General features: G+C 46.6%; 1 protein-coding gene and 1 pseudogene across 1 annotated transcript; both read right to left on the reverse strand.

Annotated features, from left to right (window-relative positions):
- Positions 1 to 862: 862 nt before the first annotated feature.
- LOC121833140 lies at positions 863 to 43,092 on the reverse strand (annotated as a pseudogene).
- Positions 43,093 to 62,817: 19,725 nt separating this feature from the next.
- LOC121833141 lies at positions 62,818 to 63,625 on the reverse strand. The gene has a single exon (XM_042286244.1). The coding sequence runs from the start codon at positions 63,623 to 63,625 to the stop codon at positions 62,837 to 62,839; it is 789 nt and encodes a 262-aa protein (XP_042142178.1). The 3' UTR covers positions 62,818 to 62,836.
- Between the last annotated feature and the right edge of the window lie 8,464 nt (positions 63,626 to 72,089).

Below are 72,089 nucleotides of genomic sequence, written 5' to 3' on the forward strand. Positions count from 1 at the left end.
AACAAATTGCAAAATGTACTGTAAAGCATCAACACCAATATGTCACCTGCATCAGCGGTGTAGTGTACGAAATACCGTTTTCGTGTGTAAAGGTATATGTGGGACAATCCCAACGTTGTCTAAGTGTCAGGCTAAGGGAACATGCCTTAGCGTTGAGGTCATCTCCCGCGGGACATCTTGCGGTGCATGTAAGGAACTGTCTGTGTACCCACCCTTCGAGCACACGAAAGTCCTCAAACGGTTTTCTGGTCAGAGGAGTAGAGAACTTTTCGAAGCACACGTCATAATATTCAAGGGCGACGCCTGCGTCAGTGTTCCTTCAGTAGGCTTATCGGAAAAAAAGAACAGTTTTACCTCAGCTTTCAGATTATGTTGACACTGAATTCTTTTTCTTATTCTTTTCTTTTCTTGTCTTTTCCCTTCTTTTTTTTCCTTTTCTTTTCTATTTCTTGTTTATAATAACCTTAATTTTTTATTTTCTTATTTTTTTACTTTTTGATTTTTGCTTTATTCAATCAATCAATCAATCAATCGAGTTTATTGTCATGAGTTGCATCGTACAATTTATTGAGAACCATCTGCGCCCATAGCCTTTTGGCTAGTTTGGGCCCATTTTAATAATAACATATTAGGAAGGCAGCACTCTTAAGAAATATTACTGGAAATACAATAAAATAAAAATAAAAGAAAAAGAAAGACAATAGAAAATAAACGTAGAAAGTGACTTGTTCAACTATATCCGGTAATTTATATATTATATAATAAAAACACGAGGAGCACGAGTGTATTCAAAGTGAAATGAAGTTTTATGAATTCAATAATAGAATATGCGATTGAGTTTCAGGATGGTGGGAGACATGTTCTATTTAAAAAAAATATAGTATTTCAAAGCGCTGTTAAAGTTGCCTGACTGGGGGACTGAAGATGGTAAAGTGTTCCAGATTTTAGTTCCGCATGATTGCATCAGTCGCTCGCCGTATACGTTATGAGACCGTGGTATGTTAAAGTGACCAGATGTGTTCGCCCTTGTTAATCGGGTACCCTTAATTAAGATGTTCGCTGGCAGTGGATTGTTTGATTTTAAAATATTATTTATTAAGCAAGCAATCTTATATTGTTTAATTTCCAGAAATGTGAAAATGTGAAGTTGATGAAATATGATATGAGACGGTTGGGAATAGTGGGAGTATGTCAAGATTCTGAGGGCTCTCTTCTGTAATTTAATCAATGGCAAAAGGTAAGTGTCATAAGTTACGCCCCAGACCTCAATACAATATGTTAAATGACTATGAATTATAGCAAAATATATAAGTTTCATCGTGGGAGTGTCAAAGCATTGTCTCGCCTTCAGTAAGACATAACAAGCGTACGTTAACTTTTTACATGTATTTATAATGTGCTGTTACCAATGAAGATGATAATCTAATGTTACTCCCAGATATTGAAATGAACTAACTTGCTCCCAGATATTGAAATGAACTAACTTGTATTTTGTATATAATTACAAAAGCATCCTTCTGTTTTCTATCCAATATTTTTTATCTTCCTTCTTCTTTTTCCATCTCCTTTTTTTGTGTTTTAATTGCCTTACTACTTTTCGTCTTCTTTTCTCTTTTAAGCAATAATTTGTTTTAAATTTGACACATTTTATTTCCTGCCCTATTGTCGCCTATCACACAACTTTTCCCACAGCTTGATGTAATGAATCTAAGCTCGCACACCACACGTCCTCGTTAAGAAGGTACTAGAAACTTTATTTCTAATACGCTAGAATGTCAAGTGCCTGAGTGCTAGGGCGACGGTCACGCCAGCAAGCAGCCCTGTTGAGATTTCTTACGGCAAGCAATAACACTTCATCTTACCAAGGGTTTAATACCACTCCAAAGAAGCTGTGTCTCGAAAGCACCGAAGTCATAAAAATGCCTTGAGATAAGAAAAATATATAGAAATAACTTCGAAAATATGGGGGAGCAGTAAGGATGCTATTTATGCTCGAGCAAGCCAAGATTTCTTCAACAACGCTTTTTTTTTGCTATTCTGCTGCCGGTCGACAACCAGGTATCATATGTCATATCCGACTCCACGCCGATCTTTAAAATGAAATCTCTCATGGCATTTCCCTGTTTGTGTATGCCATCAAATTTTGAGGCGTCATATGAAAGAGGGCGCCCTTGTTTACTAAGTCACAATGATATTAGCAAGCGAAAATAAGTAACACAGGCCTTATTTCTTTTGCCTCATACGAACCTTCAGTTGTTGTCTATTTTTTTATTAATACATGCGCAGCTACGGTCGTGTAGCAGAAATGCATTTATGTTCCGCATTGTGTTGTCTATCAATACTACACAGAATGCTAAGGCGTCTGTGGCTATCGTGTTATCAGAAGACGTTGCTTCAAAAGCCGGACGACGTCATCTGACTTTTATTTAAGCAGGGACAGCTGACTCAGTGTTCGAATTCACCGAACCATGTAAATAGGTGCACCGACAAATCAGAAATCGAATATTTATGTAATTTGACTCATGGAGCTTTCTATTGAGATAAAATAAAGGTACAAATTGCCTGCAGGCCAAATGCTATTTTATTTTTTTCCAGTTGCTGAATGTTGAGTGCATGAAACATATGCTTTGTTTGCGTAAAGCTGGATCTGCAAGCGCAACTGATTTTGGCTTTCATTAGCAAGGAAACAGATTTATTCTTATCATATCAAGTAATCGGCTCCATGGTACGGTTTGTACCATGGACGCTACGATTTAAAGATATGTTAAACCTTGCAAATTCAGCTCAAAGCTTAGTTTTGTTATAAGCACTGTAGATGTATTCAGCTTAATAAAAATTCATACAAATATTGCGTTCGCGACCCTTGTTATGGCCCTTCATTGATGAATTTTGGTGACTTTCGATATATTGCTATGTTTTAAACAAAATAAATAGTGAATTCGTTGTTTATTCCGTTTCGTTTTTCTTCCTTTTTGAGGCGATCTTAGTAAAGCACAGAACATATTTAAAGATACGGAAGATGTTACATTCGAGGTGAGTTATGTATTCGTCATATACGCCGATGTTGATTTTCACGCTGTGCTGGACTTATTGGGCTTCTATATCCATATCAGATGAATGTTTGCTGCTCTTAGCTTTGTGCTGGCGGAGTTCTGGAAGAAAGAAGGGAATCCTAAAATCAAGTTGAATCTGTTTATGCGATTTAATACGCTAAAATACCTACTTTTTTATTTAAATAAAATTTGGAGACCGTGTTACGTACGTGCCTATAATTTAATTTAAATATTGGGCTCGTTTTTACGTCCCTTTTTGTGCACTGCTTTTTTGTTACGGGTTGTGTAGGTTTATTATAGTTTTATTTCCGTTCAGCTGGCCATTTTTGTAATAAAAATAATAAGAAGAAAAAGCAATTTTTATTGCAGAATAAAAAGAAAATAGAAGTGGCCGAGGTAAGCAACAGTCCACGCGTGGGTGTGGACATGCAGACAACTTAAATGCACATGTCTATTAGTAAATAATAAAAAAATCGCTAACCTGCGCTAAAGGCTGGTGCGCACTGATACTATTGTCACGAATGACCAGGAGACTAAACAAAGAATAAATTAGGAAACAGACGTTTAATCGCGTGAGCTTTTACTTAAAACAAAATGTTAACATATGATAGCAACTCAGTGTCGCGGACGTCGAGGTCGGCGTAACAGCAGATCGAACGCTGCGGCGAGGTTGATTTTAGCTCGCCACGCGAAACCCCTTATGTGCACGCGTTGGCTTTTGAAATAATCGACATAGAAGGTTCGGCATGTAGAACATTTGGACCTCGAGAAAACAACCTTCTCGAGTTCACCAGAACGAGACTTTTAGAGAAATAACAAAAAGACGCGTCGGTTCCCATGCATCAAACCTCGAGTTCTTTGCGTAGGAGCCAAGGACGCTAACCATTCGGCCACGGCGCGCTTGCTTGTAGATACGCGCAACACTATGATCACAATTAAAACTTCTTGTATAAGGATGAGCTATTGCACAAAAGTGTTGATGTCTGGGCCAGTCCGTACGTAATCGTAATAATGAAAAAAGCGTACAAAACACAGACCCAAAAACTAAATGCAAAACAGACTTGCGATCATGAGATGAATTCTTCTAAGCACAATGTGCTCAATAGCGTTCGTACTTCTAGTGACCACTATATACAACTTTGGATGTGCGCTCTCTTGCCTGCTAAGATTATACGTTACAAATGGAAGATTAGAAGTCTAAGGTTATGATGCAAAAATTTTTAAGCGATTTTATTGATTCTCCAGATATTCGACTTATTCTAGGATACGCTATAAAACATAAAGCAGTTACATAGTGAATTGACACTACGGAAATATAGGAGACCAACTGTGCCTTTGAGTCCGAAAGATCAAATCACTAAAAATACTTTATCCTTGCATTTCTTTCCCAGTACGTGAACGGGGAATGAGCTACGTCGCGACAATAATTAAGTTGTACCTCTATTAGAGTTTTTATTAAAAGAACAAGCGTAAAAACACTGCGAAAATCAGTAATATGATTTTTTTTTCACGTTGGAAAGTGTGTTGTTGTGTTAAATATCAGAGGTGCATTTGTATGATCTTGCAACTAAGTTTATTTAAATTCATCGTATAAGTTTATTACACTATATGTAAAAATCTCAATAATTGTGATTAATTAAGTTAAAAAGCCGTATTGAATAATTGAAAAAAAATATCTGCCTTTAGCCAAAACATTTCATTGTTATAACATGTTTTTTTTGTTATTACCTAATTACCAATACCTGGATATCCTTTTGCCACAGGATGTCGCGACGTCAGATTATAATGATGTGAGTCATATTTTTATATAGTCCTCTAAAAAATATATGTGAAAGCCATGTTCCTGACAACTATTCTCAAGAACATGACTTTTACACATCCGGAAATATGTGAACGCTATAGCAAATGGTCTTCCTCAGATATAAAATTTTGAAGCTGAAGTAGTGGAAATTGCTATGTTATATAGCACAGCCTTCAATTTCACTCCAAAGAATGCAAATTGTATTTTTATTAAAGGCTTAGAAAATGCACACAATATATTAGAGCTGCATTAACAAATTTCTGTGCAAAAAAAAACAAAAACTACAAAGCACGTGAAGTAAACACGTTTTAAAGAAACATATTCAAATTGTTTTACCAACAAGCCACTTTGTACACAAAGGTGCAGAATATATCAATATGAGCACGTTCAAATGATTTCTTAATATATATCATAAATACGCTTATCCTTTACATTATATTATGTTATTGTTTCAGAAACGCAGTAGATTTCTTTAAATGGCGGAAAATGGCACGTGAATATTTAAAGAAACTCAATCGTTGTGTTTAATTTTAACCCTCCTTAGAAGTTTACTGCGTCTTGAATTCACTTGAAATTAAAACACAGATTGAGTAGAATAAAGCCTCATTATAACTAAACTCTTTTCAATAGTTTTGAATTTGTTCTTACAACTGTTTTCAGCTAAATCAGCGTCCCTGATTTACAAGGTACAATTTTTCGTTTCGATATTGTGTGTAGCTTTAAAAATATATCTTCAAAGTTTTGTCTCGCGCGTCTAAGGTAAAATCGAACATAGCTGCTAAACGGACGACAACAGCGATAATCAGCCGTACGGTCGCGACGTGATGTCAACGTACTGCGGTACGTGGTGCAACCAATAAACCGCAGCTCCACCGCGACGTGACGTCACGAGGGTGCTCTTCCTGTGCTCCTTACTAAAAGGTAACCCGCAAGTCGCCCGCTTAAGGGCAGCTGGTTGCATAATTAAACTAGGTTTCAGTTGAATGCGCTGCTTTACTTTGATATAACATCTCAGCTGTGATAATATTTCTTGCCAATAAAGCCATACCAGATGTATATTTTGGTGTCGTTTTCCACCGGAGGTGTCCTTTAAGAAAAAAAGATTAAACCGTTACTCACATTGAGCATACTTTTTTTTCTTATAGGGCTTTGCAGCACGTTGCCAGCTCGAAAGACAGACCTAAAACCGACAAATGCTTTACTACGGTGCACATCTACCGTAGGTAGTAGAAGGTCGTGCTGGCGGTGTCTTAGATTTATATTTAATTTTTCCTTGCGCTGGTCTCCTGACATCCGCTTTCCTTTTTCCCCGGTCCCTTTATTCACGCAGAACTGGCGATGGGCGCCACTGCTGCCGGCAGTGGCTAACTGTATGCACAACACATGAACGCGAAACTCAAAGCCTTTACAAGAGGAAGGTCTGTCACCGCAAAAGCAAGTCGAGGAAAGTAGTATATGGAGAGTCGGTTTCTTGGTGTTCAATATTGTTTGACGGCATATCCACAAACAAGCTAACCATTTAAATGTAGCCATAGTACAGTACAATGAAATACAGACAAAGCTGATAACCAGAAGTGGTGTGTTGTTCTGTGTTCCTATCTGACTATATGCATTGATGGGCCGGGTCATATTTTGTATATTTCTGCAAATTGTGTACTACATTAAACCCATGTTTTTGGGGAAGCACTCCGTTATGTATACGCCTTTCCGAAAAACGCTCCTAGGCCGCCGCCATGTTGCTGATGCTGATGAGGCTGGTGCGACTCTCGCGCCCTCTATCAGCTAGAAGTTTGCTGCCACTCTCTGGGACTGTGAAGACCCACTCAGCGCGGTTCTCTACCTTCATTTTTGCGGTTTTGCATTCGACGTTTTCTCGCCCCTCTTGAATGTGCCCGCTCATTTTTTTGTGCGTGCTGCGTACCCTTTCTGTGCTGTCTTCCGTTCTGAGAAATAGAGCTGGTAAGTGCCTGGCCATCCAAGCTTTTCTTGTCGACATTCACGGGAAACGAAGGAGGTGGAGGACGTCGAACGGCCCTCAACGCGATTTTGCAAAGATAGTTCTCCCCCCTCCCAGAGATAATCTGCGTAGAATCCTCAGTCACCTCCAAAAATAGTTGTCCGGTTTGGGGTGTTAAACGGGTCAGTCGCGTTCGTTCCTTTGCCTTGCTGCTGTTGTGAAAGGAGGAAGCTCTCCCCAAAACGTGCCCCAAAACAAAGTCATCTCGGATTTTGTCCGATCGCCAAGATGCGACTGTCGTTGACTGTGATTGTGTTAGTTGGGACATTTCTCAAATAAAGTATTTTGAGATAACGCTGCATCGTTTGGTACGTACGATATATTGTTCGAATGTCAACAATTGCTAAATTGTATGACCGTGTCCTGTCCATCGGTAATCACATTATTTGTGAGCGTGAGAAATGCATGCCTTTCGGCTATCTTCTGTTGTAAATTATTTTCGAGAGCTAAGCGCTTTGTCGCGCGGCGCCGTCAAAATTTATCATAAAAAAACAACCAGAATTATACATTTCAGTCGCATTCGTTCTGTCGCGCGCGTACCATACAAAAATAGAATATATATTTTTATTGCTTTTTCTTTCTTTTTCAAATATGGTAGAATACTTTTTCAATGACATCGGGAAAATACATGCGAAATGAAACGCACAATACAGCGGGAAAAGTCAAGAATTCAGCCGCCATTAGTGCTTCAAACTGTGCCTATACAGGATCGCCTACCGAAATCACAGTTCACTCGATTAGGGTTAGCAGAGACGCCGGTGAGGGTCTAGCCTCAATCCCAGTGACTGGGCTCAAAATTGGTTGCTGCACCTGGGGTCGAGTGTTTCTTGGAAAGGTGTATACAATGCGTTTCCTATAAAAAAAAAGAACGCGAGCACAATCCTTGCTGTTAAAAGGTAGGTTTCGCACTGTGAAAGACTTGATGTTATAACGGTTCACGTCAAAGGCAAATTTAGAAAAAATATGGCTTTGCTAAATTTAAGTTAATGATTATATTTACCGTTTTACCTTGTCATTTTTAAATGCAAATGTACAGTTTCAATTATAAGCTTCTTACACAAAAATTTACAATTCTTCAATGTACACGATGAAAAGCAGAAATACGCCACTAATATTATAGTAATTTGCATTATTAATATATAAAACAAGCGCAGAACTGTACGTCGCTCCGAAACAAAATCACTCAATTTCTGCGCGTTCTGGAGTGGGAATGGGACCGTGGGGAGGGGGGGGGGGGGGGTTCCTAAAGCAACGGAAGGAAACAAATAATACAATAAGCAGGGCACCGCATGACTTTCTACACCATACGATAGAGCTGCACCGCTCTGCAGCGTTCTTCCGTTTCAGAAAATGTTATTTTGGAGACGACTTCGCGGGGCAACGATCCTACAAACCTCTGTATTTTAAAAATTTGTTAAATTTTTTTTTCTGTTAGGTTCACATATCAATGTTTTGCCTTCACTAGTTAGTGAAAATTCTTAATAAGTTTTAAAATGAAATTATATATGTCGTTTTTCTGTATGAATAACATTAGTACAAAATACGAAAATGATATGGTTATATAATCGTAAAGGTTATTTTTTGGAGGTAATTTTAATATAGGTTGCGCTATTTTATGAAAAAAATTTGTTGCTAAGTAATTTGTGAAATCTTCTCCAAGACGTGTTCAGTTGACTTTTTTAAAATATTGTGTTTTGTATATAAATATCTTTTTGGTAATTATAAACTTTGTGCGCACGTGTTTTAAGCGCTTTATCAATAGCAAAAAAAAAGTATATAATTACTTCCATCATTTTGTGTGAACTCGACGGCCCTGCTAAGTGAGACAGTTAAACCTTGGCATAGTTAAACGTTGGTGTTACGAGAAATGTGGAATCTCGGGCGTGAAGCTAAGCCCGAAATTTTCTATTACACATCTCAAGAATAAAATGAGCTACGGCGTTCACATGTAGGTGAATGCCCTTCCAAGTATTTGGCATTCGCCGTGTATTTTTTTAAATAAATATAAAATCATAGTCGGACCATTATTGTTTGAACTTACTTGGGAACACCAGACAGTAATATTCACTATAAGCATTTTATTGGAGACAAAAATACGCGCTTAAAAATACAAACCACGTAAAAAAAACTTGTATTGGGATCACTGAGACAAAAAAAAACTACATTATTATACCATATTTGTGGTATGCTGGTTATTTTGGGATACTGGAAGGATATATTTATTTAACTGTTTGGGTTACATTCACTTGGTGTTACGAGAACTGTCTTTTCTGGTCTGCGACCGCGCCATGTTCGTGGCTTTAAGGCGTCCCTTTCTTCTCCATGGCCCACCGCTCGGCTCTCCCCTGCCGGTCGGTGTCTCCGGTTCCAGGATCGTTCTGAACGTCGAATCAAACGGCTTTTCTTGAATCGGGGCTGTAAAGTCGTCACTGGAAATCGGAGACGGTGAATCGTTTTGCTTTTTCGATGTTTCTGCGCGCCTGAGGCTCTCGTATTGATTCGTAGATATGTACACTTCCTCCTTTGGTACATGTCTCACCTGTTTAATAAATCGTTTCTATGTATGTCTATCATTCGTGTGTCTCATAAATTCGGTTTCCTAGAACTCGAGCGACGACGCGTTGGACAATTTCTTGCCGTTCTTGTAGTCTCTTGCCCAGACTTGGTTGTTCTGATGTAGCTGTTCTTTAGAGTTGCGGGAGGCATGCTGCTTCGCCTGTTTTCATCGCCCGACATCCGTTATTAAATGTCTAAGAAGGACAAATTTTGATAGAAATTCTTCTTTAGTCGTCATTTTGGCAGGTGTTGAGCCAGCTGTCATGTGCTCATTCGGTATGGCATCAACAAAGTTATGGCATGCCTCTTCCGTGGTCATCCCCGACTTCAGGCTTCCGTTGAAACACTTTTGGAATGTTCCGTGGAACTTTTTTACCGCACCGTTCGTTAGGGGATGGTTCGAGGGTGAGAATGCCTACTGCTCTCCGTTTCTTGTCATAAGGTCCCGGAATTCGCTTGATCGAAATTGGGAGCCAGTGTCTGCTACAATCCTTTCTGGCAGTTTATATCTCGCAAAGAGAGTTAGAAACACTCGTATGGGGACTGGCGAATTCGTCGAGGTCATGGGCGCTACCTCGTGACATTTCGAGTGTGCTTTAATGATCAGCAAGATCTTCCATCCTTGAAAGGGTCATTCGATGTCTGCGTGCAGGCGTTGCAATTTCTTTCTTTGTTATTCCCACGTGTGTATGGGAACTTTTGTGTGCCTTGTTGCTTACTTCCTGGCACGGACGACAATTTTGGGCCATCGTTTTCATGTCACGATTCAAAAGAGGCAACCACAGTCATGTCGTGCCAATGCCTTCACCTTTGGCATTATCGCATGACATCAATGCAAGCCGTTGAAAATGTGTTTTCGGTACTTCAAGGGTACGATGACGCATGTTCCCCACATTAAGCAGTCGAGCTCCACAGTTACTTCCGTTCTGCGACAGATCTAAGGCTTGAGGTCATCGGAATACACTTGTTCCGGCGATCATTCCGGGGTGAGTCTTAAAATTTCGACAACAGTCTCTCTGCTGATCTGCTTATGCGTCAGTGGGAGTACTTGAACTTTTTTCTAGAGGGAGAGATCTAATGGCGTGCGTTCTTGTACTTTCTTAATATGTAGTACCCTTGTCAGTCATCGGGAGACTTGACAGCAGGTCTGCGACACCGTTCTTATCGGTTCACACACATTTTATGTCGAAGGCATACCCTGACAAGATGATCCCATATCGCTGCATTCTTGTTGCAACCGCGCCTGGGATTCACTTACTGGGATTGAAAATCGATACCAGGTGCTTGTGGTTCGTCCATAGCGTGAACTGACGTCCACACAAATACTGGTGAAATTTCTTTACGCATTCAGCTAGACCCAGCGCTTCTCTGTGAATCTGAGAGTAGGTTTGCTGACCTTTGGATAGCGTTCTCCAAATGAAGGGGATCGGCCTCCACACCTTTTTTGAGTAGTGCGTCTTCAAGTACTGCGCCAATGCCATGACTCGATGTGTCATTTTGATGTACCGGTTAATTTGGGATAATGCAGGGATATATAATTATTTACCTGTGAAGGTTACAGTCGGTTGGTAATACGTGAAGCGTCATTTCTGGTCTGCGACCGCGCACAGTACGTGGCTCGCTTCCCCTGCCGGCGAATCCACACTCCACACAAGTAAATTAACGCACTTTTCGCAACTATGGGGGAGGAGGAGTGACCATGACGTCCCAAGTGGTTAGTTTTAAAACTACACGGATGGGGACAACAAGTACAGGGTGTCACAAAAGAAAATTTACACCATCTTTTTTACCGCAAAAATAAACTAGGCATCGCCGAACACTCATTCTTCACCCAAAGGTAGAGCTAGAGGTCACAACCAGATGCCAAAGTTTCAGCCCGATCCGATAACTTAATCAAAAGTTATAAATGATTTTCTGAAAATTTCAATGGGAAAATGGCGGCCGACGGAGTTTTCAAACACATGGGGTTCTATGGCATGAGAAACCGAAAACGGGCAAAAATGGGCTCCATTTTCCCATTGAACTTTTCAGAAAATCACTTATAACTTTTGATTAAGTTATCGGATCGGGCTGAAACTTTGGCATCTGGTTGTGACCTCTAGCTCTACCTTCGGGCGGAGAATGAGCGTTCGGCGATGCCTAGTTTATTTTTGCGGTAAAAAAGACCGTGTAAATTTTCTTTTGTGACACCCTGTACAATGACTCAGCGCTCGGCCGTTATAACCGAACGCGGCGTCAGCGTTCGGCTGGAGTTCATGTTTTCCGGTGAGGGGGAGGAGGGACTTTTTTGTTACCAATCCGGCCTGAATGAACAATGCAGCATGTGCGGTGCGCAGCTCAGCACAAAACCTTAAGTGGGTAAAGCTGGTATCCTCTGATGACTGCTTTTGGGATAGATACGGCATTTATCGTCACTTAGTTGATTGTTGGTATTTTTTTATATCACACTGTGCCCCGCGCTCTATTGTAGGAGATAACATGGACATGCCCATAAGGCCTGTGGACATGTGTACAGGCCTTGTGTTGAGTAAACACCGAGGTGTGGGGAAAAAAACGGGTCAGACCGCTCCCTATAGCTCGATCTCCTGTCCAATAGCAATTCTGCGTTCAACTCACAAGTTGTTTGTGCCGAAACAAAAAAAAAATATAGATATATATGGTGATATTTTTTATTCTTACACATGTGTTTAAAAAAAAAAAAACGCGAAAGCTACAGTAATGCGGTTTGTGCAGGTGGGCTATACATAGGGTTCGGATTTTTCGGTTTAAACCGATAAACACCGTTAAAAGTATCCCGATTTCATTTTCGGAAATTTGGCTTTAAACGAAAACGATCAGTTTTACCTTTCAGTCGTTCCGCCGAGTCGTGGCAAAAAAGTGGAGCGACGGTGTCTATCGACAAGTGTCCGAATGTATGGGATACACGAGTGCCATCACGACGTTTTGGTTTCATGTGCGCATCATCGATCGGAAAGTGAAATCCGAAATGCCCCATGACCTCGCCATGTACGAGCGTGTTTTCAAACTCGTTGTATGGACGACTGACTTGATGCAAGCTCTGCATGTTGTGTTGTACATCAAAACGTCGCACCGTGTTTCTATTGATGGTCACAATTGGTTGATAGACCGATTTTGGCTCAGGCAGCGCTTCATCTCCTCAGCCTGCCAGTGTCCAGTGTTAGCGTTAAGAGGGCATTCTCGAAACTCAATGTCATATTAACAGGAAAGAAAGACTGCGGAACAACGAGGAGAACCTAAGAAAGAAAGAAAGTCTGTGCAGTATAATAACATCACAGTAATCCTGGTATACAGAAGATGAAGTTCCATGACTTTGGGCATAGGCTTCATATCTGACTTGTTTGTACTTCTATGTGTTTTTTTTTTGTTTCTTTTCCAGTTGCATACATTTGCCAAATAAAGTGTCCATTGCTTTTTCAATGTATCTGTGCCGTTATAATACGAGTGATCACAAATATCAGAGTAACAAGGATAACCTGATCCAATGTCCATTGGTGTGTGTTTTATATTCACCGAAAAAAAGCCAATAAACTTTTTGTAAGCATACATATACCCCGAAAAAAAAAAAGAAAACCACCGAAACAAGTACGCTGAATTTTGAAAAAATAGAATCCGAAAACACGGAACCCTACGTATAACCCACCTGCACAAACCGCATTATCGCGTAGCTTTCGCGTTTTTTTTAACAAATCTGTAAGAATAAAAAAAACACCCTGTATATACATATATAGCTTTTTAATGAACCTTATTTCCCGGCTTTCATTCATCCACCTAAAACTAAACACAACTAACGAGCTCGACGTTTTACAGCCGACATTCCTAACTCTTCTCATGTCCCTAAATGACCGCGTGTTCTTAAATCAGAAACCAGTATTTCAAAAGTTAAAAACGAGACGTCGCGAATATGGAACGCACTTTCATGCAAAGCTGGCCTGAAGTGACTCAAATTAAAAAAAAAAAAGACATGCAAACTTACCATAATATTATTTCTTCCGCTGGAGGCTCAGCTGGCCCAGCAGCCGGTTCATTCATTTTCGCGTGCAACAAGGTGACTCAGAGAGAAAGTAAGAACGGAGTATTACCGTCTTTATTTCACTTCCACGGACAACAATGCACAGACGTAGCGTTGGCATAGACATTTGCAGGCTTGTCTTGCGCTGATGAGGCGTCGAAAACCGAAGCTCGCGAATCGTGGCTCCGGCCGCTACTACGGCTACGCAACATCGTTGTCACACCGCTTCTGCAAGAAGTGCTGTAATATTTCCAGTAAACACGCAAAAAGGACACTGATAGATTATCATCTTATTTACTGATATCTATGTCAATATGCATAAACGTTGCATTTAACTGTAAGGAAAAAAAAACTAAAATAGTTTTTGCCAGAAAAAACAAAATATCACTTTTAAGTCTGGCAACAATGCGTTTTGGCCGAATCTTTACCGAATCTTTAAATAGTCCGGCAAAAGTTCGGCTTTGCCGAATCCCGAGATTCGGCATCGAATTTTTCATTCGGCAAAAGTTCGGCCCATCACTAATTTTAACTCTGTGAGTGTCCCATAAACGTTTTAAATAGCTGCCGTGATTGTTTCTTTAGTACAGACAGGGTCACTTTGAACATTAAAAACGACTACCATACTATGAACCATCCACGTGATAGAAAGGAAGAAGCTATTGATAACCTGTGATTACAAGGAGGCGCTACCAGAGCTAAAGCTCTTGTGCCACCGCCTTCAAGGGTGGCAGCCTTTCCCTTCCGTTTTGCTTCGCTGGAGGGTGCTATAGTGTCCACATATTTATCTTGACTCAGATTGTTAGACACATTTAACCAATACCGAGACAAGGAGCTACTACTATTTGCCTGTTAGCAATATTAAACGAGGGCGACCAAGGATTTCATCTTGAAAAAAAAACAAACAGACTTCGCCGGTGTTCTAAAAAGAACTAAGTGCGTTTTTCTGGCTAATAAGGTGGGTCCAAAAATAGACAGTTTAACCCTGGAATCTTTGCCAATGAAGAAGACGAATAAATTGAAGCAGCTTTGTGGAAATCTAGCGGACTGCTAAAAAATAAATTCGAAGCAACGCATTTTGTATTGAGCTCAGAAAGTGCGTAACCAAATACTTCCGCCATTAATTCATCCCACATGCTCAGCGGCTTGCTATAAGCTGAAAAATGTGGAAGCTCAAGACTCATACCACCATCTTTCATTTTGATTTTGAGGAAAACCGGAACGTCGTTCTTCTGCGAGCGGTACAATGCTTTCATTTGAAGAGCAAAATTCTGTCAATTTTCAGCTGCGTCGCCACAACGAAGTGCAAAATCTACAGCGTTGAAGTTGTCAGCGACGACATCGTGCACAATACAGCCCATGCACTGTTCGCTCTGCGCGCAGTTAAAGATGGCTTAGAAAAAAAGATTTCGATATTTCAAAAACCTGTTCACAACTTCGACGGGGAGGCTAGTCATTTCAAAAATAGGTTTCAACTGTACGAGATTATGAAGAGACATGATGTGACCAAATTGATTTTTCAAGATACGGGACACGAGAGAAGCGTGTATAATGGTGCGGTGATTTCCCCAAGCACAAAGCCTTCTGCACAACCTCATTTCGTTGGAACTGAAAACCATTGGAAGTGCTGATGATTTTTCCCGTGTAGTGGCCCGGAGAGTCTCTGGACATGTATTCCTCAAAAGTGAAGCAGCATGCTTCGCCTATTACCGCGACAAAAAAAAAAAAAAAAAAAAAAAATTGTTTCTGTTGTGAAAAATACTCAGTCCTGCGACTTGTATATGCAGGCTCAAAATACAGACGTGTCTTTGAGGAATCCGACAAAAAATAATAAAAAGCGAATCCTAGAAGAGTAATGTTAGCCTTAATTAAAATAACTTTTTTTCTTGTGTGACAGTAAGCCTTATGGTGAGCTTATATTACTAAAATTAATATCTATTGTTATACATTTCTTCCGTTTATACGCCTAATTTTGTATTGCCTAGATTAAAAACGAAGTTAAGATGATGTAAAGGATCCTCACAGTATACGTGAATATGCGACCCCGCGAAGGAAGCAAAATTTCAGACTCGGTCGGCTAGGTTTCTGAAAATACTCTATCTCGCCCATTTATTGCCTGACATAGAGGTTCATGAAACTTAATTTTTATGCCTGTTAAATGAAAAGAAAAGTCGTTCCAGTAGGTTTATTCAAAAAACGTTTAATGTAAAAATTTTATAAGTAAACTGGTTATGTGCAAGAATTTCTTTTTAATTATAACAGAGCGGTCATGCTTCATTTTTACTAAATGGCACATGATGTATATCATAAATACTGTAGATAGATTGATAGATAATTTTATTAAGTGCTTGCCAACAGCCGAGTGGTCTGGGTAGCAGCGCACTGTGCAATGAGTGAATACAGAATATAAATGCATGTTTTTGAAGTAATAAAATTATACAAAAATGCCATCGTTTAAAAACAAGGTATTATACGTTTGCTGCAATTGTGTCATCGGACAGATTGATCGTATGTTAGAATGAAAAGTGTATCGGCAGCTGAATGACCACCCAGAGGGCACACAGAATCTCAAGGCCATCAACAACTCTGAACAGTCAAATATAACACCATGCACAACCTGATGTAAAAAGGGCATATCTCTAGCAATTCTTCTATCATGCAGAGAGAAATGCTTTAGGTCCACCAAAAGAGAGTTGTACCCGTAAAAGGGGTGACAGCCAATGTGTCTATCACATAAAATTCGTATAAATCTACACTGAACATTTTCTATTAAATTGCTGTGTGACATCGTAATCGAGTTACACGGCCACGTTACAACCAGATATGCAGGGTGTTTATTTCCAAGTGTAACAAATTTGTTAAATAAAAACAAAACAAAAAAAAACGTGAAAGCGACACTACAGCAGTTTGTGAAGATGAGTTATAGGGCAAATGGACATAGTATAGTGAATAATTGCAACGAGCAGTAGGCAAAGTAAGTATAATTTGTCAATTTACTTTTAAATATAGATAATAAACACATGGTTCAAATTAGAAACTTACTAAGCATAATTGAAAACCACTAAATCAACTCCTTTTGGAAGATATAGGACAGGGGCAGCCTTTGGCGGTGTTCTGAAAAAAACGCTCAGTTTGAGCACGTTTCTAGGTTTCGGTTTCTTATTGTAGTGCATCGTTGCGCCAGAGCTCCTGCTTTCTCCCCCCCCCCCCCCCCCCCTCCGGCGTTGGTTGAGGCGCGAAGCCACCACCCGGCTCCCTCGTAGAATGTTGCGAAGTGTGGTGCACGTGTGTTGCACGTCTCAGCCACTGGGAACAGGACCGCGTTCACAGAGATGCGCTCCGATAAGAACCCCAAACGTAAAAACGAGTACAAATAAAGCGTTTCTACAGAACGCGGTAAAATGTTTACCTTAAGTTTTATCTTTGAAAAAAAAAGTTACTTTAATAGTTTTCGATGACGCTCAACAAGTTTCTAATTGGAATCATTCGTCTCTTTTCAATAATTAAAAACGTTAATTAACACATTTTACTCAACTAGGTGACCGATCTTTATGATTGGCTCCCTAGAGTATGTCCCCCTGGCCGTATAACTCACTTGCGCAAATTGCATTGTAAAACTAAAATTTGTTTTGTGTGTCTTTAAAAAAAATTTCTAACGCTTAAGAAGTAACACCCTGAATATTAAAACTACGTAAAATATGTGGCAGCGGCCCATATCTTTTCACCTTTGAATGTAGGTAAAAATATGTTTTCTTTTCCAACGAACTGCTTAATATGACGAAACCCTATGGGTCATTGGATTTTTTCTGGTGTATATACGAACACATAGAAAGATTTCATATAAGAAAGTGAAAGAAAAAAAACGTATTTCCCTTATATAGCGTCGTGTTTTTTTATTTTCAGTATTTATTCTCAAATTTAGAATGTTTTTGTTTCATATAAAGGATACCGGAATTAACAATATTATAATTTTAAAATGAATTAGAAAAAAGCGTTAATTTGATATGTTTCCAATGCCTTAAATAATTGTACATCGAAAGCTAGATCAATTTAAAATTGGCCTCTTAATGTCAAATGTGCAAGATAAAAAAAAAATTACAATATGATACAATAAAATGAACAAACACATTTCTAAAAAACTCACTCTAGCCATATAGAAAGTCTCAAAGAAGGGAAAAAAGTTGTGATTGTTGTGAAACGAAGTCTAAAAGGTGCCAGACTTCAAAAGGTGTCACTCGTGAAACCTGCCGAAATCACAAGGTCTCTTCGGCCTTTTCGAAATTTACAACTCAAGAACAAAAAAAAATGTTCAGCAATTCTAATTTGCAGTTTTATTCTAGTCACACATTTTCCACCAATGTATATAATTTCTAAATTTTTTTTAAGGCTCATCTTTTTTTTTTTTGCACGATTTCAGGTGAACTCATTCATATGCTCCACAGCATTACAAATTGGGCATCCAATTTTGGTAGTGTTGAGAAGATCACATCTCACCAGAAAACGGAAATGTTTAACATGGTTTGCACGTGACGTGAAAGCGCTATTTGTCGGTGGTCATTGGGACACGTTCTTGCTGAGAAAATCAATTTCGGTCATGCAATAGGCACGTTGCAATATTTCTCGCTGAGTTCAAGTTACGTATTGGAGAAGCAGAAATTATTCTTGCTTGGTGCCGCGTCATGAAGAACGGTGCGAGTGTCTGGAGCCGCGAGAGGGCGCCTTGTGGCAGCAGTGTTTCTGCAATCAAAGTAGTCTCTGAGACCGCGCTTTCTTCTCTGTGGCGAAAATGCCAAGCAGGGGAACCTTCGCAACACAGTATGTTTTTACACCCGCCCCCCTTTCTTTTCCAAGCTCCCCCAGAGAATACGTATTATTATTATTATTACCTCTTTGCTTGGGCGTGCTAATTTGACTATTATATTTGTGCTATTTGTTAACATAATCCTCCATTTTTTTATTTTTTTTATTTTGTGTTTAATTATTTTAGAAGTTTAAACAAAATACGGAGGTGTTCAAAGTCAAAGGAAGAACTTAAGAACGGCACTCGTGTGAGAGTTAAAACGGCCGCCAACACTCAGCAGTTCCTGTGGGGCTACTCGGATCTTTATACTATTTTTCAGAGGATTATACTCCGTTTCACCTTCAGTCCGAGCGCAGCGGACGCTAGGAGCTATCCCAGCCGATCCAGCGTGGAGAGAGTGTCATGTGACCTTGAGCTCCCTGCGTCGCTCTGCCCAACCGGCAGGTCACGCGATTTTCTCCCGGCGCTGGATTGGCAGGAATAGCTCGTGGCGACCACTGCGCTTAGACTGAAGGTGGAACGGAATATAGCAAGTCACATTATTCCTTTCAGTATTTCTATTCTCGGGGACAACTTGCTGAAACAATTCAGCAAAAACGAAAACACGTTTAGGTGCCTCAATGATGAGTACATGTACAACGGTCCTTGCAACAATTGTTATACTTTCAGTAAATACCGCCAATAGCTAATTCCTGATGTTGATAACTTGCAAAAACATCCATTAGTTTTCCTTTCTGCTCAATGGCAGAAGCATAGAAACAAATGAAAGAACCAGCTTTTTCATTCTGAACTTCATATTAAAACAAGCGGACACGTGAGTTGATGCTAATTCTAAAACTTCTGTGTTCATCATACTCATGCGCTGGGGTTGGCAAAAATATATAGCATGAGTTGAAATTTCCACATTGTTAGAGATGGTCTACTCTCATCTTTAATTGAACACAAACCATTAGCCGAATGTTTGGCGATGCTGATTGTCACGAACCCGATCACTCGACTCGGGACCATGACAATCGAGTACGTCACGTTGTCGCGTGTTTCGCGGTGAGAAGTCTTTATGCCAAGGGAATTCATAGTTTTGGCATATCTAATAAATCTAGTGTTGTTTTCAATTTAAGTCCACTAGACGCAGTGAGTCACGTTGCTACGCCACGGGGCCACGGGACAGGACGTTACTTGAGAGCATGTCCGGGTGCCATGACTTCACGTGACCAAATGGCGCATGGTTAATCATAAAGCCAACATAAGAGCGCCAAAAAAAAATCCCCGATTTCTCGTACATTGCAAATCGTTATACGTCAATTATATCACTACGAATAAATATAGCTGCCGATTTTTACCATTTTTACCATGCTGGAACTTAACCCGAGACTGGGGTAGAAACAGAAACTTAAAAGTAGAAGGGACAGAGACGAGTGAAGAAGAGAACGTCTCAAAAACCGTTTTATCACAGCTGCCAATTTTTATTTCTCAGCATTCGTTTTGTCATAAAAAAGCGTGCACCGATTTGAACCGGTTACTGTTATATTTTTCTTTAGATTCAATTCTGCTTCAGTTTCAAGATGGGGGCGAAGATTTCGGTTCGGTTCAGCTTCGGTTTGTCTAAATATGACGGTTCTGTTCCGGTTTTCGGTTCGGTTCGCTTCCGGTTCGCAATACTAATTTTACATGCATATATATATATGTATATATATATATAAAGAGTGGCGAATGTTGACAAATGCTTCCGTTGATATATGGGCAAAAGTAATGTGTGCAGACACAGCAGCCGTAGGATCATAAAAATAAAAATATAATTTAATGGCGAAAAAAGTCACGCAAAAAAAAAAGGGTGAAGTGCCGAAACAAAGTTGTATTAGTTTACGGGAATAATGAAGACTAGGCACAAGAACGCTAATTACGCGGGAAAAAACTTTTAAAAAGGGCGGAGTAAAAGTGAAAAGACGGTGAGAGTGCAGGCGAGCTGGTGGTAGCTAATCATGTCATAGTACACCTGAGACTGCGGTGGAAGAAATCGGAAGAACTTTCAGTAGAAGGAACAGACACAGAGAACGACTCAAACTCAGCTAGCTGGTTTATTTCTCAAACAGCCTTTAAGTACCCACGGAACTTTTTCCCAACCACACTCTACAGATAAACTCCTTTTGTGCAGACATTCCGAACCGGATGGAACACGCGCAAAAGATACAAAACAACCCACACATGAGACGAGGACCTAACAATGGGACACTGCGGAACATCGCAGTGACCTTGACAGAGATATGTCCCGAATTATCCTAACAGTCGCGTCAAAGCGCACACACAAACAAAAAAAAAAACAAAAAAAAACACAGGTGGCCTTTAAACCGTGGCGACGCACTCAGACATAAAGAGACCACAAAGAGAGCACCTTTCCTTCCCCTTTTTCTTTTCCTTGGGAAACACACCCAAGTGATCTAAAAACCGCAATCACAAGCACACAAAAAAAAAATTATAGATGTATATACACATATCCATTGTCTCTCCCCCCCTTTTCTCGTAAACCTAATGCGTTCGTTTCGAAGTCTGAGAAACTTTTTGGAGTTGCGTCCAAGTTGCATCGATGCTTGGCTTATGCAGTTTCCAATCGAACTTATTCTTAGTGTTTCTTTAACGACCCTCTTAATGTCATTTCGCTCTTTATGCAGAACTTCTGTCTCTGACCAATGCGCATTACAATTATTGCATTCCTCTATGTGCTTTGCTATTTCGGAGTTCGGCGCATGCGTGCGTACATTTCTCTTGTGTTCTAGTAACCTGTCATTGAGGCATCTTGAAGTTTGTCCCACGTACCTAAATCCACATGTCAACGGAATCTCATATACTACACTCTCTTTGCAAGGAACTGAAGGTTCCCGATGGGCCTTCTGACAGCCCTTGTGGTCCGACAGAAAGGGCGCCAACCCGCTCATTTTTAAATCTGAAGAAAACACTACGTCCACGCCGAACTTTTTTGCGAGAGCCTTTAGTAAAAGTCAAAGTTAACACACAAGAAGTTACAAAAGTAAATTGTTAAAAAAAAATAAAATAAAGAATTAAAAATAAAAAAATGAATAAAAAATAAGAAAAGGGCCTGACGTCCGTCGACGTTTCGGCAGTGGCACTGCCTTCTTCAGGACGGGAGCCCATATGGCGTGGTAGGCAGTGTTGCCATCTTTTTTTTACGCGCGCCGCTAAATTGAGACCAGGAAGTCACTAAACAGTCGTTAGATTCACCGGGAAGTCGCTTAACTATTCGCTGAATTTCAAAAGCTTATTAAACCTTTTTAAAGTAAGTGAACCTCAAATAATCATATCTCAGGTATCTTGAGAGGCTAAATTTACTCTGAAATTCAACTAGGACTTTTTTATTTGTAATGTTTTTTTGTGAAACGACTAGGCGGTAAGTACGAAAGTACGAATAAGAAACGGGTACTTGTTAATTTTTACACGGAAATAATGACTTCAAGGACAGTTCAACGGAACAGTCCAGAAGAAGAAGAGTTCTTCCTCGATGGTGACTGCACTCAAGTCACCTGAATCTGCCGGTGTCGACGGTTCGTTGTCAGATTTTTAGGCTTCAGCTGTGCCAATTCGCCGAACAACTTCTGGAAGTTCGTAATCGAAACACGTTTTTGCGTGCCTTTTGAGGCCAGCTCTTATAGTCAGGATGACGTTTGGTGGAGAGCACGTGGGTACGTGGGCGCGGGAGAGATGGTCTGCAGTGTTAACAGTGGTGACATCTTTTTTAAAGTGCGCCACTAAATTGAGCACATACCCAAAGGAAACTCGGCTATAGAAGCAAAAGGGTTTAGCCTGCGAGCCTCTCTAAAATTGTTCAAAATAACAAGATTACGGTTGAACACCAAAGTCGCTAAAAAAAGTCGCTAACCGCTAAATTAAAAAAGTCCGTCGCTAAATGTATAAAAAATCGCTAAATCTAGCGACAAAATCGCTAAAATGGCAACACTGGTAGCAGGTTAGTTTTATAAAATATCTAGGGAGAGGGTTTGTTAACGCGAAAGTTCGAAGGGGTTTGTGGGGAAAGGGAAGCACGGGGGGGACGAGTCCAATTTTGTCGCGATGAGGGAGGCGGTTCTGGGTTTTGTTCACAGGTGCACTGGTGGTATGATGGGGCTTGTAGGGAAGGGGAACACAGAGGGGATAAGTCCAATCTTGGCGCGTTGAGGCATGACGATTGTAGGTTCTGTTCGCCGGTGCATATGTAGCAGAAGGGGCTTCCAGGAAGAGGGAAGCGCTAGGGGGGATGAGTCCACTTTTGTCGCGGTGAGGGATTAAGGTTGTGGATTTTGTTCGGGAGCTGCATTGCTGGGTAATTACGGTGCAGTGAATGAGTCGTGGCGCCCTTGTATGACCGGGTCGTGTGGGGCCCTCTTCCTCCTTGTTCCCGAGGGCTGGTACGTCCAGACCCAAGAAGGAAGAAAAAGAAGAGAAAAAAAAAAGAATTAAGCAGGGCGGGGGGCGTCGTGGCAGATGGTTGCTTAAGCTGTGTATTGTTGAGAGAGTACCCAAATGTTTATTAATTTTGCACTGGAATTTATGAATTAGGAACGACTCGCGAATTTCTCTATTTTTTTTAGTCTTGATGCCACTCTGTATGATAACTAATTTTGCCTCCGTTATTACATGTCCATCCTGGCTGAAATGTTTGGATACTGGAAGGTCGGGTTTGCACCTAACGCTGGACTTATGGCCGTTCTACCTTTTACGAAACGTGGATTTAGTTTGTCCAATGTACTGCTCTTTATATTTGAGACATTCCATACGGTATATTACATTGCCTGAGTCACAGTCGACATCACTGCCAATCGTTTGACGGAAGTGCGAATTTGTGCTAGATACAACGTTAGTGGAAAGCATTCGACGGCGTATCCTGCAAGAAAATTTTCCATATAGCTTACATCCCGTTGGTTTTGAATGACTTTGTTTATTTAGTTTCGCGTGCACGAGATTGTCACGAATGTTTCGAGGTCATCTAAAGACAGCTCTGGGCGCGTCGGGGAATATTTCTTTAATTTTAGTCGATTGCTCTATCAAGTACTGAAGTTTCCTTAAGATCGAGCGAATGGCTGGGAGGTTTTTACTGTAGGTATGTGTGAGGTTCACAGGATTTTTGGGGGCATTTCGCGTAATGCCCGCATCGAGTATTAAATTACGATCTTTTGCACGTGCCTTGTCTATCGCGTTATCAACTAAGGCCGTTGGGTATTCACGTCCCTGGAACGCCTCCCTGAGTTGTTCTAAATTTCTGTCTAGATCGCCATCGTTTGAACAGATTCGGCGGCATTGGAGGGCTTGGCTATAAGGGATGGCTGTTTTGGAATGTCGGGGGTGCGACCTTTTGAACGAGAGATATTGCTGTGAATCGGTTGGTTTTCGGAAGAGCGTGGTGCTTAATACACTATCTACGAATTTCACAGAAACGTCCAAGAAAATGATACTTGTGAGGGAGTAAGAGGCTGTGAATTTTATAATAGGATGAAACTGGTAAAAATTTCAATGAAACAAAGTAGATCGCTAGGGCCGTGTTGCCAAAATATAAATATGTCGTCAATATATCGTTTGTACAAGAGATGGGTTAGCGCGCATTGTCCCAAGAAACTGTCCTCCGAAACTCCCATGAATACGTTCGCGTAGTTTGGTTCCATTTTTGTACCCATATCTGTGCCATTAGTTTGAAGATAAGGGTCGTCGTCAAATTAGATTTACACTGGACAAACTAAATTTACGTTTCGTCAAAGATACAATGTCCATAAGTCCGACGTTAGGTGCAAACCCGACCTTCCAGTATCCAAACATTTCAGCCAGGATGGACATGTAATAACGGAGGCAAAATTAGTCATCATACAGAGTGGCTTCAAGACTCAAACAAATAAAGAAATTCGCGAGTCGTTCCTAATTCATAAATTCCAGTGCAAAATTAACCAAGATGTGGGTACTCTGTCAACAATTCACAGCTTAAACAACCATCTGCCGCGACACCCCCGCCCTGCTTAGTTCTTTTTTTTTTCTCTTCTTTTTCTTCCTTCTTGGGTCTGGACGTACCAGCCCTCGGGGACAAGGAGGAAGAGGGCCCCACACGACCCGGTCATACAAGGGCGCCACGACTCACTCACTGCACCGTAATTACCGAGGAATGCAGCTCCCGAACAAAATCCACAACCTTAATCCCTCACCGTGACAAAAGGGGACTCATCCCCCCCAGCGCTTCCCTCTCCCTGCTAGCCCCTTCTGCTATTAATGCACCGGCGAACAGAACCTACAATCGCAAATCGGCATGCCTCATAGCGCCAAGATTGGACTTATTCCCCCTGTGTTCATCTTCCCTACAAGCTCTTCATACCACCAGAGCACCTGTGAACAGAACCTCGAACCCCCTCCCTCATCGCGACGAAATTGGACTCGTCCCCCCCCCCCCCCCCCCCCGTGCTTCCCTTTCCCAAGAAACCCCTTTGAACTTTCGCGTTAACAAACCCTCTAGCCAGATATTTTATAAAACTACCCTACCACGCCATATGGGCTCCCGTCCTGAAGAAGGCAGTGCCACTGCCGAAACGTCGACGGACGTCAGGCCCCTTTATTATTTTTAATTCTTTATTTTATTTTTCATTTAACAATTTATTTTTGTAAGTTCTTGTGTGTTAACTTTGACTTTTACTCCGTGCTTTTTAAAAGTTTCTTTCTCGCGTCATTAGCGCTCTTGTGCCTAGTCTTCATTATTCCCGTAAACTAATACAACTTTTTTTCGGCACTTCACCCTTTTTTCTTGCGTGACGTTTTCGCCATTAAATTAGAATTCTATTTTTATCATCCTACGGCTGCTGTGTATGCGCACATTACTTTTACCCATATATATATATATATATAACGAAGAGAAAAACTCACGGTGAAAAACAACAAACAGCGGAAGTTTAATCGGCAGTTTCGCCGAGAGACTCGGCTTCGTCAGGAGATGACATTCAAGTGAGGGCATATCGCTGCCTCAAAAAGTTCAAAACTATGGAAAAAAAAAAGAGATAAAGGGGGGGGGGGGGGGGGGGGCGGGGTGTACGCGTTTCCATATGGCAAACAACTTGTCCTGAGCCCGCTCCACCTGCAGGGTGGTGAAATACAAAGTGCGCTTGAGCGCTCAGGACGATGGCTACGATAGGCCGTGAACGGGCGACGTCTTGGCTGATGGCCCCTAACGAGCCAATGCATCCCCAAGACGGTCACCTCTGGGGCGCCGCGCGTTTCAAGGAAACCAAAAGCATGCTTGCCCCGTTCGCCCTTTTGGTTTCCTTGAAACGCGCGGCGCCCCAGGGGTGACCGTCGCGGGGATGCATTGGCTCGTTAGGGGCCATCAGCCAAGACGTCGCCCGTTCACGGCCTATCGTAACCACCGTCTTGAGCGCTCAAGCGCACTTTGTATTTCACCGCCCCGCAGGTGGAGCGGGCTCGGGACAAGTTGTTTGCCATGCGGACACGTTTATTTCTTTTTGTTTATTTATTATTTTTTTGGTCACCACACCGTGAGATTTCGGTGGAGGTGCGGGGTACCGTATGCTCGTGCAGTGTTCCCCTCCCAGGGCCCGCAGTGCAAGCCCGATTCGAAGCCCGGTGAGAAGACCACTCAACGCGGAACCTGAAACTCGGACCAGTCGCCGCACCCAAGGTCTACACCCGGAATACGGACTTCTGCCACCCAGGACCAAGCAGCCAACGAAGCCGACGATGGACGACCAGCAATCGCAGTCCCCGACCGCCGCCGCCGTCATCTACCTGCCTGTTGCCCAGCGAACCCCGACGACTTTCCATGGCGAGACCCTCGAAAATGTAGAGGACTGGCTTCTGCACTACGAACGTGTAGCACGCCATAATGGATGGACCACTGAGCAGCGCCTCCAAAACCTCTACTTCTCCTTGGAGGGTACCGCGAGGTAGTGGTTCGAGAACCACGAGGCGTCGCTTACGTCGTGGGACACCTGTATCGCTGGCCTGAAGGAGACATTCACAAACCAGACACGACGACAGCGAGCGGAAGACCTCCTTCAAGTACGAACTCAAGGGCCCAACGAAACGGTCACGAGCTTCGTTGAAGACGTCCTCCGCCTGAGGAGCTGCGCCGACCCTCAGTCCACCGAGGAGAAGAAGCTGCGCGTCCTGATGAGAGGAGTGACGAGTGACATCTTCGGTGGCCTTGTTCGCAACCGACCAACTACTGTCGATGAATTCGTCGCCGAGGCAACTATCATCGAGCGGGCCCTGTCAATCCGAGCCACCCACTACAACCGACTCGCCGGCACGCCTGCTGCTTCGACGCTGACGTCTTCCCGATTCGACGAGGGCGGCATCAGCGCTGACAATCTTCGTGCAATTGTCCGCGACATCGTCCGGGATGAGCTCAGGATGCTGCTGCCTACTGCCGACAAGCCGGCTTCGCTATCGATAGCCGAAGTGGTACGCGAAGAAGTTCAGCGCGCAATTCAACCGGAGACTCCTGCCAGCGTGGCCGCAGCCGATGAGCCGACAGTAACATACGCCGCAGTGGCCCGACGACCGCCGTCAAGTGCTCAACATTACCCGGTGGCGCCACGACGCAACGAAGAAGTACGTCAGTACGACCGCCGAGAACAGCCGGCGCCAAGGAAAACCGACGTGTGGAGGACAGCGGATCGACGACCCATCTGCTACCACTGCGGGGAGGCCGACCATATCTACCGCCGTAGTCCTTACCGACAAATGGGCCTGCGTGGGTTCCACCCGAACGACCCACGCCCGAGGTACGGCGAACGCCCTCGCGACATCGAGGAGTACCTCCGACGCTCGCCCTTCCCAGTGTCGTCTCTCCGCCGTGAAGCCCTCTCCCCACCGCCACGACGTTCAGCGTCCCCAGCGTAACGACCCCGCCGAGAAAGCGTGTCTCCCCTGCGTCACCGGGAATACTAAGTGCGGCAACGCCTGGAGGTGGCGTTGCCGAAGACGACCGTAGTAAAGAGCCTCCAAGAACGACGGAGCGCTCCTACTCTCTCGACGCTACTTATCACAACGACGTCCCTGCATCGGTGTCCAACAACCTGAACGTTATAATCGACGGCCACGACGCATCGGCACCTGTGGACACCGGAGCAGACTACTCAGTCTTGAGTGGGAGGCTCTCTCGCCGCCTGCGAAAAGTCATGACGCCGTGGGATGGACCCCAAATACGAACCGCCGGAAGACATCTCATCACGCCACTCAGGAGATGCACTGCTCGCGTCGAGATCCACGGTGAAACGTGCTTTGTGAAGTTCGTCGTTCTGCAAGACTGTTCGAGGGACGTTATCCTCGGAATGAACTTTCTCTGCGAGTATGGCGCCGTCATTGACCTCGGGGCAAACCAGTTGACGCTGCGAAAACCTGTATTACCGCCGGTGTAGACCAACCCGACGTCAACCGCGATCCGAGTTATCGCCGACCATGTGAACCTACCGCCGCGGTCGAGTGTTTTCGTCACTATTATAACCTACGCAGCCATGCACGGTGAAGCTCTTCTGGAAGGCAGCGTCAAACTGCTCCTCGAAAAAAGAATTGGTGTCCCAAGAGGCGTAACGGATCTCCAAGAAAGACGTACAACTGTTCTTATGACGAGCTTTCGAGAGGAGCCGCAGCACCTAACGAAGGTTACCACCGTGGGCCACGTCGAGGAGCTTCAGGCGCCAGCCGTGGTCACCGCTATCTCCGAGGAAACCTTGTCGCCACAGCAGAAGAGCACGACGCCGCCGCCGCTCGACATCGACCCCGAGCTCCCAGCTGCGAAGCGCCGGCAGCTGGTTGATCTCCTTGCCGAATACAGTGACTGTTTTGCCACGACATAGAAGATTAGCCAAACACCAATGGCGAAACATCGCATTGTTACTGACGACGACGCACTTCCTGTCCACCAGTCGCCGTATCGAGTCCCCTTAAAGGAAAGGAAAGTGATTCAAGATCAAATCCAGTAGTTGCTCGATGACGACATCATTCAACCCTCAAGAAGCCCATGGGCGTCCCCAGTCGTCCTTGTAAAGAAGGACGGAACCCTGCGGTTCTTCGTGGACTATCGTCGACTGAATGCTGTGACGAAGAAGGACGTCTATCCGCTCTCCCGCATCGACGATACCTTAGACCGACTGCGCCACTCCCGATATTTTTCGTCGATGGACCTGAAGAGTGGTTACTGGCAGATTGAAGTCGACGAACGTGACTGGGAGAAAACTGCCTACGTCGCTCCCGACGGACTGTACGAATTCAAAGTGATGCCGTTCGGACTTTGTACAGCACCAGCCATCTACCAGCGCGTCATGGACACCGTGCTGGCAGGTCTGAAATGGCAGAGCTGCTTCGTCTACCTGGACTATGTCGTGGTATTCTAACGAGATTTCGACGAACACCTCAGACGACTTTGAGCCGTGCTTCAAGCCATCAAGACCGCCGGCTTGTCACTCAAGCCAACAAAGTGTCGGTTCGCCTATGGGGAACTAAAGTTCCTTGGCCACGTCGCGAACAAGGGTGTTCTACCTGACCCCGAGAAGACCCGCGCCGTAGCTGCATTTACGCCGCCGTCTGACAAGAAGGCCGTGAGAAGATTTCTCGGACTCTGTGCCTACTACAGGCGCTTTGTTCGAGACTTCGCCAAGCTATCCGCACCGCTGACACACCTCACGAGGGACGCCGTAAAGTTCGAGTGGACAGAAGAACACCAGAGGTCATTCGACGAGCTGAAACGAAGACTCCAGACGCCCCCGATTCTTGGCCATTTCGCCCAGTTTGCTGAAACCTAGATCCACACCCAAGCCAGTAACACCGGACTGGGTGTGGTACTAGTCCAAGTGCAGGACGGAGCAGAGCGGGTTATCGCATACACACGTCGGACGCTGTCTAACGCGGAGAGGAACTATTCAACGACTGAAAAGGAGTGCCTCACTGTCGTATGGGCAATAACATAGTTTCGCCCATATTTGTATGGAAGTTCTTTTCGTGTGGTCACAGACCACCACTCGCTCTGCTGGCTGGCGAATCTGAAGAACTCCTCCGGGCGCCTCGCTCGGTGGAGCCTACGACTGCAGGAGTTCGACATGACCGTGGTTTACAAGTCCGGCCGAAAGCACAATGACGCCGACTGCCTGTCGAGGGCCCCAGTCGAGGCCGGTCCTGCCTGCACCAAAGGGGACGACGATGAGTGTTTCCTCGACGCTCGGGATGTCAGCGACATGGCAGTACTCCAACGAGACGAGCATGAGCTCCGAGCACTCATCCAGCACCCAGAGGGACAAGGAAGCACCGTTCCCCGCGTTTTTGTACGAACACTGCCAACGTTCTCCATCCGACAAGGCGTGCTGTACAAGGAGAACTTCAGCGACAACAACATGGCGTGGCTGTTGGTGATCCCTTCCAGTCATCGAGAAGAAATTTTTCAAGCCTTTGACGATCACCCGACGGCAGGACACTTTGGTTACAGCTGGACTCTTGCAAGGATACGCGAAAAGTACTACTGGCCCAAGCTTGCGAAGACAGTACACCACTACACCCGATCTTGCCACGAGTGTCAACGACGGAAGAAGCCACCGACCAGACTGGCAAGACTTCTTCAACCTATTGCGCCGCCATCTGCCCCATTCCAGCAAATCGGTATGGATTTACTCGGGCCTTTCCCACCGTCGACGCAAGAAAACCGATGGATATTCATCGCAACCGATTATCTCACGCGGTACGCCAAGGCATAAGCCCTTCCATCAGGAACGGCTTTTGAAGTCGCCAAGTTTTTCATCGAGTCCATCGTCCTCCGGCACGGCGCTCCCGAAGTCCTGATCTCAGACCGTGGATCATCATTCATGCCCCGCTGACGCAAGAAGTCCTTCGTCTCAGCCACACCACCCTACTGAAAAAAACCATTTGGCGCCTATATGAAAATAAACGGGTCCATACCGGTAACAGTTTAACCATACCGGTCACCAGTTTGTCAAAGGAGTCGCCCGTATGGCTCAAAGGGGTCTCCCGTATGAGCCATAAGGGTCACCTATTTGGACAAACAGGTCACTCCTTAGTCAAACGGGTCGCTCGTTGGGCAAATGGGTCGCTCGTCTGGGCAAATGGGCGACTCGTTTGGGCAAAGTTGTCGCACGTTTGCTCAAACCGGTGACCATGTTGCAAACTGTACCGGTTTAATCAAACGGCTCTCAGGAGCCCGTTTGATACTGAACGTACAGATCGGCGGCGTGGGCACGCCTAGCGTTTCATCCGTGGCAGCCAATGTTTCCGGAAGGCTGGGAGCGCCGGTTCATCGATTTCAGATCGTCAGCGTAATGCAAGTAATTAAATTTATATTTCAATTGCGCTGATGTTCGCTTATATTGCAACTAAAAATAACACCTTTTTTTGTTGTTGTTTTACGTAAACGCGGGGCGTCGGTGAGCCGATATTTTTGACAGAACTTTAAAACTTTGTCCATCTTTGTTGCCTCAATTTACTTATTCAGCTCAAATCTCTCTCGCAGAAGACGCGACCGCGTGAAAGAATGTACGTCTAGACTCCGTTTCACTTTAATTCAAGACGCAGCGAAGGTAGCACGCGTGCACGCGGTTGCAAGAACATAGAGCATTGCGAGAGTACGCCCGCCGTTGCAGCAGTCAAACTAGTACTTTCTTCGCTCGGGCGCAAGCCGGGCTTCTGGCCGCCCCGCCGCCATTTCCAAGGTTCGAGCGTGCTAAAATGCGCGCGCGCGTGTTTTTTTTTTTTCTTTCGAGGTTACAAAAACACATCTCATTGGAATGCCTGGGGAGAGGGAGAGGGGCCGTCCCTGTGGTCCTCGCCCCCTCCCTCCTCTCTTGTCACCCATCACGTGACCTGCAGCCGCGCGCGAGCTACACGCTGATAAGCACCGAGATCCGAAAGGGTGCGCCGAGCAGCCGCTTTTTTTTTTTTTTCTTGTTGTCAGTTCCAGCTCGACCTTCGCGCGTCCACCTGCTGCGACCTGTCGCCTAACCCCGCGGTCTTATTAGGATGTCTCTCGACAACGTATTGGATGTGCACGAAAGCTATCAGTGTTCGAAAAGTCCTACGCCTATATCGGCAACAAGCGATTCTTCAAAGAAGTCAGGAAATCTTGCGGTTTGGTTGGGTTCGGCAACTGACAGCTTGTGCGCCACATCGTGTTGAAACTTCCAAGAAGCCGTTCCCTCTCATTTGTGTTTGTGCGGTGGTCCTGCTTTGACCGTGTCGACAAATATCGCGGATTACATCTTTCAAGTCCGCTATTTTTATGGTAAGTGCACTGCAACCTTACTTCTTGGCAACGATTGACCGTTCTTCTGCTCGTACTCTTCCAGATTATCTATATAATTATGCAGCCACTATTCTCGCGGCAGCCGGGCGAATAATTTCCCGAAAGTCTACCTTTATAGTCTAGAATTACCTCGGTTCTTGTTTGGTTTGCTATCTTCTCAGTTGTATAAAATCTTAGAGTGCCTTTCATTTTTCACGGATCGCTTGCACGTTTGTACTTGTCTACTGAAGACGTAATAAACTTTGAGGAGGATTGAAAACAATCTTTTGTGTCTGTTTTCCTGTCCATTTGCAAGCGCCTACGCGAGCACATTTGTTCTACGTGTTTCCTTCATGTTATAAATAGGTTTATGAGTTTCGGAACGTCTTAAATAAGTTTAAGATAACCAACCTACCAGACGATCCCCGTTTAGGGCTAGCGCATAATTTCCCGATTCAAAAGGCACGTTCAAACGTGTGGTCACGTGCAAGGTCGAACGGGCACCTGTATCAAACGGGCACCCGTTTCAAACGGGCACCTGTATCAAATGGGTACCGTTTCGAGCGGGTACCGTTTCAAACGGCTACCCGTATCCCATAATCACGTTTGATCCAAACGGGTCGACAAGTTTGCACCCGTTTGATTTACCAGTTTGCCACCCGTTTGAATTTCAAATGGTTTTTTTCAGTAGGGCAGCCATCGTCGCATCACGGCGTAGCACCCGCAGACCAACGGGCTGACGGAGAGACTCAACAAAACCATCGCCGACATGATCTCCATGTAAGTCGACGTGGAGCACAAGACATGGGACGAGGTGTTGCCGTACGTCACATTTGCCTACAACACGGCCGTACAAGAGACCACCGGACTGACACCCTATCAACTGGTGCATGGGCGCAAGGTAACGACAATGCTGGACGCTATGTTGCCCCACGAACCGGCTGTCGACGTGAGCAACGACGCCCAGGTGGTTGCCCAAAGGGCAAAAGAAGTCCGTCAGCTCGCCAGACTCCGGATTAAAGCCCAACAACGCGTCGACACTGGCCGCTAACACCTTCGTCGTCGGGACGTCCACTTCCAGCCCGGAGACAGGGTTTGGGTCTCGACTCCCATTCTTCGCCGTGGTCTCAGAGACAAGCTTCTCAAACGCTACTTCAGACCCTACAAAATCATTCGACGCCTCAGTGATCTGAACTACGAAGTTCTACCCGACGGAACGCGCCCATCTGCAAGACGCCAGCCACGACCCGAAGTGGTGCACGTCGTCCGGCTCAAGCCATATTACGAACGATACAACTCTGGACTTTCGTCAAAGAGTGAAAAGTCAAGTGTGACTCGCGAGTCTGCTATCCTTTTGCTGTGGATCTGTGTTTTCGTTTTGTGCTGCATCGGAACGATTCACTTTTTTTAAAGGGGGGATAATGCCGCGTGCGCAGCTGGCCAAGAAGGCAGCGCGCTCGTGGTCTAACGGTTATCGCGCGTGTTTCCACGCTGAAAGCCAGGGTTCTATTCCTGGCCGCGGAGGCGCATTTTTGTTGACTCTGTAATGTTCCGGTAAATTCTAGAACCATGTCGGTCATGTTCGAGGTCAGAATGTTCTACACGCCGAACCTCGATCCTGCGGTTTCGATCGATCCTGCGGTTTCGCCGACTTCGACGCCCGCGACGCTCTGTTATTATCCTTTGTACCCCTTTTATTTTTGGCACAAGTTCGTTTATTTGTTTCTGTTTATTTATTTTTTTTTTTGGTCACCACCCCGTGACAATATAGGAAAGTAAACGTACCTCGAACTTTTCGTGGAGTTTTATTACATATAGGTCGACGTTTCGGAATGAGCAAGGCCTTATGTATATATATATATATATATATATATATATATTAATTGTTCAAATTTTTAAGAAACTATTCCGTTCATGAGGTTATTTACTTGCTTTCAAGCAGCATTTCAAGTTGTCGGTGGCTCTTGTTCTTCAATTTACCCAACGAAAAGTGCCGGGTGCGCTGTTTTCTTGCTAAATAACAAGCAAATATTAAATATACCTGTAAACGTTGCTTAAAATTCCATGTCATTTGCTCGTTCTATATCACGTTGGCGTTACACAAAATGGAATGCAGAGAAATGCTAAAAATAAAGATAGAAAGAAAGAGCGAGCAAGTGAAGAAGAAAAAAGGCAGTTCGATAACGAACGATTTCGAGAATGGAGGAATAGAAGGATGCTATTCAGTAGTCTCGTCAATACATTCTTTTCATGCTTGGAATGACGAGTTCCAAAACTATAATCAGCTACACACCGCATAAAGACAAGAACGTGTAAAAAGCAAGAAGATTAAAAAGAAAGGAAGTTGCGAGAGGAGAAAGGGGCGTTTTCAGTGACCTCGTCGGGGATCGGATCTCGCGGTTGTTTTGTTGTACGGCACCTATAGCTACGAGCTCACGAAATTACAACACAGAAAAATAAAATAAAGAAAAGTAAAAGAAAGTTACCGCTCACAAGGAACAAAATAGAAAGTCATGAAGGGGGTCATCTTGAGAAAGGTGTTGGAGTCATCTAAATTCAGCTCTGTTGTCGGATTTGTCGTGGCAAAGGGACGGGGGCTTTTGTTGAAGACCTCAAGGATTGCCTCGTTGTCACATAAATAGCAGTGTCCCGCGGTTCTACTTTTCTTTTCCTATTGAGGCGCTCTCTTTACACCTAATTGTCGGCTATTTTTTTATGTTGCGCTTTCGTGTCTTTTTCGAGAAATCGTCATTTTGGTACTACGCAAGGTAGGAAAAGTTGAAAAGCGCACACGGAAACGTGGAAATGGGGAACACTGATATGTGACGTTCGTTTATTTTGACCTTGGGGAATTTTTCATTGTTAATACAACTTTACCGGTTCTACCTAAGTTTAAAATGCGCAGGCCGTTGCCGATTGCGGTTTCTTGAATGCCGCCTTTTGAATTATGTTTTCTCAAATGACAGGAGTAGAAGCGGTGAAAATCGCATTTGACACAGGAAGTTTAATATGGCAAGCTTGCGCCAAACGGAATAACTCACACGCCTCGTGATAGCAGAAAAAGCGGGCGGCGATTTGGGCGGCGTAATAGCAAGTAAAGCTTGGTTCAGACAGTTGCGTTTGACTGCGTTTGACTACGTTGCGGCAGCGAGAAACCAAGGCATCCCTGCTGCTTCTATCGCGTGCCCAGATGATTCCTTGAATTGGAATCCACGCTTCATACGAAGCACAGATGTGCCGGTGACCCGCTTTCGGTTCTCGCCGCAACGCAGTCAAACGCACTCAAACGCATGTGTCTGAACCGGCCTTAAGAACGAGACTTACTCTACAACTCCACGCGCAGCTCCCTGTCTATTTTGAGTCTGCATCTGAAAAGTTCTAACTAGAGCGTTCGAGCGTCCAAGGTTCAAGGTGAGAATGAACAGACACTATTGAGAAAGAGAAATTAGGACGAAATGTTAAAAGTTGCTTTTCTATTAAGAATGAGCACGAATCTTTTAGAACTGAGTGACCGACCGTTGCTTGCTCGACCGCGTGATTGGCCATATCATACTATTTTAATATAAACCTCACTCTTGCGCTCTTCTTAAAAAAAAGAAAGTTTATTGCTGAAGGACATCTAAGTAACATATAAACTTCAGAGGACACAATTGTATGTCCGAGAATAATTTTGCCCTTTTCATTATTACGTTATTTACAGATACCGTAGATATTTACCATTAAAGATCCACTGACACATAGTGAACAACGCCGACGGAAGACAATCTGCAGAGATATTTTAAAACGAGTGACAAAGCAATTGACAGCGACTTTAACCTCTACAACCCTGGTTCATGCAATGTAGTGTTCAAGATGCAATCGTCAGAAACGATTGAGGGCTCATTAAGCCGTTGTTTTATGGAGTAAAGAAACTTCATTCTTATCTATTTTTCCGCTACATTGAAGGGGAAACTGAGTGCATAATACACGTCGCGCCAAATACTCCGTCTGATTTAGCGGAGAAATTAAATATGTGTAAAAGTCACGTGTAGGTAATATCTATGCTAGATTTAGTGGGAAGTATCATTGATTTACGTCTCACGTGCAGTCACAATAGGTGACGTCGATTTCCTCACTAAATTTAGCGGGAAACTGGAGGTGGTTAGGTCACGGGACAGCATTTTCCCCTCCAAGTTTAGCGGAAAAGCTGAATATGTGCACAGGTCACTGGACGTCAGGTCACGTGACGTCGTTTACCTGGCCGTAATTAGCGATTAAACTGAATTGTTCCATAGGTACATGATATCAGGTCATATAACGTTAATGTTACGGCCAATTTTGTGGGGAAACTACCTTGGTCTATCGGTACCGTGAGCTAAAATCACGCGACACTGATTTACTGCAAAATTTAACATAGAAAGTGAATTAATGTGTAGGTTTCGTGATGTCAAATCACGTGACATCAAAGACTCCTTTAAATTTAGCGCGGAAAGTGAATTGCTGTAATGGTCACGTGACGTGAGCTCATGTTACTTGCACTTTCCCGCTAAATGTAGCGGAGCGAAATTGGTGCGTAGGTCTCGTGACATGATTTACCCCCTCCAATTTTGTAGCGGAAACATAATTGGTGTATATATCAGGTGACGTCAGACCGCGTGACATAAATTGAAGCCACATGACCCAAATACCAATTAAGTATCCCCACTAAATTCAAAGGGAAATGCACGGCGTACGGGGGGCACACTTTTGTGAAAGGGGGTTTCCGTTCAAGAGTATTTCATGCTCCAAAACGTATATAACATCATTTCCGCAAACTTCCAATCAAAATACAATCACAAAGTGACTCATATCTTGGTCTGCTAATGCATCACAGAACGTAACGTCATATTGCGAAACTAGAAAAAAAAAAAAAGCTAAGTTTGTTCTAAAAAGAAGTGTTATCTGTTATTGAACAAAAAAAAAGTTTGAGTGAAGCTGCACTTTAGCAGCAATTAAAATGTAGAGTCAGTTTCACTAATTTGGTGTCTTCAGTGATTAGCAGGTTGCCACAATAAGTCTGTGTTGCCTACAAAACGCACTGTCGCGAATAATCAATGTTTAGTGTAATGTTTTGCTTAATTATATAATTATTATTTGCATAAACAAACAACCTAAATGAAATAAAATTTTTATAAAGAAATATACAAGGTGTTTTTAGGTTAGACACTTTTTTTTCAGGAAAACCTTGAAGGCCACATTAATGCGATATGTTCAGGTGTGTTATACGACGGTGTGTGTTCCCGGTCAGTGCCGTTTGTGTAAATTTGTTATGTATATTTTTACGGGTGTCCGCTTGTTCGGCTAGTTTGTCGTGATTTTTATGCTGTATTCCGTCCAGGAGAAAGACGCGTCCTAAAAGGACACTGGGCAGTGTCTTTCCTCTGCGACAAATCCTGCGCACTGGGCTAAGGCAGCTCGCTGTAGCTGTCGCTTATCTTAACGGTACGTACAAGTTCTGTCAGCAGCGGGATTTTTGTTGAGGATTTTCGGGGATATTGCCGCGCGCCAAGTAGGCAGCGCGGCCGTAGCCTAAAGGTTATCGCGCTTGCCTCCCACGCGAAGGGCCAGGGTTCGATTCCTGGCCGCGGCTATGCATTTTTGTTAACACTGTAATGTGATGTTCTGGTGAAATCGAGAACCGTCTAGCTGATTCGAGGTCAGAATGTTCTACGCGTCGAACCTTCTGCGACAAATGCTCCAGAAGCCAACGTGTGTACAAAAGCGGCTCCGCGGGCAAGCCGGGGTCAGTCTCGTCCCAGCGTTCGACTCTGCTGTCACGCCGACTTCGACGCCCGCGACGTTCTGTTATTATCTTTGGTACACTTTCATTTTTTTTAAACAAGTTCGCCCCATTAAACGTTTATTTCTTCCTGTTTATTTCTTATTTATTGGTCACCACCCGTGACATTTTGGTGGAGGTGCGGGGTACCGCATGCCCGTGCAGCGTTCCCCTCCAAGAGCCCGCAGTGTAAGTCCAGTTTGAAGCCCAGTGAGGGGACCAGTCCCCGCGGAACCCAAAACTCGGACGAGCCGGCGCATCAAGGGAGAGGATCCTGAATACGGTTCGTTACTGGACAAGCCCAAGCCGAAGAAGACGACGATGGCCAACCAGTCGCAGACCCCGGCCGCTCCTGCCTTCATCTACCTGCCCGTCGCACCCCGGACTCCGACGCCATTCCACGGGGACGCCCACGAAGACGTCGAGGACTGGCTTCAACAGTACGAGCAGGTGGCATGCACAACCGATGGACGGACGACCAGCGCCTGCAGAACCTTTACTTCGCGCTCAAAGGAACGGCCAGGCACTGGTTCGAGAATCGGGAGACTTCGTGTATCTCGTGGACCGCCTGCAAGAATGAGTTGAGGCGAACTTTCACTAACCAGTATCGACGGGAGAGGGCCGAGGGCCTTCTTCGAATGAGAACCCAGGGCGCAAACGAGACCATCACAAGTTTCGTCGAGGATGCCCTGCGCCTGGTCACTCGCGCCGACCCTCAAGCCACCGACGAAAAGAAGTTGCGGATCCTGATGCGAGGCGTACGAGATGACATCTTCGGAGGCCTCGTCCGCAACCCGCCGACCACCGTCGAAACGTTTGTAAAAGAAGCGACCAACATTGAACGGGCCCTGCAAGCACGAGCCGCTCACTTCCATCGAGCTCCTGCCGTCGCTGCACCCACGCCATCAAGCTGCGCCCTCAGCCCCAATATTCCGGGGATCCGAGAAATAGTCCGGGACATCGTCCGTGAAGAACTGAAGAAGCTGATACCTGCCGCCGAACGTCCAGCTTCACTCTCGATCGCCGAGATTGTTCGAGAAGAGGTCCAGCAAGCGCTCCAGCTAGACGTTCTCACCGACGCCGCACCGGAACCACCAGCTGTGACCTATGCCGCCGTTGTTCGTCGTCCGCAGCCTCCTATTGCTCGGCAGTACCCATCTGCACCCCAAAGTGAAGTCTCTTCGCCGCAGTACGCGCCGCGCCAAGAGCAGCGTGGACTTCGAGAGACCGACGTGTGGCGCACGGATGACGGACGCCCGGTGTGCTTCCACTGCGGGGAGGCTGACCACGTTTACCGGAGGTGCCCCTACCGCCCCTGCGAGGATTCGCTCCAAACGACCGTTGACCTCGTTTTGGAAAACGACCAAGGGACATCGAGGAATACCTCCGTCGCCCTCCGTCACCAGCACCCACCTCACCACGAGGTTCCCGTTCTCCATCCCCCCGACGTTCCGCGTCGCCTTTCCGTCGGTCGCGGTTGACAGCCTGTCCCCCCTATCTCGTCGGGAAAACTAAGTGCGGCAACGCCTGGAGGTGCCGTTGCCGAAGCCGACCCGAGTAAAGAGCCTCCAAGAACGCCGGAGCGCTCCCACTCTCCCGACGCCACGCATCGCTACGATGCCCCTGCAACGGTGTCCAACAACCTAAACGTCGTCATCGACGGCCACGACGCATCGGCACTCGTGGACACCGGAGCAGACTACTCAGTCTTGAGTGGGAGGCTCTCCCTCCGCCTTCGAAAAGTCATGACGCCGTGGGAAGGACCCCAAATACGAACCGCCGGGGGACATGTCATCACACCAGTCGGGAGATGCACTGCTCGCGTCGAGATCCACGGTGAAATGTGCCCTGTCAAGTTCGTCGTTCCGCAAGACTGTTCGAGGGACGTTATCCTCGGAATGGACTTTCTCTGCGAGTATGGCGCCGTCATCGACCTCGGAACAAACCGGCTGACGCTACCAAAACCTGCTCCACCAGCGGAGGAACCCCAAGCGACGTCACCCACGGTCCGAGTCCTCGCAAACCACGTAAACCTACCACCGCGGTCGAGTGTTTCCGTACTTGTCGGGATCGATGAAGCTTCCTGTGGCGAAGTTCTTTTCGAGGGAAGCCTCCAATTGCTCCTGGGAAGAGGCATAGGCGTCGCAAGGGGAGTAGCTGAACTTCAGGATGGGCGGACTGTGGCCCTCGTGACGAACTTCCGAAACGAAACGCAACACCTCACGAAAGGTGCCGCCGTGGGCCATGTCGAGAAACTCCGAAACACCGCCGAAATCACCGCGATTACTGAAGAATCCTCGCCGCCCCAGCAAGACAGTACGTCGCCAGCGCAGCTCGACATTGACCCTAAGCTTCCGGACCCCAGACGGCGTCAGCTGGTTAACCTCCTCGCCGAATACCGCGACTGCTTTGCGACGTCGTCGAAGGTGCGCCAGACCGCGGTTGCCAAGCACCGCATCGTTACCGAGAACGACGCGCGCCCTGTGCATCGATCGCCGTGCAGAGCCTCCGCTAAGGAAAGGGAGGTGATCCATCAGCAAGTTCAAGAGATGCTGAATGACGACATAATCCAACCTTCAAGCAGTCCATGGGCCTCTCCAGTCGTGCTGGTTAAGAAGAAGGACGGAACTCTTCGGTTCTGCGTGGACTACCGGCAGCTCAACATGGTTACGAAGAAAGACGTCTACCCACTGCCCCGCATCGACGACACTCTAGACCGGCTGCGCCACTCTCGATACTTTTCATCGATGGACCTGAAGAGCGGCTACTGGCAAATCGAGGTCGACGAACGGGACCGAGAGAAGACAGCCTTCGTCACGCCGGATGGACTGTACGAGTTCAAGGTGATGCCCTTCGGACTATGCACGGCGCCAGCAACTTTCCAGCGTGTCATGGACACCGTACTGGCAGGGCTGAAGTGGCAGAGTTGTCTCGTCTACCTTGACGACGTCGTAGTATTTTCAGCTGGATTCGACGAGCACTTGAGACGACTCCGAACTGTTCTTCAAGCCATTCAGACCGCCGGACTCACACTCAAACCGTCAAAGTGCCGGTTCGCCTATGACGAACTGAAGTTCCTTGGCCACGTGGTTAGTAACGAAGGCGTCCGCCCAGACACCGAGAAGACTCGCGCCGTCGCGGCATTTCCAGCGCCGACAGATAAGAAGGCCGTGCGAAGATTCCTTGGACTTTGTGCCTATTATCGAAGCTTCGTTCGGGATTTCGCAAGGATTTCCGCACCACTTACGAATCTCACGAAGGACGCCGAGAAGTTCGAATGGGCCGAGGAGCGACAGCAGGCATTCGACGAACTGAAACGACGACTCCAGACTCCTCCTGTGCTTGGACATTTCGACCAGGATGCGGAAACAGAAATTCACACGGACGCAAGTAACGCGGGACTGGGCGCAGTACTAGTCCAAGTGCAAGAAGGCATCGAGCGAGTCATCGCCTACGCAAGTCGGACATTGTCCAAGGCGGAGAAAAATTACTCCACTACTGAGAAAGAATGCCTTGCGGTCATCTGGGCAATAACGAAGTTTCGTCCGTACTTGTACGGGAGCCCGTTCCGTGTAGTCACGGACCACCACTCGCTCTGCTGGCTTGCGAACCTGAAGGACCCGTCAGGACGCCTCGCTCGGTAGAGTCTTCGACTACAAGAGTTCAACATGACAGTGGTCTATAAGTCAGGCCGCAAGCACAGCGACGCCGACTGTCTGTCCAGAGCCCCCGTCGAAACCCCTTCCGGCTGCAGCGAAGACAATGACGACGAGTGCTTCCTAGGAGCAGTGAACACCGCCAATATGGCACGACGTCAACGGGACGATCCTGAGCTGCGCGCATTAATCGAGCACCTGGAAGGGGGCAGGAGTACCGTGCCACGTGTCTTCTCACGAGTACTGCCGACTTTCGCCAACCGACAAGGTGTACTCTACAAAGAGAACTTCGGCGACAACAACACACCGTGGTTGCTGGTAATCCAGAGTGACCTTCGAGAGGAGATCTTCCAAGCCTGCCAGGACGACCCGACATCCGGGCACCTTGGTTACAGCCGGACACTGGCCCGTATTCGTGAAAAGTATTACTGACCGAAGCTCCCCAAGACCGTCCACCTATACGCACGATCATGCCACGAGTGCCAGCGACGCAAGAAACCGCCGACGAGGCCGGCCGGACTTCTGCAGCCCATTTCTCCTCCAACTACACCCTTCCAGCAGATCGGAATGGATATACTTGGTCCTTTTCCGCCTTCGACGTCGGGGAACCGCTGGATCATCGTCGCCACAGATTATCTCACGCGGTACGCCGAAACGAAAGCTCTTCCTTCAGGGACTGCTGTGGAAGTCGCCAAGTTTTTCATCGAGCCCATCGTCCTCCGGCACGGCGCTCCCGAAGTTCTGATTACAGATCGCGGATCTTCGTTCATGGTCCAGCTGACGCAAGAGATCCTTAGTCTCAGTGGCACCGGCCATCGTCGAACCACTGCATACCACCCGCAGAACAACGGGCTGACCGAGCGACTCAACAAGACAATCGCCGATATGATCTCTATGTACGTCGACGTAGAGCATAAGAAGTGGGACGAGGTGTTGCACTACGTCACGTTTGCCTAAAATACGGCGGTTCAGGAGACCACTGGATTCACCCCTTTCCAGCTGGTACATGGTCGGAAGGTAACGACCATGCTGGACGCAATGCTGCCCCATGAGCCATCTGACAATGAGAGCGACGACGCCCAGGCGGTTGCTCAACGCGCCGAAGAAGTCCGCCAGCTCGCCCGACTCATGATTCAAGACCAGCAACGCGTCGACGCGGGCCGCTACAACCTTCGTCGCAGGGATGTTCACTTCCAGCCCGGAGACAGGGTGTGGGTGTGGACGCCCATCCGGCGACGCGGCCTCAGTGAGAAACTGCTGAAACGGTACTTTGGACCATACAAGGTACTTCGTCGCCGCGGCGAGCTGAACTAGGAGGTGATGCCCGACGAAACAAGAACATCATCACGCCGCCCACCACGATCTGAAGTCGTCCACGTCGTGCGCCTGAAGCCGTACTACGCTCGATAGGACTGTGGATCTTATGTGTTTCAAGTGACTCTTTAGTTTGCCGTTCTTTTTATGTGCTTTGTTTTGTTTTGGGATGCATCGGGGCGATGCACTTTTTAAGGGGGGAGTAATGCCGCGCGCCAAGTAGGCAGCGCGGCCGTAGCCTAACGGTTATCGCGCTTGCCTCCCACGCGAAGGGCCAGGGTTCGATTCCTGGCCGCGGCTATGCATTTTTGTTAACACTGTATTGTGATGTTCTGGTGAAATCGAGAACCGTCTAGCTGATTCGAGGTGAGAATGTTCTACGCGTCGAACCTCCTACGACGAATGCTCCAGAAGCCAACGTGTGTACAAAAGCGGCTCCGCGGGCAAGCCGGGGTCACTCGTCCCAGCGTTCGACTCTGCTGTCACGCCGACTTCGACGCCCGCGACGCTCTGTTATTATCTTTGTACCCTTTTATATTTTTGGCACAAGTTCGCCACATTAAACATTTATTTCTTCCTGTTTATTTCTTATTTATTGTTCACCACCCGTGACAATATTAACTCCCGTGATTCGGACAAACCATGTAGTAAAGCGGCGATAGTACGGCGGCCATCAATACCGTGGCTTTAATAATGGCGAGCTCGATGGATGAGGAAGTTCTAGCGTTGGGTTTATAGGTGCCATCATTTTTTCTGACGGTAGCGGCCCCAGTGTTGCAGATTTTCTTCATGTACTAGACGAAGTTGCGAAGATGGGGACCTCAAATAATTAGCAGTGGATAGGCATGGCTAACCTCATGATGATTGGAAAAGCATTCACCTTCGCCTGGCTCTACGAGCAAATGAAGACGGTGGAAACGTTCCATTAATTCAAGGAACGAATGCTCAAAAAGTTTGATGACGAGTCGGAATGTGTCACACCCTACTGGCTTTCAACTGTCCGACATGAGGTGAAGAGGTGAATGAAGATGTGAGGGGATTGGCCACGCGTCTGCAAGCGTTTGGTACTAAAAGCGTCCCTCTCTTCGAAGGAGCCAAATCAGATAAACTTTGTACGGCTGCAGAAACTGTGTATCAACAGAAGCTAGTGTCCTTGTTTCTCAAACGGACTGCATCACTTTGTCAGGCGCGGCGTCCTCTCAAGGGACCCAGCTAACATCGAGGAGCCCATAGGGAATGCCACTCGTGTAGAAAAGAACGAGAAACTGGTAGCGTCCAGACCCACCGTACGTGCACTGGATGCGTGCGGGGAAAAAAGTGAAAGCGGCGTTTTGTCCCAGCGCCTTAACAGGTTGAAAAAGCTGTTGGCGGAATATGTCTCCCTACGACGGGCCGCAATAAGGCAGAGTAATTCTCGCTATGAGTAATATTGTCACCATTTGTGTTGCTGGTATTGAAACAGGATCGGTTACAGAAATAGAGAGCGCCGGGCAGAATCGAAGATGAGAAAGTTGTTGTTGTTGGATACGTTTTATTTATATTTAGAGGGGGTACGACACGACCGGTTTCATGCCTTGTCATGAAGGGGAAAGGTATGAGGATGCAGAAATGGGAGAGGGGGTGCGAGGGGGGAGGGGGAGAGGGCTTACAGAAGGCCGGCCAGACCGGCCGTCCTCAAAAGCCAAGAGTGAGTTGAAGACCCGCCTCTTGCACTCTCAAGAAAAAAGGGTGTAAAAAGGTGCATCGTTACACCCTTTGTCCCATATAATACACCCAAAACTTCATTACGACGTACTGAGCCCTATAGTAGAACAGACGACCCCAAATTTTACGAGGGGCTTGATAACGGTGTTATATAACTTATTCAACAGCTAAAGTGCGTGTCAAAGACCACATAAAGAAAACACCGAGTTTATACAGTAAAGCCAAAAAAAACCCGATTTTTTTTTTTTTTTTTTTGTAGACGGCAAAACGTACATTATCTATTTTAATAAGTTCTACCTTACGGTTATCAAGCCCCTCGTAAACGTTCGGGCAATCTGCTCGACTGTAGGCCGCTGTACGTCGAATTGAAGTTTTGGGGTGTATAATATAAGACAAAGGGTGTAGCGATACACCCTTTTACACCCTTTTTTCTTGAGAGTGTGACGTCTGTGGGGCCTGTCGGTGCCGTCCAGGCCTCGAACGTCATTTCTGGCGGTGGGCCGAGCTGCGCTAGTGCTATGTCCCTCTCCTTTCGACTTGCCGGGCACTCCCTAGCAGGTGGCGCAGGGTGGCGAGATGCGCTGAGGACTGGGTGTTAAAGAAAGTATCGGGGATTAGCCCTCCGGTTCGGTTGGCTTGAGGTGGCAATGTAGGGGTCGAACTACACCGGTCGCATATTGCATGCTCTGGCAAACGTAGCCCAAAGCGGGCCAGGCGATACGGTGTCCATGCACAGCCGGTTGTGATTCGGCGTAGCCGGACCTCGGCCGCCCGCGGGTATCCCCTAGGGATGGTGGTCGGCACTCAGGCAGCCGGGTGGACAGGCGCCGCTTGGTTTCGGTGCGCGGGTGCTGTGGTAGTGAAGGCCCAGTGCTAGCGTCGGAGCCAAAAGGTGCATCCAAGGGTCGCAGAAGCGGCTGACCGGCCGAGGGGAGAGACAAGAACGCCCTTGCCAGCCGGTGCGCCGCTTCATTGCCCTCTATGCCCGCGTGGCCCGAAACCCAAACGACCCTGATGTGTGCGGCCGATCCCAGGACCAACTCGAGTCCCGGTACAGCCGCCCGGATGGAGCAGAACGTTGGAGTGCGAGGGGGGGGGGGGGGGGGGGGGGCGCTGAAGAAAGGCATGCCTTGACCGCTTCCGCAGAGTCTCTGTGCAGGAGGATCTCGGTGGGAGATAGCCCTCCGGTGGCGCTGTCGCGGGGCGCCAGTTCAGCTCCCAGCAGGATCGCCCGCAGCTCAGCCTCCAGCGAGTCAAGCCCCGGTGGAAGCCGGACACCAGTGGTCGATCTCAAGGATAGGCAACAGGCAGCTGCGGCAGTAGATCCGGACTCGGGATCCGCGGCCGCGTCACAGTAGTATCTGCGTACTTCAAGGTCGTCGGCGTTGACGTCACGTTCGTGCGCCGCAGCTTGGGATCGGCGGCGGCCCGAATAGCCGCCTCCAGCATGGAATAGCGTCGGCTTGCCAGAGGTCGTCAGGCTTGGCAAACTCCAAGGTGGAGGGGGTGTGGCTGGTGATGGAACTCCCTCAACGGGTCGCAAGCCCAGCAACCCGAAAATGGATCGTACCGGTATGGACCGTGAAAGGCGGATGTGCTGCCCGAGGCATGCCTCGTGTAACAGGTCTCCAATGGTGTTGAGTCCAGCATGGGCCTGCAGCGTGTCAACCTACGTGAAGTTCGGCAGGCCCGTGACGATACGCATGGCACGCCGATTAAGGACCTCTAGGGCCTCACGCTGTTTCCTTGTGATGCCTACGTGCTGTGCCCCGTAAAGCATCTTGGTTTGGATGAGGCTCGAGAAAAGCATGCGTAATGTGAGAAAGGCGCCGCGTCAAGCCGCTTCCCTTCATTGAACCGGCCCGCAAATAGCGTGTTATAAGGGGATGTCGACTCAGAGGACTTTCGAGCTGGAAATATATATAGCAGCCACATTAGAAAAATGCCGGCGCGAGAAGAGAAGAAAATGTCGCGATCAAAGTTTGCGCAAAAAGCAGCCCGGTTATCGCGGGAAACGTTGGAGTAAATAATCTCCGTTTTCTGGTCGATACGGGGTCAAATGTCTGCCCCTTAAAAGAGTCGGTCTTCAGGGAGTTGACTCAGGGGGCTCGCAAGTTCGACGAGCATCCACGTGCTATGTGCACAAGATTGGTGGTCATAAGAAAGGAATAACTGAAGACGTGTGGCTGCTATGTCATAGCACTCGAGATCGGTAGCACGTCGTTCTTCCACCAGTACTTTGTTTTCACCGACAGCGCAATGATCCCCGTGCCTGTATTCCTGGGGCAGGGTGTTCTGCGAGCCCACGACTTGGACCTGCTAACCGCCATGATTAATGACGAAGAAGTGCGCATTTGGAGCTGGTCCCCGAAAGAGCTGGTGAGAAGTGCTTGTTCAATCGGGACACCTATTATGTTGGTACAGGAGTGCGTCATTCAACCCAGGAAAGAAAAAAATATTGGCTGGCGGGCTTCCAGGCAACAGCCCGAGCAGTACAATGGGAATGGTAGAGATGATGGAGATTTAGCCTCATGGACTTCTAGGAATAGACTGTCTAGCGTGTGTGGAGTGAAAGGAACAGGTGCCGGTCAGAATACAACACTTTCGTTGACTTTGATGCGTTTGCCCAAGAACGCGTGGGTCACTATTTTCGTTGCCGTGGAATCCGACGCACGGCTAGAGGAAACCGTACTAACTTGCGATACGGCAAATGAGAAGTCAGAGCGTGTTTTCAAAAGTTTTCCGACCTATCTGCCTCAACAAAGCTGGACCACAGAATAGGTTGCTCCTGTATATCGCAGAGAATATAGAATACCTTTCGGCCGATAGGTACGGGATGGAGTCACAAGCCCAAGCCCTGTTAGACAAGGGCGTGATTGAGCACTCCCTTTCACCCTGGGGTGTGTCCGCTTTGCTCGTTCAGAAGCCTGACGGATCTTGCCGATTCGTTCTGGATTATCATTGCTTAAGCATGGTGACAATAATCAACCCGTACCCCTTCCAAAATATTCAGGAGACCATCGCTCAGGCGCGTACTGCAAAGTACTTCACCGTTCTGTACCTGGCACCAGGTTTTGGGCAAATAATATTGGACGAGAACCACCGAGAAAAAAAAGTGAAAGCCGTTTACCACTCCCTGTAACACCGAATTAGAGCGCAGCTCTTGAGGAGGAGGATGGAAGGGTACTGGGGGGTGAAGTGACGTGGGGAGGGGGGTCATGTGACCTTGGGGGTCACGTGACCTTGGGGGGTCACGTGACGATGCCGATGATGTCATCAGTGACGTCACTGATGACGTCATCCGTGATGATGACGATGACGATGCGGATGCCGGTGACGTCATCAGTGACGTCACTGATGACGTCATCAGTGATGATGACGATGACGATGCGGATGCCGGTGAGGGCATCAGTGACGTCATCAGTGACGATGACGATGCGGACTCCGATGACGTAATCCGTGATGATGACGATGACGATGCGGATGCCGGTGACGTCATCAGTGAGGTAACTGATGACGTCATCAGTGATGACGATGACGATGCGGATGCCGGTGAGGTCATCAGTGACGTCACTCATGACGTCATCAGTGATGATGACGATGTGGATGCCGGTGACTTCATCGATGACGTCATCGGGGAGGTCACGTGACCCTGGGGTGGTCACGTGACTTCGGGGGGTCACGTGACTTTGGGTGTCACGTGACCTTGGGGGTCACGTGACCCTGGGGGAGGGGTCACGTGACCGCTGGGGTCACGTGACCTTGGGGTGACCTTGGGGGCCACGTGACCTTAGGGGAGTGACCTTGGGGTGACCTTGGTTACGCCGACGGCGACGCCGACGCCGCTCAAGCCGGGAACGGGCCCCTAAGAGCTGCGCTCTAAAACTGCCTTTAACACGGCGTCCGGTGACTGCGAGTGGCGAATAATGCCAAGGTAATCCTGGTGGGACATTTGTGGAAGTACTGCCATATGTACTTAGACGACGTGATTGTTTACATCCACGACTTGGGCCAGGAAGTGGTGGATGTGGATTAAGTGCTGATAAACCTCCAGGTGGCAGGCACGCTTGCAGTTGAGACCGTCCTAATGTCAGGTCCTAAAAGATGAACTGGAGTTGCCATAGTGTTACCGCAGACATGTGAAACAACTTCGGAAAAAAAGTCGAGCCAACGACACTGCTCACCTCATCAAACCTAGAGTTCGTCTGGAACGAGGAAGCTCAAGCGGCCTTCATGCTAATGAAGGATGTTCTGACCAGTAACTCGCTGCTGTGATTCCCGTGCTTCTCAAGAAACTTCATCGTCATGAACAAGGTATCTGGCCTGGGCTTGAGTGCTGTGCTGGCCTAGTACTTTGACGGGGAGGAACAGCCTGCAGCATATGCGATCCCTCAACTCAACGTGGTAAGAAGGCTCTGCGGTGCCGTGGAGCAAAAGTGTATAGGTGTGGTGTAGGCTGTGTGCCACGTTCGCTGCTACTTATTTGGAAAACATTATCGTGCCGTCACCAATTGAAACGCTCTGAGATAACGTATATATTTCCTTACTTTAACTTTCTCCTCGCGAGATGTTATATTTTGCTGCAGGAGCATCCTTTTTTAGATTGTCCGCCGGGAGGGCAAGCTGAACCAGGGTGTCGACACTCTAAGTAGGTCGGTCGTTCGGGAGTTGGCAGACTTCGACAACGTTGGACACGTAGCGCTTTCGCCAGGAACAGCAAACAGGCAATTAACTGAATCATCTGCTTTTACAATGCCGGAAAGTAGACGGTCGCTCCGGGAATAGTTTCTGAACAGCGAGGGGCTGCTGTTCCGAAGCGGAGCGGATACAGGAGCGAGCCATGAGGTGCCTAAAGCGCTGGTGGTTCTGTCTACTTCATTGAGGAATTAGTTGACAGTGGCTACGCATGAAGTGCCTTGTTTAAGCGGGAACACTCAAGTCTATGTAGAAACTTTCTCGAAATTACTACTGGTCGTGCATGAGAAAGGATGTCTTTAGCTACTGTGACTGTTGTCACTCTTATGCTCTGCGGAAAACTCATAAGGGCCGCAAGCCTCTACCTATGCGGTTGTTTGAGGAGATGTCAAAGCCGTTCCAACGGAAGTCCATGGACATTATATGGGGCCCCTGCCCGCGTCAACCTAGGGCAATCGCTATCTCCTCGCGCTTGTCGAAGACCTCACCCGGTATGCTGAGGTGACCCTTTCCGAAGCAACTTGCAGAGCCCGTGGGCGAATTTTCATGCAAAAACATTAAATGTCCCATGAAGCGAAGCTGGCGTTATCTAATATCTGAAGAAGAGAAAAATGACACCTATTTGCCAATTGACAGAGCTAAACAGCTCCTAAATGTTTCGGACTGAGCAAAACAACATGTAAATTCCCGTTGGTTAAGGGAAACAGTATGTAAATTCACATTGCCTGCAAAGCGGACGCACCTCAGCTACTGTTTGTACATGTACCCAAGAAGCGTTAAAGCTGGTTCACCCATCTGGAACCGCCTACGACCGAGTATAAAAAAAATAATTTTAAGCCTCTTAGGACTGCCATTTGTGCAGCGTGGGGCGGTCATAAGCCGTCACAGGAGGCCTATAAACGGGTTTTGTCGGACTCGGCGTAGTAAATTGCAACAGTGTGAACTAGCATTAAGACTAAAATTTTATCCAGCATTCGGCCTTGACCATGATTCCAATACGATTTAAGAGACTCCCTTCAACTTTACCTGGACCTCAGGTATTTTAAAGTTCTAGTAAGTAGAGAGCCTTCACTTTCAAGGTTGGATCTACATGATATGAACGTCTATCTGCTATACAAGCCAGAGCGCCGGCCAGATATGCAAGTCTCTGCTGCAACCTTTGCAGCACTATACATTCTATACCAGATCAGAGCATTTCAATAAAATCATTAAACTTCTTTCCTCAGTCATGTAAACTACTAGTGCAACCTCAAGTTTTATAAGTCACGAATATTTCCGGGGTAAATAAAAACGACGCTAAGGCAAACGATAATATTTTTTATTAGCCACAGTAGTAGTACTCTGGGTGGTTCGCAAGGATATACACGGGCCTTACGCGTGAGCATCTGCTAGCCAGTCAACCAGAGCAAGAGAAATAAAATGTCAAACATGGAATAAGGGATAAAACAACGGGAACGACGAAAGTAGGAGAGTTAGGTCTGCACTTTAAGGAAAACCTAGGCCCGCGCACCTCAACCCCGACGCCACGCGCAACACGCCGGCCCGGGACACAGGCCGTACGTGAGCGACATAGCGAAGCCCAGTTAGGAACTTGTCCTATGAACCCGCCAAGCGCACAACACCTCAGCGTGGCACCCAAACTGAGCCCCGGCCCCTTGCCATCCCACTAGACTCTGCGCAAAACCCCAGTGCACGGAGACCGGGAGTTTTGAAGATACTGGGCACAACATATCGCTGTCGCTAGCCTGAGAAAAAAAGATACAACACGCCAAAGTATAACCGTCTAATTCTTCGTGCATGTCGCACTCCCAACATATCTAAGGCGTTTGTTCTAAGATCCGGATACAAGCGCATGATAGCACAGAACAGTTCAGCGCAACTGACACCAATTTGCCTTTTGTCAAAACGACTCACTGAGAACAACGCGAACTTTCGAAACGATCTGATCAGCGTCTCTCTAGTGCTCCGGTATCGCAGAACCGGGATTCTCAAGGTAGCAGATAACATTTGCGTAAGTTTGCAACGAACACTCTCAACAAGTGACAGCGGTCGTTTGCCTGAAGGCAGCCAGCATTCCCCTGAACTGTACCAAACGCGACCAACGCTTCCATCGCCGCGATGACGACGCGGCGACATCGCCGGCTAGGGAAAAACGAAATCGCGCAAGCCGCTCGATTCGTCGAAAAAGGTGGAATATTATCCAAATACAGATTCAAACGTGAGGTACGATGTTCGGAGGATCATATAGTATATACAGATATTCTTCTGGAATGAGTTATAAACATGAAGTTGGCAAAACTCATTTAAACTTTCATTACACCCACGGACGTCGAGAGGCATTTGTCTGAATAGACTGACAAGAAGCCAGAACTTGTTTGTGGCTTTGGATTGGGACGGAGCAATGAAATGATATACGACTGAGGCATAGTTTCGGTTTCTACACTTTTCTTTTACGATTATTATATATAGGGCCGGGGTCACTTGTGTGATCATTACTGCAGCTGTCCTGTTCTCTACGCACCTTGAAGTCGCTTTTTGGGAAGCCGACATAGTGTCCCAGCTGCTCCGGTTATATGTTGCGTTATAGCATTTGTTTGCCGGAGTGAGATATACTCTCATCAACTTATGCCTATCCCCTTCCTCAAACATAGGATGTTCGACATCTTAATTAAGCTTGCGTTTTCATTTGTGAATAACGGCAATTGCTTAATCAATAACTAAACAGTTTTTTTTTACTAAAAATATTAGTATTTCGTTTTAATTTTGTCAGGTTTCGTTTTACTTACAGGCCGTGATTTACGGCTCAGTAATAAGGGTTGTATTGACATCTCCAAAATCACGCACAGCTGACAAGACACCAGTGACGTAGTCAAATAGGAGGCGTGGGGAGCATTCAGCATCAAACCCCTCTGCCCACCTCCACCCCCCCCCCCCCCCCCCCTTCGAAAAATATTCCTGTCTGCGTCGGTTATTCGGCGTAAGAGAAAAGGCTCTTTGCAGTTTACCTCATAAACACACACAACAATTCAAGGAAGCCTGCATTCTGTGTTTGGAGTGGGATTAGCTGAGCATGATTATCAGTGTTGAGTTGAAGCGAATTAGTTATTGTCGGTGACAGGTAGTGGAAGCTCTACATCTCTTTCCACTTTTGCAGAGCGAACTGTCGAGAGGAGGCGACCCCATCCCCAGTGTTTACTTTACATCCCCAGTGTTTACATTCAAAATTGCTACAGCTTGCAACACATACAGCCTTGCAATTCAGTTTCTAACGTACTGCGTGTGTGGGAACAGAAGGTTTGTCCCCCTCCGGAGCTATGTAGCTACAATCTGTATAAGCGTGCGTGGTCAGCACACTCAGAAGCTTAAGAACAAGAACACAAGGCAGCGGAAGATACGCTTGCCTTGACAACGCAGCACAACTTATTTCTGAATATGTCTACGCATGCACCACTAGAACGTGGAAGACGTGGCCCACACTTCGTTTCACGATCAGTGCGAGCAAAATCAATATGAAGTCGATGTTGACACTTCATGAGCTCTCCTTTGACCGAATTAATAGTAAATAACAGAATCAAGATGCATAGAAAAAAGTATTAGTTGCCCCGTATTTCCTGCTGTGCAATAGACGGCATGGAAGATGTATGCTTTGACTGCTGAAGAATTGTATTAACATCGCTCGAAACAATAAAAACAAAATGTTGTCAAAAACAAGCTTTTTCTTCAGGGGATGTCGATCCTAAGCTTATTTCGTATATTTAAATTGTATCAATCATGGGTTCACGTGGAACCTATCCAAACATGGATTAAAACTATGCTTTTTTACCTTTAAATGAAGATAAAAACACAAAAAGAGTTATATTTGCGGTATTCTTTACTTTTTATATTCATTACGTTGTACCCATAAAGGTGTATCCACACGACGGACCAGATTGCTCTTTTGGTCCGCGGGCCGCGCATCACGCAATCTTACGTCACCGGTTTTCGAGGTCCGCCGGTGGTCCGCGGCCCGCGCTTCTGAGAAATGCCAAGCGACTTTTCTCGCCCGGACCTTGGCGGCGGACCGCGGCGTTTTTAGTATAATTGAAGCGCTAAGTCTGGCAACAAGCTGACTTTTGTTGTTTGGATTGGAATCTATATCCGAAGTCGTTTTCTTTTGGCTCCAACTGTTGAAGACGAAGAAGACGAACCTTTTGTTTTGCGACGATGCAACTTTTCACTTCATCGCGCTCATGGAGCAATTCCCCGCTCTGAGGGATAATAGTCACGACGAGTACTCAAATAATCATCTAAAGATGTCCCCATGCCTTTTTCGGTTCACTTAAGTCGTCCTCGTCCTCAATAGTCAACGCCAAGGCCGCCGCGGCCAATCGTTTCTTTCATTCAACATCCATCTTGGCTCCTTACAAATAGCCTCAAAGCAGCTCGCTGCATGCGTTTGGCGGAGCTGTGAGGTCGAGGGTTAGACCGGCCCGTTCGCTCTGTCGTCTGCTCTTTTGGTCCGCCGTGTGGATGCTCATTGCAGCCGGGCGGCCCGCGGGCCGCGCATCACGTGATCAATCGGTCCACGGCCCGGTCCGTCGTGTGGATACACCTTTAAGGGACTTAAGCGATGTTCCGTGGAATAAACCTTTTTTTTATGTACCTGATTACTAGCGCCAACTGCGCGCGTTTTATGCGACGCGTGGCCAAGGCTTTCGGAACTTCGTGGGCCGTTCGGACTGTTTCGCTGGTTAGGTGCTCTGGCTAGTGCAGACCGGATTCCATGTGTGGCGGCGGTGTCGTACGTGAGTCAGATGAGTCGTTCCCACTTTAAATAAATACTAAAAATCAGTTTCGAATACTGCGGCCCTAACCTCTGTCTTCCTCTTTTCTCCTTTGAACTTACAAATACAAATGAGACTTTTTGTGGCCTACCAGCAGGTAAACCTTTTTTTGTCGAAGTATCGCGTGTCGTGTTTTTATTTGCATAGCACATGTTGGCTTTAGAAACAATGTTTCGCTTAGAGCTTCTGTGGCAAGTTCGTTTCGGGAATAAACCGAATCATGACGCTGCAGTTACCTAGAATGTGCAACTGATGTCTATTGCATATTTAAAGTTGGGACAATGAATTTGACTCAAGCACCGGTAAATATTTTTAGTCTTCAAAGAACGCAGGGTTTGAGCGACCGGCAAAGGGAACACGCGTATTCAACGCCGATTCAAGTTACAGATATCTATTTGCGCAGCATGTTTATGTTCGAATTATTTTTATTGAAGCGCCGACTGATGGCGATTAGTTATTTTGCTCTGGAATAAGCACCGGACTCTGGAGTCTTATGAGATCTGTCGTGTTGTCTTTTCAAATTTATACAAGCACAGCGCAAGTTCAATGTTTTGAGTGCTGTTGTGAAATCAGAGACATAGCGCGGTTTTACGTAACTTGCTTGTGGTTGTCAGGTGCCATCGACACGGGCATGTCAATAAAGCTCGACGATCGAGTCACGCCGACAAGCGCAATATTCTTGAAAAGAAAAGGCAGCAATGGTTCCCGGCCAAAGACCAAGCACATGCAGTTATGGGCGGAGCCAGTCAGGGGAGTTCTGATAGTGGCCTAAAAATAAAGTTTACGCAAAAAGTACTAAGAAAAAAAGAGATTTAAAGTTGATGTATGTAAAAATGGCCGTAGCGGGTACTTGAGGGTTTAATGAAAAGCAAACTCCAGCCAAGGAATAATAAACGCCGGTAGTCACCAGTCAATTCTTGGCGCACTGAATCTTACAAAACTAATAAACGAAACTCAAAACCACTCCCTGGAAGTTCTGGGGAATCCTGAAGCCAGTGAATGCAGTGAAGCGCCACAAAATCCTTAAAAGTTGACGGCCGCCCGTCTACCCTGTCCGGCTCGGACCAAGAAAAGACTAAGAATGCCAAGGAAATCCTTTCCCTGGCTGTTCCGTGGAATTCCGGTGCACGGAAAATACAGTGAGACGCAAGGCTCGCAGTTTACCGAATTCCCTGGGTGGTACCGATCTAGTTTACTACGTCAAAGGCCCAAACCTGCCCTCTTCTAGGCCAAGCAAGTGTGATGCCTGGGTCACTAACGTCATTAGTACTAATATTCGATCTATCAAATTATTCAAAAAATCAAATAAAGAAACTTAAAATACGAATCAAATTCTTCGCACGATCATTACTCACTTCGAATTCGAAACACAATTTTTTCTCACACACCTAGGGAAAGTACGTCTCAAAGATTCAGATATTAGGGGTTGTAAAGAAAGTTGGCGCGATCGACACATTCGGACACCCTGTTTCATTGTAAAACACAGGTGAAGCGACTGCTGTAACTGTCAGCTGAGCAGTATCGCTCTCACAGTAATGTTAAGAGCCTTTATTGTTCAATTCAAAGAATAATCTGAGATATACAAGTTCTCCACATCGCGAACTTTCGGCCACACACAGAAGGCCTTCTGTAAGGCCTCTTTTAGCGACACAGGCCGTTAAAAGTATTCTTTTTGTATACCGCTAAATGTTTGTTTGTCATGGCATCGACTATTAGCTACCTCGCTTTTGTTTTCCATAAACACGACAAGGCTAAAAAAGAAGGTTAAAGCTTCTGCACACACTCCGGGATCTGCTGCCTATCCTTGCCATTAAAGGCTATAGCCTCAAAAGCATGAAGAGCTATGGAGTCTAAACGCTCACCAGTAAACGCAAAAAAGCTTCTACCGCCAGTCCAAGCAAACCACGGACGAAATCTATGGGAAGCACGATGAATGCCTTCACAAGACAAACATGCCAAAAGAGACTGGCAAGAACGTCGGTGAGTTGTGGCCTGCCTTGAACTAATTAAGGTTGTTTGTTAACGGTCCGGTCCGCTCGACGAAGCGCACTCTCAAGGGGGACCCATGGTCGATATAGAGGGAAAGACGACAATTTCCGAAAGCAAGCGCGTCTTTTCCTTCTCGACCAGGTTGGAACTCCCATGTGCGCAGGCATACCGCCATTTCCGGGGCTGAATGGTACACTCTAAGAGAGCTCCTTCTCGACCGCGACATTGCGATCTGCCGGGGAGGCAAAATACTTCATCAAATGCTGTGTCACTTGGGAAAGGATCTTGCTCGCGCATTTGTTTACTATGTCGACTTAAGGGGGGAGGTACTGTGGCTTCTTAGCTTGATGTCCTCAATGCCAAATTTCAAAGCAAATTCATGTTATAGCTAGTCGCTCGACGCCCTACAAAATGGCGCTAGTTGTGTGCCTTTGTAAAAAGTTATAACATACGCGCTATATGTTGCGTAGTAAGAATTCATTATTATTTAATGTTCACATAAATGAACAAATAGAGTACTTTAGTTTCTTTCGCTTGCACCGTCGCGTGAGACATTGAATTCAAATTTTGGTTGAATGCGTACGCAATGGCTTCTTAGTTTTCCGGTTTTACTGTCATGAATACGGAGATAAAATATTTTAATAAAGTCTTTGGTTGCTTAGACATTAATCGCCGTGCTTATCGCGCCAGCTGGGCGCATGCGTTTGCTGTAGAATAATCACCTTATGAAGTCCAACACAATGTGCCACCGGGCTGATAAATAAAAACGTTCCTTGTAACTATCGCGAGACATGTATTATATTATAAACATCACTTCTTAAACTTAGAAACTGCAAATACCGCATAGAAAACAGGCATTCGTGTCTGCTGCGGAGCCTTGAACATAATTCTCATAAGAAAGCGTGTTTCTGATCTTGGTACTTGTAATGTACCGTTTTTTTTTTCGTGTTCTCGCATACGCATTTCGTATTTTATGTCAATAATACAATAACAATAATATAATAATATATATCTATATTTTCCATTTTCAATGGCAAAGACCAAGAAAAAAAAAATGCCGCACAAAGCGGCTTGACCACCTCTCAACCCCTATGGCAGTCTACTTTAGCGAATACGCAAGATACCGAACTGAAAAACATTATTAGACAAAAGAAAAATTTTACTTAAAAATACCTAATTCATTCATCATTATTTTTCGTCTAAGATAACATTATATCATAAGAGTGAAAAGTATTAAGCTGTTTGGGTTATAAATATGATAATATTTTTTTCTCCGCGATTCAGGCGATAAGACGTTTGCTAAAATATTAAGATGAGAGAGAGAGAGAGAGCAACTTTAATGGGTCTCCTGCAGTAACCCCTATCATCCCACCCTCTCAGGTGGGTTCTTGGGGCGACGTTGGTTGATTTGGTTGATTTGGTGTTTATGGCGCAAAAGCTACTAAGGCCATAGAGCGCCAAAAACGAGACTATTGCTGGAAAAGGTTTGGAGAGAAAAAAGAGGCTTTAGTAGCCAGTGATTAGATAAAAGATGGTAATGGGGTACCAAAAGGTAAAAGGGTGATGGGCATGATCTGTAGGTTAAGAAAGTTACAATCGGTGTAGAAGGCCGATACTATCTAAAAATTTGAAAACATTAGTATGTGTCACAAGAGAATCACCACTTAAGAGCAGAGCTGGGTGTAGCGGAACTTGTTCTTGATACAGCTGCGAAAAATACAAAAGCCGTTCTTCATGATAAGCAGGACATTCAACTAGAATATGAAGAATGCTTAAGGCATTGTCACACTGCTCACAAGTGGGGGCATCTTCCCCACGAAGGAGGTAGCCATGAGTCAGATGAGTGTGACCAATCCTGAGCCGGCAAAGGACAACCTCAAAAAAGCGTTCCTGGTGGCGTGCACTCTGCCATTCGCTCAAAAGAGGTTTGATCATGTGCAAGTTGTTGCCGATTTCTTGGTCCCATTCAGCCTGCCATTTGCACTTAACGTGACGCCTGAGAAGGCCTTTGTAGTCTGTATAAGGAATGCTGTCGAGGTCAACTGTTCGTTTTACACAAGTACTTGCTGCGCGATCTGCTGCCTCATTGCCCGGAATGCCCACGTGGCTGGGAATCCAGCAAAATACAATCTCGTATCCCTGTCTTGAGGCAGCAACAACCTTATTTCGCAGTTCAAGGAGCAGGAAGTGCTTGAGGGGTGTTAGTGAAGACAGTGCATGCAATGCACTGAGGGAGTCTGTGTATACGATGGAGCGAGACAGCTTTTTATCAAGTATGAAGCCTATGGTAAGAAGCAGACCATAGAGCTCCACTGTAAAAATAGAAGCAGAGGATTTGATTCGCCTAACAAGTTGAACTGTCGGCCCAATCATGGAACACCCAGCAGCAGATTCCGTCTTTGTACCATCTGTGTAGAAGCTTACATATTCGGAATACTGACATTGCAGTGCTAAGAATTCCTGAAGAAACACACCATTAGGAGTATCAGCTTTCTTGTATCGCGTGAGGGAAAGGTCACACTTAATGACAGGGTGCTCCCAAGGTGCTCCCGCAACAGTAGACTGCACTACCGGGGGCTTCCAATCGAGTCCCATGTTCACACGGCACTTTTCAATCTCAAAGAGAAGGGAGGCACAATTGTGGCTTTGTTTTGAAACACCCTTTCAGAGCGCATGTCTTCCACAGCCATTCGCGCAGGGTGATCAGAGATGGACCTGACTCTCAGGGAATACAAAAAGACCAGAGAAAATCTTTTCTTCTCAAGAGACAGCTCGTTGGCCTCTGCATACAGACTTGGCACAGGAGACGTGCGAAAGGCACCCGTCGCCAATCGCAATCCAAGATGATGAATAGGGTCCAGCATTTTTAGAATGGAAGGCCTAGCTGAACCGTAAACAATACTGCCATAGTCCAGTCGTGATCGCACTATCGAGCGATATATCCTGAAAAGGAACGTCCGGTCAGAACCCCAGGATCGGTGGGACAGGACTTTAAGAATATTAAGTTATTTGTAAGCTTTTAATCTTAGATTCTTAATATGGGCACCAAAGGTTAGTTTGCTGTCAAATGTAAGACCCCGAAACTTGTACTCACGCTTCACAGAAATTGTGGAGTTGTTTAGTGCAAGAACAGGTTCTGGAAGTAGTCCGCGTTTCCGAGAAAAGCACACACAAACTGTTTTATCTGAGGAAAACTTAAACCCATTTTGATTGGCCCAGGTTGATAGCTTATTGATAGTTAGCTGAATTCGTCGCTCACACAGTGACAGATTGCAAGACGACACTGAGATCTGAAGGTCGTCTACAAGGAGTGAATATTGCACCGATGGGGGGATAGCCAATGCAAGGGAGTTCATTTTGACAATAAACAAAGTGACACTAAGAACGCCTCCCTGAGGGACGCCATTTTCCTGGACAAACACTTTAGATAAAGCAGTTCCTATCTGAACACGAAAGGTGCGCCTGCTGAGGTAGCTCTCAATGGTACGAAGCATTCGACCACGGATACCCATATCATACAAGTCCCTCAGTGTACCAAAACGCCAGGCTGTATCGTAGGCTTTTTCGAGGTCAAAAAATACAGATAGGCAATGTTGTCTATGAACGAAGGCCTCACGCACGACTGTCTCCAGCCGTACTAAATGGTCAAGAGTGGACCGAGACGAACGATAGCCGCATTGGTTCACATCTAGATGTCTATTTAGTTCAAGGAAATACATCAATCTTTTGTTAATTATTCGTTCAAGAGTCTTTCCAAAGCAGCTAGTCAAAGCGATAGGCCTATAACTAGCTGCACAGGATGGATCCTTACCAGGCTTGAGTATGGGTATGATTGTTGCCATTCTCCAGTCCAATGGAAAGTAGCCCTCAAACCAAATACGATTAAAAAGGTATAAAACAATATTAAGTGTGGAAGGATGGAGATGTTGAAGCATATAATAATGAATACCATCTGGACCAGGAGCCGATGACTTACAGTTTTGGAGCACTATGTTCAGTTCGTGTAAGGTAAAGGGGGCATTATAAGCTTCGCGTTCACCACCAGATGTTTTCAGTACCATACTTTCAGCTTTCCTTTTATGTTGCAGAAAAGCAGGCGAGTAATGCTGCGAGCTGGAAATGAATTCAAAATGCTCGCCAAGGATGTTGCCCTGCTCTTCAAGATTGCTTGGGCATTTTCCATTTCTGGAAAGAAGTGGAATAGTGAAAGCATGATATGAGCCATTTACTTTATGAATCCTGTCCCATACTTCCTTGGAAGAAGTACTACTATTGATAGAGGACGCATATTTTTGCCAGCTCTCGCGTTTCGCTTTCCGACGAATGTACCTAGCACGAGCTTTCATTTTTCGGAAAGATTGTCCCGTGTTGGATAACGTCTTAGAACACTCCAAGCTTTGTTTTGCTGTTTGCGACTCTCTTTACTGTCTTCATTCCACCATGGCTTCGGTCGTCTAGGGAGCTGTCCAGATGACCGAGGGATTGAGAGTGACGCTGCAGTGAGAGTATGAGATGTTAAAAGATGGCTGAGCTCATCAATCGAAAGCTGATCGAGGCGAGAACAGGCCAGGAGTGATGACTGCTTAAAAAGGCTCCAGTCTGCTTTTTCAAACTTCCAGCGTGGATGGCGCGTAGGTGAAGACTGCGGAGTGTCGTTACATTTTAAAATAATGGGGAAGTGGTCACTTCCATGGGAATTCTGATCAACAGTCCATGAAAAATCGGGCAGCAGATCTGCGCTGCCAATAGAAAGATCGATGCATGTAGATGACAAGGATGAAGGACTAAAATATGTAGGATGGCCAGTATTAAAAATGAATAATGACTGTGAAAATAATATGGATTCGATTATCTTTCCACGTGTATCTGTACGATCACTTCCCCGGAGGGTACTATGTGCGTTAAAATCACCGAGTAAAAGAAAGGGCTCTGGAAGCTGGCTTAAAAGAGAGTCGAGATCTTGTCGCTTCAGAGAAAGAGAAGGTGGAAAATACACTGAACATACAGTTATGACTTTATGCAACAAGAGACGAACAGCGATAGCTTCGAGTGGCGTCTGAAGCGGAACCTCTGCACATGGAATATGTTTTGGAAGCACCACCGCAACGCCGCCACAAGAAATGGACATGCTAGGGCGGTCTTTACGAAACACACTATAGCGTCTCAGAAAGTTAGTGTGAGATGTATTTAAGTGTGTTTCCTGCAAGCATAAGGCAGATGCCTTATACTCTTCTAAAAGGAACTCAACATCTGCGAGGTTAGTGAATAAGCCACGGCAGTTCCACTGAAGAATTACAGAGCCCATTTTAAAGGATCAAAGATTTCATAAATGAATTAAAGCAATCCTATATGTGCTACACACTAAGGAGGAACCACCGGCTTTTTTCCTTTTTGTTCTGATTTAGCAGTTTGCCATTCCATGTCCTCCTGATCCGAGGAAGGAGCTGAAGAGTCGGCAATGTCAACAGCTCCCTCTGCATCCTGAACCTTGGACGCAGGTTTGCCAGTTCCGACGTGGTCGGAGACCTGGACCACGAGTTTCCGGCCACGGCCAGACCCCGCCGAAGAAGTCTTCGACGTACCAGGCCGAGACCCTCCCACATTCACACTTTCGTCTTTTGACGTTGATGGAGCAGCAGGTGGGCCCTGTTGCTCCGAAACAAGGCGGGCCGCCTCTGAGGGATTTGAACGACGGCCTCGCTCTCCACCTTGAGAAGAGCTACTGGCACGGGGCTGCCGGTCAGCCGGAGGTCGTGCCTGAATCGACTGGGGAGTCTGTGTGCTCCCAGCGTTACCTGGGGCACCCTGCTTCCCCACAGGTTGTTTCGGGGCCTGAGAGGGGCCTGCCAAGTCCTCAAGAGAGAACTGAGTAGCCCTGGACTCCGTACGTAGTGCAGGGCCCCTGCGCACCGCGTCGGAGCAGGTACCTTTAGAAATGAAGGAAAACCTTTGTTTTGCTTCAGGGTACGATAGGTTCTCTTTGGCTCGTAAGGTAAGGATCTCCTTTTCTTGTCGCCACAGCGGGCAGGACCGAGAGTAAGCAGGGTGAGAACCCTTGCAGTTCGCGCAGGCAACTGGATCTTCACAGACGTCGGCCACATGGTCGTGGCTCCCACACTTTGCACATGTCTCCCTCCCCCGACAGCTGCGCGACCCGTGACCAAAACGCTGGCAAAGGAAGCATCGCTGTGGGTTCGGGACGTACGGTCTGACACGGCAATTCAAGTAGCCAGCTTTGACGAGTGCAAGAAGCGTGTGACGTTCGAACGTCAGGATAAGGTGTTTAGTTCTCACCTCTGCACCGTCACGCCTCGTCATAATGCGTTTGACCGCCACTACTCTAGATGCCCGCAGGCCTTCCAAGATCTCATCTTCACTACTGGAAAGAAGATCATCTTCTGAAATCACCCCTCGAATGGTGTTGAGGGTTCTATGTGTGCTCACTGTTACCTGTATGTCACCTAGGGATGTCAATTTCAGAAGCGTAATGCTCTGGGACTTTTTGGCAACTTCTACAAGAAGATCACCAGAATGCAGTTTCTTTGCCTTGTGTAATCAGCACCAATCTGGCTGTCAAGAACCTTCGCTACAAGAAACGGTGACATCTTAGAGAGAGGTTTGTCAGGGACCTCCGAGTGAATCACCATGAATCTGGAAAATGTTTCATCATCTTTATCTTTTACTATGACAGTTCGTTCGGGACGATGCCTCTTAGCGGCACGTCCAGAACTGGGGGTTTTGGTTTGGGGGGTTGCCATAAGAGGCGAAGTTTGTTCGGAACCTGTGGTGTGCCGCCCACCACGGAGCCCAACAAGGGAATAGATAACGCACCATAACAAAAAGGGCTTTGCTGGAAACGTTATGCTATTAGCACTGCCCAGGAAGTATACCCAAGTGTGGTTCTGGACAAGGGGTCTGTCGCCACCCAAGGTTAGCCCTTGCCGCCAGAGAAGTTGAAAAAGGAAAGAAGAGAAATGAGAAGAGTGAAAAGGAGGAGAAGACAAGGGTGAAAGTAGAGAGGGGGTAGTAGAAGTAGCGACTAAACTGAATCATCCTGGCCGGGCCTTACCAGGACTCCCGTCTATGAGAAGCGGGGGCCGAAGTGGTGTATTGCCTCGCCCGGGGGGCCCCGAAGGGTCCAAACCTACCCCGGGCTCGGCTCAACCACCAGGATGCCCTTTTCCCCAGACACGGGAAAGCCACGCACAGCCAGACGTGGGCGGGCGAACCCGCATGGCTCGGGGTCCGTGGAGACGCCACTCTCCAAACACCTGCTTTCACAGGTGCCCCCTGCGGGGTTGGGGCGACGTGGCCGGACGTCTTCTTAGCGGGGAGAGCCGCTCGCGGCGGGCTTCAGCGTACTCGGGTTAACCCTTTCTGCTTCCATCCCGTCCGGTCGCTGCTTCTCGAGTGCCGCTAGGATCTGCTGAACGGCCGTGTGTTGGACGTCGTAGTCTTCGGATCTCTTCGCCTCCTCCATGAGGGGCGGGAGAACGTCTGCACTGTTGTCCGCGTTCGCGCATTCGCAGTCTTCCAGGATGTGGGCCAACGTGGCCCTTTCCTTCCCGCACAGTCTGCATAAGTCTGTTACGTATACCTCCGGCCACATGTGCTTTGCTAACACTGGGGTTATCACGGAGTTAGTCTGTAACTGGCGGAATACCACCGCCTCCTCCCGCGTCAGACGGGGGTGGGGCAGGGCCATCGTTCTTCTGGCTAACCGGTACCACAGGGTTACCTCGTTGTAAGCGTCCATGGTGTCCTTCTCGGGGCGATCCACCACGTCGGCGGCGGCCGTTACCGGGGCGCGGCCGGCGAGTCCACGCGCCACGGAGTTGGCCGTCTCGTTGTGGTTGGTGAGCCCCAGCGAGCCCGCCACTTCTGCGCCCGCGTGGGCGGGAAACCACTTTATCACCGCACTGGTGATGACTCCGTTGACTTCGGCCTTTCGCAGGATGCGCGCTGCCGCACTGCACACTCGCTGTTTCGCACAGTTGCGCACTGCCGTTCGCGAGTTGCACAACACAGTCTTCGTTCTGGGGTCCGCGATGGCGAGGGCTACCGCCACTTCTTCTGCCTGGCTGGGCACAGTGGTCCGCACGCTGGCCGCCATCCTGATCTCACCCGTTTTGGCTCCGATCACGCTGACGCTGAAGGCGTCGCCGATGTTCTTGTAACTGGCCGCGTCCACGAACACGGCTCCCTCATCGCCGGCGTGTAGCGCGATCAGCGCCTTGGCTCTCGCTTCTCTTCTTGATGGAATGTGGGAGTCATGTTCCTCGGGATTGGGCTCACGACGATGTGCTTGCCCAGCTCCCGCGGTATCTGCTCCTGCATCCGGTGGTCGTCTTCCTTGGCTCCGATGCGTAGTTGTTTGAGGATAGATCTGCCGGTCCTGGTTCCCGACAGTCTGGTGATCTGCGCCGTCTGCTGTGCCTCGGCGATCTCTTCCAGGCTATTGTGGAGTCCCAGGGCTTCGAGCTTCTGCGTGCTTGTGCATCCTAGGAGTCCTAATGCTGATTTGTAAGCTTTGCGGATCATCGCGTCGATCTTCTTCCGCTCGCACTGCCGCCAATTATGGAAGGCGGCGACGTAGGTGATATGGCTCATCACGAAGGCTTGAATCAGTGTGACGAGCCTTGCTTCCTTCATCCCGCTTCTTCTATTGGCGACGCGGCGTATGAGACGCAGTGCCGTGCCGGTCTTAGCTTCGAGCTTGGAGACCGTTGCCCCGTTGACTTTGCTGCGTTCGATGATCATGCCCAGCACTCTAATCTTGGCTACCTCGGGGATGATGTGCCCCCCTTGCGTTCGTATGCGGATTTTATCGCAGTCTTGGATAGTTTGCTTCTTGCGGCTCGCTCCCCTGGGTGGAATCACCATCAGCTCCGAGTTTGCGGGGGAACACACCAGCCCCGATCCCTTCAGTTGGTCCTCTATCGTTTTCACTGCTTCTTGTAGTGTATTCTCTATGTGGCCGTCGCTGCCGCCGGTGACCCACAGCGTCACATCGTCGGCATAAACCGTGTGGCGTACCCCATCGACGCTCCGCAGCCGGTTGGCGACTTCGATCATGACCAAGTTGAAGAGCAGCGGAGAGATTACCGCGCCTTGTGGTGTCCCCTCGCTGCCGAGCGTTTTCTCTGGTAGTTGGAGATCCCCGGCGCAGATGTGAGTCGTGCGGTCGGTCAGGAAATCTCGAATGTAATTGTAAGATCTCTGTCCCATGTTCAGGTGCGACACTTGGGGGAGGATCGCAGAGTGCCGGACTTTGTCGAAGGCGCTCTGCAGGTCCAGGCCCAGTATTGCCCTGTTGTCGCTGGTGTGAGTTTCGTAGTCTACTATCTCCTTCTTGAGTTGGAGCATGGCGTCTTGCGTTCCAAGCTCGCTTGGAAAGCCGACGAGAGAATCCGGGTAGAGCTCTGCCTCTTCGAGGTACTGTTGCCATCTGGTCATTAAGATGTGCTCTAGCAGTTTACCCACGCACAATGTTAAGAATATTGGGCGTAGATTCTCGATGTCGGGCGACTTGCGTGGTTTCGGAATGAGGATGGTTTTGGCTTCCTTCCACTGGCGTGGTAGCTTGCCGGCCCTCCAGCATTTATTGAAGTACGCCGTCAGTGCCGTCACGGCCGCGTCGTTCAAGTTTCTGAGCGCTTTGTTGCTGACGCGGTCCGGGCCCGACGCCGAACGCCTGTTCAGGTCTTGCATCGCATTTCGGACCTCCCATTCCTCGATGTCTTGGTCAACCTCGATGTTCTCTGCCCCCTGGTATTCTGGGTGCTTTTCCTTTGGGGAAACCGGGAGGTATTTGGCGTCAAGTCTCCTTTTCACCTCCGCTTCCCCGTGCTCCGCTACCGCCTTGTGTATAATTCTGCTGAGCTTGTACTGTTGTTCTCCCTTAGTCTGGGTGTCGTCGAGGAGGTGCCGGAGCAGTCGCCACGTCTTGCCCAGATGGAGTTGGCCGTCCGCCTCTCTGCACGTTTGCTCCCACTGATGAGAGAGAGAAAAAAAATGCTTTATCAAGTATATGAAATGTCACATTCACGTCACAATTTGGACAATATAATTCTGTTATTAAAGTTTTTATTGTAAGTTCTGTAAGTTGACATATATATTGACACAGGTTTTATTTATTTTTAGGAAGAACAATTTTAGGGAACCAACTACCTGGATGAGTTTGGATAGTGTGAAGTATAAATGGCGAAAATGTAACTGGCAGTTAAAATGTGTAACTATTAATTTATTTACCTTTAAGGAGATCACATTTTTTTCGTCCTACATTAAAATCGTGAATAAAGCCGTAGGGTTGGGGTGTCGCTGCATGCTGATGTTACTGGTTTTAAGGTTCCTAATGTTTATTTTCTTATTACAACTGTTTATAAAAAAAAATTATTGTGAATAAAGAGATAGGTGAATATATTTTGTGTTCTATCACCCATCCACTAGAAATGGTGTGGCGAAGCCAGGGAAAAGGTGTGGCAGTTGTTTCTCGGAGGGAACCTAAATATTAATATGTTTGAACAGTTCCAACAAAATGAATATTTGTCACTTTATTAACGTCAAATAATTTGCGCAATGTAAGTTTCCCTTGAATCCGCGGCACATGCTCCACATCAACGTTCCCCCGATATTTTCATAACTTATTATAATGATAGTCATGTCATTTCTGTTGCACTTAGTTATATTATTATTCCTACCAGAGCTAGGCACTGTGAAGTCCCGCGATCTTTTAATTCCATCTTTCCTGAGATTCGTTCTGCGTAGCTCTGATCAACAAGTGTCTTCGTCACAGTGGAAGTTGAGGGGAAATAGCAAACGTTGTTCCGGGGATATTCTCTTAGGGACGATATTCAAATTCGGCTCATATAATTTTCACGCCCACTGTAGTGGCGTCAATAGGGTCAGCGTCCCCCCCCCCCCCCCTCACTGTCCAGGTGTGCACCCTCTGAGCGCTGCACCCGGGGCGGTCCTTCCGTCCCTACCCCACATGCACTTCGACCCCACTCCCCTTCACCCTCTCCAGCCCCCCCCCCCCCCTCTCCCCCTCCCCCAGAAAAAAGACTTATGTGAGCCTTGGTCGTTTTTATATAGTTATGCAACTGCCATTCCCTGAGGGGATATATTATGGCGCGGATCCTAGGTTAGAAATAATTCCAACAGTGAATGTTGTAGCCAGTTTTTTTTTTTTTTTTCGGGGGGTTACAATGCATCGGTATACTGGAAGTTCACTGGACTTTTCTTTTGACAGCGAAGCCTGTTATGTGCTAGGATCTGGAAAACAATTCGGCCATGGATGTTAACAAAAAAAAACAACTCCCGTTTAAACGGCGCTCGTTCGTTCTGATTGGTTGTGGCAAGTATAAATAGAGAGAGGGGGCAACCTGCGTGAATCAGCTTTTCCGGGCACTATTAGATAGTGAGGTCCTGATCCCTTGTTATCATCTACGGTCACAGACTTATCTCAGCTAAGAGTGCGCTGTGAACGGGCTAAGGGCAGAACGCGGCCGGTCTAACCTTTTCTTTAACTTCCGCTATGCTGAAAAAGAGACGAGTTCTTTATTAGCATCGCTGACACAGAGCCCCCCAGGTCACTGTAAAACCTAAAATTGTCGTATACCAACACGTATACGCCCACAAGCGACCAACAACAGAACGTGTATCGACCTCATGTTTAGCAAAAACGTATCCAAAATTAAAATACAACCAATGGCGGTTTACCACAGTGACCATAAGGCAATGCTTCCTTTAGTCACTAAGAATGAAATAAAGACAATTAAACAACGAAGTCGTGTACGTGTCTTCATTGCAATTACATAGAAATCGTACATATGTCCTATAGTTGTAAAATCGTCGCAAATATAACAGCTTCACTGATTATCCATCTTCACTTGAAGTGCATAGGCTCTACATTTTTTTTTTTTTTTTGTGGGAGGTTAAAAATTCCCCCCCCCCCCCCCGCGCCTACGCCACTGCAAGGTACAAGTGAAAAAAAAGGACTTGGTTCGCGCGCTTCATAGCAGATAAAAGTGAAGAACGGAAATCCATCCTCCTTTTTCTTTGAAATAGCACATAAAGGTATTCCGAAGACGCTTACGTTTTCCTGAGCAAAATGTTTCACCGTGCTTCGGCAGCGCGTTCATGACAGAAGATCAAGAGACGCTGAAGCAATATCGAAGATGAAACCTCGCGCTGAAGGCGGGAAAACTTGAACCATGACCGGACGTTCTCATCTTGTCAGGGACGTTAGCTTGCTGGTAACACACCCGATGGATAAAAATAAACTTATTTATTGGCAGGTCTCAATTGACATAATTAAGAATCTCAACCATGCACATTACGCATCGAATTATATATTCATTAGCGTGTTAATTAATCTCCATGATATCTAAATTGACAATGCGGTGCTAGAGGGTTTAGAACAAGACGAGAACGAATATTCGTCATGAAATAAACACTACGTGCCTGCAAGTTCACTTTTCTAAGTACTTTCAATTTAATTCTCATTTTAGTAATGATTAAGCCAATGAGCGCGTAAAATTTCTTAGTTCAGCTTAATTTTGTTTTCATTTCGATAAGTATTTACCCATGTTCAGCGCACTCCAACCAGTTTTATCTGGTATCGAACACAAATGTGTATAGGTTTGGTTTCCACATGAAACTAATGAAACTCAAAACAAATTTGAATACACATGTATATTGAATAGAAAAGAAATATCGAGACACACAAAAAGGACAAAACAGTAACGTATTTTTTTCTTATATCTCACGCATTTTTTTTTTATTATGCTCCACCATCTGGCCCAGATATCTCGCGATCCAATCCAATCGAGTCCCGGGCTGCGCTGTAGTTATTCTGATAGCTTTTGGTTCGTTCATGACGGTGTGACGCTTTTTTGGGTTCCTGGGCATCATACCTGCTAATATCGCCTTCCTGAATGACAAGTAGGAACTGCGAAACGATGCGTTAGACCTGGAGGCATCGAAGAGCCATATTCTAACGCAGGCAGCCCCCACCAGATGAAGGCAACTGCAAGGGGAAGCAACTTTATTTTTGTTTACGTATACTTTTACTATTCTTCTTTCTTTTTGTTCGTGTACAGTGTCTCTTATAATTGTTGTCATGGGCTTTTTTTTTTTTTATTATCGCACCGATGAGAAACGCTGTGGCTCTGAAAGGCCTGCCTTTTTGTCTAGCGTGCGGGGAAGGCGCTTTCACGTACATAAAAGCGCGCGTTTTGTATGGTTTTGACACCACCGTTGGAGATACGAGAAACTCCCGCCGTCGGCATCGTCTCGGGATACCTGGAGACGACGCCGACGGCAGAATGCCAGTGTAGTAACCTAGTTTTCTTCAACAGCGGCGTCGACGTCGACCAAAACGCGCGTTTTTTGTTCTTTGAGGAATGCGCCTTAAAACTGCATCATCATTGCGCGCGTTAAGTTCTCGCTTATTTAGTTCTACTTCGACACTACGAGATTCATATTCCGAGCGCAGCAACTAACGGAGCACAGCCAATATGAGCGTGACACGCCGAAACTATCGACGAGCCGCATGAGCCACTTGAGACCACTTGAAAGCGTACGGTTATAACGAACCCGATATCTTGTAGATACGACTGGCTGAAAGCGAAAGTATTTTCGAAAAATATTAGTTAAGGCTTCTGTAGAGCGGCGGAGTGTGAATTTAAAAATAAAAAGCCACGGACATTCGAAAGTTTCATCGGATGTTTCTATATTTGTGAAAAATTTAAAGGCTCGCTTCGAGCTCATATGCGGAAAGTTACCTTGATCGATAGATTTATTGACCATGAATGCTGTTCAAATTTAAATGAAAGTTGGCATTCCTGAACCCGCTATCGATCGAGGAAACTGTCAAACTTGCCGATGTTCTGTTGTTCCGTCTTGCAGCCCGAGACGGACCCATCGATATGCTACGCCGACACCAACGCACCACCGTTCAATAGATTTCAGTTCAATTTGTTTTCAGGCGAGATGCATAAAGGAACATTTTCCGCAACGCTAACTGTGGTTTCGGTTTTTCAATCGAAGTACCTTCATTCGCTGGGTTAAGTTTTCTATAAAGGGCAGCGGTTTGAATGTCTTCTCATCTCGACAAGGCTTATGTCGTTGTGCTATCGGCACGCTATCGCGTGATATATAAATCAGCTTTCAAGCGAGATGCACGAACAAATCTTTTCCGGAACTGTAATTGCTCTCTTCGCTTTAGAAAGCAATCGTTCGTATACCTTCTGTATAAAGCTCTACACAACTGAAAAGGCGCAGTGGTCCAGGGGCGCCCTTCGTCTCGAAAACGTTTCTCTCAGCGCAGCAGTCACGTTTGTCGGTGCGACAACATGGAGTTCAGAGAAGTCACTCGGGCTCAGAGAAATACTTGGTGCATGAAAAACAGGCTCGACTGTCAGTCTGACGACTCTCCTGTCCGTTTTGTGAACGGAGTGCCAAACTCTCACGCTCCAGAGCAAGGACTTAACGCGGCCATTCTGTGCGTTAATTCCGTGCTCTGGGCCCTTTTTAGCAGGCCTACCCTTTATAAACTCCTTAGCCCTGACAATCAAGATGCTCCGATGGAAAGCCTATGCATCAGATGGTGCAGCAAGAAAGGTTTGGTCATGCATCTCGCCTGAAAAAGAATTAATTCATCTATCAAATGGTACGGTTCCGATAGCACGGCGACAGGAAAGTTGTCGAAATGAAAAGGCAGGCAGACCGCCGCCCTTTCTATACGAGGAACTTTGATTAGAAAGCCGAAATATCAGTAAGTTTTGCGGAAAATGATTGTTCATGCATATCTCCTGAAATCGATTTTATGTGCTGTTTATTTAACAGTTGTGTGCCGTTATCGGCGTAGAATATTGACGGCTGATGTGCTATTTATTTGATAATTAGAACATCAGCACATTAGCACATCATATTTGATTTGTGTGTGATATTGATGTGCTATTTATTTAACAGTTGTGTGCCGCTATCGGCGTAGAATATTGACGGCTTTCTCCTCGCGCTCACAGAGGGAACCACAAAATATCTGACCAGTTTGAAAGTTTCCTGCGTCAACACACGAAACTTTGCGGCATTCTTGACGCAAAGTTCCAAGAGCCAAGAATGTTGTGTTTCATTTAAATCTGAACAGCATGCAAGGGCAATGATTTGACCCGTCAAGGTACCAAGGTACCTCGAAGCGAGTCTTCAAGAATATTAAAACATTCGTTGCATCTTTATAATGTCGCCGTTTCTTTCACCTTCCATTGTGCCTCACCGCATAGGCCTTAAGTAATTTTTTTTATTAATTTTGACTTCTGCCATCTGTATTAACAAGATGCCAGGCTCGCCGTAACCGTGCGGTCGGAAGGAGTTTGTGCGGCTCGTCGATAGTGTCGGTGTGTTGCGCTCCCGTACGCCATGCGCATTTTAGTTGTGTCGCTCGGAGTATAAAATTTCAGAGGAGTAAAGGAGCGCAGACTCAGCGCTCCTATTCCCACTCAGAGCGCGGATCACAGAGCCACTTAACTCGTCCACTGAGTCCAGAGCAGTGGCTGTTTGGAGTAGAGTGCGTGTTTGCATGTTCTGTACGCAGGCCCCGTTCTCGCACGGTTTAGCAGGCGAAGGAGCGGAGGGGGGTGGAGTGATTGTTTCGCTTTTAATGAAGGTTGTACGGAATTGGTTTGGTTACAGAGTAACACATTGCACTGTTATATTAGCGAGCTTGGAAGCAAGACACTTCGACCGATATATTTGAGAATAGTGTCACTGCTTATATAAATCCGTACACAACTAAACCGTGGTCCGATTTATTTCCACGAATTTATTTTAAAAAAATCACCGAAAGGGCTTCCTAAATGTGAGGTTTGTGTGAGTTGTTTTTCTTGCATAACATTGTTCATTTAAATGACCTCCATTTTTAGAGCGCAGCTCTTAGGCGCCCGTTTCCGGCTTGAGCGGCGTCGGCATCGCCGTCGCCGTCGGCGTAACCGCCCGGTGCATTATGGGTAAATTTTCCCGAAGGAACCCGAGGTCCTCCCGAGGTCCTCCCGAAGAAACCCGAGGTCCTTCGGGAGGACCTCGGGTTCCTTCGGGAGGACCTCGGGTTCCTTCGGGAGGACCTCGGAAGGACCTCGGGTTCCTTCGGGAGGACCTCGGAAGGACCTCGGGTTCCTTCGGGAGGGACTCGGGAGGACCTCGGGCTCCTTCGGGAGGACCTCGGGAGGACCTCGGGTTCCTTCGGGAGGACCTAGGGGGGGTTCACGTGACGATGACGTCATGAGTGATGATGACGATGACGATGCGGATGCCGATGACGTCATCAGTGACGTCACTGATGACGTCATCAGGGACGATGACGATGGCGATGCGGATGCCAATTAGTTCATCTGCATCCGCATCGTCATCGTCATCATCACTGATGACGTCATCGTCACGTGACCCCCCAGGACCTCGGGTTCCTTCGGGAGGACCTCAGGAGGACCTCGGGTTCCTTCGGGAGGACCTAGGGGGGTCACGTGACCTGGGGGGTCACGTGACGATGACGTCATCAGTGATGATTACGATGACGATGACGT

The sequence above is a fragment of the Ixodes scapularis genome, unplaced genomic scaffold (assembly GCF_016920785.2).
Source record: "Ixodes scapularis isolate PalLabHiFi unplaced genomic scaffold, ASM1692078v2 PGA_scaffold7__128_contigs__length_106722199, whole genome shotgun sequence".
Taxonomy (NCBI): domain Eukaryota; kingdom Metazoa; phylum Arthropoda; class Arachnida; order Ixodida; family Ixodidae; genus Ixodes; species Ixodes scapularis.

Excerpts from the sequence above, each read along its gene's own strand:
- LOC121833141 (XM_042286244.1), bottom strand. The coding sequence starts at position 63,625 with ATGGCGGCCAGCGTGCGGACCACTGTGCCCAGCCAGGCAGAAGAAGTG.